Source organism: Chiloscyllium plagiosum, unplaced genomic scaffold (assembly GCF_037043375.1).
Source record: "Chiloscyllium plagiosum isolate Xiang-an unplaced genomic scaffold, Cpla_swu_hap1 HiC_scaffold_2, whole genome shotgun sequence".
In the NCBI taxonomy this organism is placed as follows: domain Eukaryota; kingdom Metazoa; phylum Chordata; class Chondrichthyes; order Orectolobiformes; family Hemiscylliidae; genus Chiloscyllium; species Chiloscyllium plagiosum.
In genome coordinates, this window is record NW_028270140.1 from 45,422,353 (window position 1) to 45,494,441 (window position 72,089).

Sequence of the window (72,089 nt, forward strand, 5' to 3'; positions counted from 1 at the left end):
TAGAACTCTTCTGAGTTGCCAATGATTCTCATTGACCAAACATGTAATTTTCACTTTCTCATTTGTTTTTTTTTTTGCCTATTTGTCACTGTCTGGAGAAACATGGATTTTAATATTAACTGAGCAGAAAATTTAAATATGGACTTCCAAACACATTGGTCACTCAGTTCACATGGACTCCGTGGCTGGATTATAACACTGGGCAGTGTTGTAGACATTATTGCAAAAGGACACAAAAAGAAAAGGTGAAGTTTACAGTTCTAATTTAGTTTATAATTTCTCCACTAATACAGTAATATAGAGTGTAGAAGAAAATGATAAACAGCAAAATGATCCAGTAACTCATCCATACCGGACTTACAGTTACTATCCCTTGTGCAACATAATACATGCATTCCACTAGTCACCCTACTATGCCTGGAAGAGCGTTAAAAAGAAAGATAAGAATTTGGATCAATTCAGGATGAAAAATCAGTGAAATGTGTTTCAATTGTCTTAGAAGAGTGAAACTAGTCAAGGCGATCATGCTGTTGGCATCAAGGAACAATGCCCAGCATGGTCTCTTGAACAAAGTCATCTCCTCTTCAGCTAGATATAGCTTGAAAGTAGTCAGCAAGTCATCTTTCACCACATGAGATCATACACCAATCTATAGATCCAAGAAAAAGTGGAAGCTCCCTCATAGCTAACTTAACAGTCACGAGTTAAAAGTTAGTAAGGACCAAACTGTATTCTCTATAAACTATTAAGTCAAGCCAGAGAGTCTTATAAGGCCAGAATTGGTGTGGTTGCTTGTCATTTTAATTCTTCACTCACTCCCACTTTGGTCTCCATCCTTTGCCCAGTGTTCCCAAAAAGTTTAATCCAAGCTCAAGAACTACTGTCTCAACTTTCATTCATTTTCTAACAATTTAAGCCCAAAATCATCTTTATTAATTTACATAACTATAATGTTTTGTTTAGGTGCTTGTAATCCTGTTGTAGCCATTTAAAGGATCTCATTCACTTTTTTTTTCTCTACTTTACTATTACAAGCACTTTTTGTCTTGTGCCATCTTTATCTCTCCTGCCAATCATTCTATTACAGGCTTTTCCTTTGGCTCTCCCTTTGACTTACACCTTTCCTTGCTATTGCCCTTTCTTAACCACCTTGCATCTCAAATATTAATTGACCTTAAATGTTTGTAGTATAATATCATTCCTGTGATGTAAATTGTGATGATGTAGCTGATTGCATGTGTATGGACTGTATATGTATTCTTGGAAATATAAATGAGAAATATTGATGTTTGGACTGCTACATTGTAGAGAATGAACCAATTAATTCACTACATGGAGGTTTAAGTAGAACTGTGTGATGTACCCTATTGGTTACACAAGGGCATACAACTTTTGGACAAGCTGGATTTGGCACTTGTGTGACTAGTTGGTAGCAAGAGCCTTTGGGTTTGAAAAGGAACTACCTAGCAACTGCTTTTGGGTTTGTTTTAAATTTTTTCAAAGAACTCCAAAGAGAGCAGGGGGATTCAGATCTCAAAAAGCATACAGCGCAATCGGATGTCCCTCTGCCCTCCTTTGAGATGGAAGAAAACCAACAGTCAAAGACTTTTAAAATAAGAACTTAGAATTAACAAAAAAAACCCAGGTCCAACTGACCGACTACTGAGTTGAGTATCACCAAAGTGGACAACAATGAGATATTATCACCAAAGACCAAAACAAAATTGAGAAGGTCACTACATTATTTTCACTTAAACTTCTTGCTTACACTTTACACCCATAATGTTTCCACAACATCATCTGTCATGTCTGTCTATTTGTAAATTAATGTGTGTCTATTTAGTCTGAGAGAGAATGTAGTTCAGGTTTGTATATTGGTCGTTAATAATCTATTTTGCCCTTGTTAAAGAATACATTTGTTATAATAAATAAATTCATGTTTTCTCGTCCAATGATGAAACTCAATGTGCTTTTCTTAAATCTTATATCATGACTAAAATCTGAAAAATCAACCATCTTATTGATTAAATTAATCATTTACACATTTGTGATGACTCGTGAAACAGTGGGCCTTGATTTCTGGCACACCCTCATTCTGCCATGGTAATGATGCATGACTCTGCCATTAGTAAAAGAGACCAGTCTGGAGTGAGCATGCAAAGGGCACTACACTAGTGGCACTACACTAAAGAGCTGAAATAAAAGCATGGGCGAAGGATCAGCATTGAGGAAATTAGGTGGCATTTGGCATGGGTGTTTGTAGGTGGGATGTTGAAAATGAGGTTTGGATGTTTGGCTGTCAGGGGACAATTCCTCCTCCAATTTACCATGTCCAGTCTGTGAGTCTTGTGTAGAATAGCGTACATCAAGGACCCCTCCTTCCCTCCCAAACGGGCAGTGGCTGACCAGTCGGGTGGGCCGACTCTTTCTTGTCTCCTGGAACTGAATTGCAGCCCAGGTGGGTTTAGGCCTAAAAATGAGTGTTAAGTGAACACTTAATGGCCTTAATTGACAGAGGGATGGGAAAGTTGACATTGTATCTTCCTACCCAGGACTTCTGGAACCTTTCCCCTTCCCCATTGAGAACTTCCAATTTGGGTCTCTACCGTTTGTATTTTACAATTAGACTAATGCAGCATAGCATGCTGGGTGCTTTCTGTAACTTTTGCTAGATAATGTGAGAATGTGGCTACAGTGACGGCCCTGAGACCCAACATAGTATGCTCGAAAATTTGGCAAACCCACCATAGTCCCCAATGACAAATGGTTAGATTAGCCTGAGTGCCAAAATTTCTCATGTGACATTGAGAAGGTGGGATCTTCGTAGTCATCTTAACTGGTATGGGAGTTGAACCCTCACATTGGAGACCAGCTACTTACCTAACTGAGCTGACAGTCCACCTTATCAACACCTATAAAAGGCAGGAGGAAGACAAATGACAGCTCACATGTGTGAAGTTGAGCCTAGCTAATGATATGGTGAGAAATAACTTCAGAATGGATTTTACTGGATGATCAACACACTATCTGAGCTAAAAGTCCGTCTTTACCTTACCAATGAAAAATCTAAGTCCCTTTTAGGTCTCCAACAGCACAGTGTTTGACGTAATTAGTTTTAAAAGTGATTGTCAAGTAACAAGTTGTACTGATACATTAGTAAGTGTTCCTTTGCTCTCAGTACAGATTGTCTCTCATAGGTGAACTGGGCACAGGTGAAACTTGCCCTGAGGTAAACAATTTCCCAGACTCAATGTATTTCCAATTGGAAAGTAGGTAAGATATCCATTTGCTCCTCCTATTGACTTCAGCAAAGAGCAGTTTCCACAGAGTCAGACTTTTATATTTGAGCGAAACTATGTAAGAGACTAGGGGCAGAATCTTGAGGCCCTGAATGACTGGGGCTATGGCAATAAATCTGGAAGAATTCCACCAAGGCCTTTCATAACGAGTCACATTTTTCAACAGAGGTCCAGGTATCAAGATGTTGATTCTTGCTAGGAAGTGGTGAGGGGCGTATTAATAAGAATTATTGCTAATTATTACTGTCATTAACACTGAATTCCACTTCATTAACCTGCAGATTTCTATCACACGCCAATTGACACTGGGAATTCATGACATGAAAGTCACTGAGGGTACCTAGTGACTCCAGCTCACGGCTTGCTCAACTGAACCATCCTCTTGGACACTTGTCACTAACACACTCCATGGTTAGTGACCACACACAGCTCATGCTCATGGATGTTAGCCTCCAAGACATGCCAGTGTCACTGCAGCTTCTGAATCTCTAATCCATTTCCAACCTTCCATTGGAATATTACTGCCAAGACACTTTACATGTTTAAAAAAATTCCCAGCTCATGGATTTGACTGGGTTGCTTGCTCATACTCTGATTGCTTGCTCACTTTGTGCCTGTCTGGATGCTCACAAGGATCTCTGCTGTGTCCAGTCCTGCCTTGCCTTGTTGTTCAGTGCTGCCAAGCAGCTTTTCAGCAGTTTCTGGTCTGGGGGTGGGGGCGGAGTGGAAATGATGATACACATCATCATGCTAGACTAGTGTTCTACCTGCAGCTGCCATGGCGAAACACTGCATTTGATTCAAGTAAAAGGCCATGTCTCAAAGTCAGAGCAGGGTGGTGCTCAATCAAAGCAGACAGCCTTCAGTCAGGGAATCCTCATACAGCAAATCAATGGCAGACTCCAGTATCAGTCCAAAGACATGAGCATGAGGTCCCTAGAAGAGAAGGTTCAGGACCAACCTTCCCACGTGGCAGTAGCTTCTGGAAACTGAAGTCATGCAGCAACATGATGAATGATAGGCTTCTCAGTGTAGAGGGAGAGTTGGTCAAGACCCTTTCCTTGTATCAGTTAAGCAGCCAAATGTCAGTCAGGCTGCTTCATCTTTACTCTTTGTGTGTACTGTGGGCTGCTTTCTCCAGGAATGAGAGAGGTTATTGAGTGACAAGAGAATGGCTGTTAGTGCTGTTGCAGCTCGAGGAGAAATGAGTAAGTGAGCAGGTAGCACAGTGTTGAGTGTGAGATGCAGCGGAATGACATTTGAGTAAGTGAAAGCGATTGAGAGAAGATGTTAAAACAAACTAATATAAAAAAAAGAGCAGAAGTAGGACATTCAGCCCTTCAATCCTGCTTTACTATGCTGATCACCCAACTCAGTTTTCTGTTCCTGTTTCAGCCCATGCCCTTTGACCCCTCTAGCCCAAGAACTCCTGTGACAAAATATTCAATGCTTTGGTCTCAGTTATTTTCTATGGTAGAGAAATCTACAAGCTCACTATTCTCTGGGTTAAGAAATATTTGTTAATCACAGTCCTAAGTGGCCTCTCCCATACTCTCAAACATTGCCCTCTGACTCTGTACTTCTCACTCAATTGGAATACTCTTCCTGCATTTATCATGTATGTAATAGTATGAAAGATAGAGTGTGAGCCTTGGTGGGAGCTGTGTGTAGTAACAGAGGTAGAGTGAATGTGAGATATCAGAAAGAAGATAGTGGCACTTACCTTGTCAGAAAGTGGAAGTCATTGAACCTCCTCTAACAGTGCTGAGCATTCTCCCAGCTGGCTGAGACTGCTTTAGCCCTGGTGACAACCTCCATCCAGGTTGGCAGGACTTGGTGGCGTGGCTTCCACTGCTAGTCCTGGGGGAAGAGGATGTTTCCCCTCCACCAGGTTCTGGTTGACAAAATGATTTGCCAATTTCCCCATTTTTGCTAAATCCCTGGCAGATTTCATGAACTGTGCAAGATGACTCTGGACTGGCATTGCTTATCAGGGTGCACAATGGCCTTTTAAAGATTGCGTGGGCACCAAGGAAGAGAGTCAATTCCAGAATAATCTGCAGTGCAAGCTCTTCTTGCTACAAAGAATTGGTGGGATTGAGCTATTATCGGAGGGACAGGGTGCCTTTGAGGTTGGCAATGAAGTGTGATTTGTAGCACAGAGTTATTAAAAAACCTGATAGGCTTTCTGGAGAAAAAAACCTCAATGAAACTCGATAAAAATGACGATGTTAAAATAGCAACCAAGTTAATGCTTTTTTTTATGTTTGGACTGTGGACTGAAAATGAGAAAATTGGAATTTGCTTTTAAAAAGATGAGAATGTACATTTATTTGTTTATTCTTTGGGAAAAAAGGCAAAGAAAGCTAACTGATTCATGCGAGACAATGCTACTTTTTGGGGATTTGATTCCAGCAGACCGAGCACCGTTTCTTGTGAAATCAATTAGTCTCAGCATTGACCTTCTGATTGGTTAGGCTGAAGCTTAGCAGAGATCCTGTGTGCTAGCCTTTCAGAGATCCTGAAAGGGAAATGAAATCTGGAATAACTAAGGCTGATAGCAACAATGTTACCATCATTGATTGTTGTAAAAACCCATCTCCTTCAGTTTGGAAAAAAAAGTGATTTAATTGAAATTTATGACATTCTTGGAGAGCTTAATAGTGCAGAAATGGAATGGATATTTCACCTTGTTGGACAATCTAAAGCAAGATGCCTCAGTATCAGGGTAAGGAGTTAACTATTTCCACTGTGAGTCATGATCTTGACTACAGGGCTAACAATGTCTTGTGTAGAGCTTTGGTAAGATGCCACCTGGAGAATTGTGTATAGTTTGGTCTCTTTATCTAAGGAAGAATATCCTTACTATAGAGGGAGTGCAATGGAAGCTCTCCAGATTAATTCTGAGAATACCAGGAATATTTCATGAGGAGGGATTGAGGAGACTGAGTCTGTATTCACCACATTTTTGATGAGTGAGGGGTGACCTCAGTGAAACTTACAAAATGCTTATAGGGGCATGATATGTTGGATGTGGATAGGATATTTCCCCTAGCTGGTGAATCTAAAACTAGGAGACATAATCTCAGGATAAGAAATTAGCCATTTAAGACTGAGATGAGGAGGAATGCTTTTTACTCAGAGGGTGGTGAATCTTTGGAATTCTCTATTATACAGTTCTGTGGAAGCTAATTCTTTGAGCAGATTCAAGATAGAAATTGAGAGATTATAGGAGACTAATCATATCATGGGTTATGGCAATAATATGGAAAGTTGGCATTGAGGTAGCTGATCAACAATGATCTCAAATAGTGGCAGAGAAGCTTTCAGGCTTAAAGACCCACTTCTGTTTCCGTGTTGCTATGTACCTATCTTCCACATGTAGAATGATAATGTCTCCCTTAATCTCCACCGCCTCTCCTAACTCCTCCACCATCTCTGAGGACAGTCAGCTTGTCTATAAACACTTACCGTATTGTAAAGATGAAAATCCTTGTTTATGTTTCCCAGCACAGGCTCTGTGTGCTAGCCAATAAATTTACTCACTCCAGCACCACTATTTGAGACTAAACCGGAAGGTTCTTAATTTCAGGTTCGAATTTAGCCCCTTGATGAACTTCTGACCCAATATCTTGTTCAAGTCCAGCTATTTGCAAGTACGCAACATTCCCTGTCTCTGCCATACCATTGAAAGCCTGTATAATATTTCACCTATTCCTTTGTCACATACAGACCTGACAATTCTAAAAGTTTTCCAGTGGCCTTCCGCTCTCCATTAATGCTCGTTCTTGCAAAACTCTACTGTCCATTTTGTATCTGACACCAAGTTCCTGGTAGCTCTGCATTCCTGGCCTCACTGATGCACAATAATGTCTGGTCCACCAATGCTTTCAGGGTTGAACTCATACCTTTGTGTCTAGGATACTTCATTACCCTGTCCCCCGATCTTTGTAGCCTCCTATAATTTTTTTAATCCCCGTTCCACTTCCCTCATTATGGCCTAGAGGCCTCCTTTCCTCTGATCCTGGCTGTCTAATGATTTTCCTCTTTCCTAAAATCTGCCAATGTAGGTCATGCCTTCAGCAGCCCTTGTCCACCATCTGGAATTCCCTCCCTCAAACCATTGCCATAGAGTCATAGAGATGTACAGCATGGAAACAGTCCCTTTGATCCAACTCGTCCATGCTGACCAGATATCCTAAATTAATCTGGCCTCAGTTGCCAGCATTTGTCCAATATTCCCCAAAGCCCTTCCTATTCATACACCCATCCAGATGCCTTTTTAATGTTTTGATTGTACCAGTTGCCACCACCTCCTCTGGCACCTCATTTCATCGATGCAACACACTCTGTGTGAAAAGGTTGACCCTTAGATTCCTTTTGAATCTTTTCCCCTCTCACCTTAAACCTATTCACTCTAGTTTTGGACGCCCCTATCTGGGGAAAAAGATCTAGGCTATTCACACCATCTACGCTGTTCATGATTGTATAAATCTCTGAAAAGGTGACCTTCAGCATCCACAGCTTCAGGGAAAATATCCCTCCAATACTCCTCCCCTTACACTCATCTTTTAACTCCTCTCTTGTAACATTACTTACTGTGAAGCACTCTTATCCGAGGCCACTGCTTCATTGTACTACATTTGAAAATGTTCTTTCCATTTTGAAAATTTTCTACCAATCTTATTTTGTTGGGAATTTAGTCTTCCCAGATGCTGTATATACTCGTTTACAGGACAAATTTTGAAGATTTTTTTAAAATTGGAGGTTGAATAATACACGGATTCAAGTTTTGAGGTGCTGAAGTTCATGATGTCATTCAAAACACCATAGGATTAGCAAAAGTCGATTTCATCGCACAACGGATCCCAAGTAAAGAAGAAAAACACAATGAATTACCATAAAAGTAATTGCCGGATAAAAGCAAGAGACTGTTACGAAAATTTAACATGCCAAAGATTAATTGAAATCCTGCAACTCACACTGTTCAACATCGTCATGACCTGGTATAATGGCACACTTAAAATGGAACAGTTATTAAATGCTGAATGTGCAAGCGTCTTGAACTTTCCCTCCAAATTCTTCTGTTTCCTTCCCATTTACTCTGGAATGTAATGAACCTCAGCAACATTAACAAACTTGTCAAAAAATTAAAGATATACCGGTCTGCAGCTAATATATCTCACTTTTATTCAGATAAAATGGCACAGTTAAAATGATTAACTTTTTAGCTATATTAACTTTTGGAAGTATAGTGAACAAAGTGTGATAAGTACTGACAGACTTAGGACCAGTCTGAATGAATGAGTGAATCAAAACGTGCTGTAGTAAACCAAGTGGGCTAAGGAGAGTTATGAATGAATGAATGGAGATGCAACATAGTAAACAAAGAGCGCTGAATTGAGTTAGCGGTATGAATGAATGAATGCAATTTAATGCAATATAGTAGGGTCAACCTATACACGAGATATGTGGAAAATACAAGATATTTTGGCCAAAAATAAGGGGTCTACTTATACATGAGTTTGACCTATACATGAGTATATATGGTAAATCCAAAGGAGCCAGTGATACAGGATCTTGATGAACATGTCTGCTAACTTTTAATTTCCAATGACAAAGTTCTTCATGTTCATGGGTTATAGACAACAGTCCTGACTCGAAGTGAATCATTTATATTCAAACTTATTTTGAAAAGAAATTGAAGAAATTCTAAAGTAATTAAAATTGCAAAAATGTTAATACATTTATATCAACATTGTGAGTACATGACTACCAGTCCTGGATAGGAATCAGACTAGAACATTTCTAGAGGGATGATGGAATAAATGTAATGATTTTTCTATCTCAGTACTAGATTGTCTGTCAGCATCCACTGTGGGAAGTTGGGGACAGAGTTCATTAAACTGTGCAGATGTTCCAATCGTTATAAACAGATACTGATCCCCAGTTTTCAAAATGAATAATGAATGGTTAAAGCTTTTGTTCAGACCTGTAATTCTGAACATTTACACCATCAACTTCAAATATCACTGATTCTGAATCATTTGCATTGTTGTGGGGAAATCCATATTTTTAAATTAACTTTGTATGTTTTGAAATAAAGCACTACAACATTTAGCATTCCAGGGACTCCAATACAAGTGTAGAGAGTAGAAAGGGTACAGGCTAGGCATGCTCAAACTGGTGCAGGTTTCTGACCATGGAACCTGCATACATGGCGCATATAGTTGCTCAGTGATCAGGATTCTGGACACAAAAATCTGTCCACATGAATGAGTAGCCCAGGCTGGACTGTCTGATGGTTAGCTGTGTGTGTCTCAGTTTAGCATGGTGGACAACGAAAGCTTGAAGCTGATGGCGGCTGGAGTGTTGGGACACAGAAAGCCCTCAAGGAGCAGTTGTCAACTCAGTAAAGTTGATGGGCAGTTGTCTGCTCCCTAAATGTGGAAATTGGGGCATAGAAGAGCACATAGGCAGTGGAAGGTATCCTGAGTTTGAATCCTGTTGCCTGACAACTCATAGCAAGCAGAAGAAACAAGAAGGCCTCCAGTTTTAGTTGGAGCTGCTACTCAAGAGAAATCAGAAGTTAAATTATTGAAGGCAAGAAACTGAATCCCTACCGAAGAAGATGAAGTTTAAAGAATTTTCTTTGTGTGTCACAAGGCTTACTGATTTCTGGGTAGGCTGCTGGTAAAATTCATTGCGATCTGCTTTGGTTGTCGCACAGGTTGTGTTTGACCAGTGTGACTGTCAATTCATGTTTGCCTCATGTTAATTCTGAATGAAAGAGTATAGGGTAGCTGGCATTTGGTGTTTGATTAGCTGACTATTGTCTAGTAATTTCATTTTCAATTTATTGTGAAATATGGAATGTTACAGCTTTACTCTTTCAGTCAACACATGCAATTTTGATTTTTTATCTACATTAGCAAAGAGAAGATATAGGTCTCTGATTGAATCATAACTAAAGAATATTCCATGAAAAACAGAGATACAAATGAAATAATTTCACCAAAAGCAGAGTCGACGAATCTGCCTTACAGTGCAGGTACTTTGGCAGCATCTGTCATTTACTGAAATTTGTCTTCTGCTTAATTTTCGGTGGAAAATATTTCTTGACAGAGTGGAATTAATCATGCTGCCTCCTTCAGTCTCAGAGGCACGCACATTAAAATCATCTGGCATCCGTTCATACTGGTTGGAATCATTGTTAGGTGTCCCTTGTGTATAGTGTGACTCAAGTTGCAGACTGCCATCATTGTCATTCATGCTCAAAAATCTCTTCACTTTCGAACCTTTCAAGTGGCCACGACCATCTGAGACTGGCAAATAATCTGAAACAGAAATATATCCCAATCAATAAACAATGAATGATTAATAAAATGATTTAATGCTTTTTCCTTGGTCCAAATTACATTTGGCTGCTCCCTATCTCAGAATGTAGATATTCTGATGTAACTCTTCATGTGCATTATTTTACAGAGAAATAGATATTAATTAACACAAATACCAACTAATTGATCTGTATCTTGTAAAATATTTAAAGGTTCATCTCTTTGCTGAAACTAATGGGAAAAACTAAACGAGTGAAGGTACATTCATTGCCGAAACCTCCAAATGTGTAATATGAGACTGAGACTTCAGTTAACGCGTGTAGAGCTGATTCACCAACCTGTGTCCATGGTGACTTTCTTTCAAACCAATTTGCTTAGAACTTTGATACTTTTCCAATATATTTTCAATTTAAATTTCCTGTTCTTGTAAAACCCATTGCTTCATACACCATTGGAATAAACTGGTGCTGAAACACAACTTGCCTTTTGGAATGAAGCATGTAATAATTAGGAATGTCATGTTTCCTTCTCCCCATCACCAACATGGTCCCACCCCACCACATCCCAAAATCTTCACATAGGCATACTATAGAAGGCTCAAGTCCAACTTTGATTGGAGTTTTTTTTTCTCAACAGCTGATCTAGATCTTAGGTACCTCAGAGTATGATCAATTCCAAATGTAAGCCAAGGGCAAGAAACATTCGAGTAAAGGAACTCCTATCCTGCTTTTCCACATTAGTGACCCTGCCTGAGGTGAATGGAGGTTCCACTCTAAATTAAGACCACTCGCATGCACATTTTAAGTTGAGAGATACATAAGATTACATAAGTCTAACAGCATAAAGGCAGGTCCTTCAACCCAAAAGGAAAATCATGGAATTCTAGAATCATTATAGTGCAGGAAAAGGCCTCTTGACCTATTATGTCTGTGTTGGCTCTCCCAACAGCAAATAACATCCTGGCTCTCCCCAAAATTTTGAGTGTTTCCTTCAAAATCTTGAGTCCATATTATTTAACAAAGTGGTGAACACCATTGGGCATGGCACCAATTCCTGTCTAACACCAAATCTCATCTTTTGCAATGTAGGAAGCTAATTTTAAGCCCTTGTTTCTATGTTTTCTGCTCATGTTCACTGATTCCATGGCAAAACTTTAATAGCCCTTACCACTGAGTTTCATCCAGAGCAGGATTGTGGACGGGCAGGGGGCACTTGTAAAATGCACCAAGCAGTGGTGAAGTCTTTTTGAAAACTCTTGAAACTCTTAAAATTCAAATATATCACATCTATCAATCTGTGATTTTTTTTAGCTGAATTACTTCATCTATATTCTATTAGATTTTTAAATCTTTTCTCACTGCTGTTTTGTCTCTTCACTGTCTTTTTCTTCCTATTTTATCTTCTCTAGCTTTATTTTTATCATAACCTTATGATTTGCTCTATTTCACTTCTCTTAGATGTGCATCCATCTTTATCTTAAACCATTTTTATTATGAGTATTATTTCCTAGAGCACCAAAAATGTAACTCCTCTTAAAAAAAGAGTGGGCCATTCAGGCTGTTAGGTGTACTCCACCATTCAATTAAATCATGGTTATTCTGTACTCCATTGATTTGCTTCAACCACATTTCCTTTAGTGCCTGTACCAAATACAATTCTACCAATGTCAGCTCTTAAAGTTTCAATTGCGAATTGTATATTGCTACCTCGCACCATTTGGAGAAGCGCTTCCTGACTCTAAGTTTAGAGTTAAGATTGTGTCCTCACTGTGAAAAACCAATTTCATCCAAGACTGAAGTATAACATGGGCAGCACGGTGGCTCAGTGGTTAGAACTCCAGCCTCACAGCACCAGAGACCCAGGTTCAATTCCAGCCTCTGGCGACTGTCTGTGTGGAGTTTGCACATTCTCCCCGTGTCTGCGTGGGTTTCCTCCGGGTGCTCCGGTTTCCTCCCACTGTCCAAAGATGTGCAGATTAGGTGAGTTGGCCATGCTAAATTGCCCGTTGTGTTAGGTGCATTAGTCCGAGGGAAATGGGCCTGGGTGGGTTACTCTTCGGAGGGTCGGTGTGGACTTGTTGGGCCGAAGACCCTATTTCCACACTGTAGGGAAACTAATCTAATCATAAGCAGAAATTGCTGGAGAAACTCAGCAGATCTTGTAGCACCTGTGGGGAGAAAGCAGAGTTAATGTTTCAAGTTCAGTGGCTTTTCATCCAGAACAGATGAAAAGTTACTTGATTCAAAACATTGAACCCCTATAGTATAGAAACAGGCCGTTTGGCCCATCAAGTCCACACCAACCTTCTGAAGAGTAACCCACCCAGACTCATTCCCCTGCTACTGTACATTAGCCCTCACCAATATACCTAACCCGCATATCTCTGAACACTATGGGCAATGTAGCATGGCCAATTCACCTGACCTGCACATCTTTGGACTGTGGGAGGAAAGTAGAGTACCTGGAGGAAAGCCACGCAGACACAGAGAGAATGTGTAAACTCCACACAGGCAGTCGCCCGAGGCTGGAATCGAACCCGGGTCCCTGGCACTATGAGGAAGCGATGCTCACAGCACCAGGGACCGTGTCACCCTGGCTTCTTTTCCCTCAATGCTGCAATACTTGCTGACCTTCTCCAGCATAATCAGTTTTTGTTTCAGATCTGTAGTATCCACAGTACTTTGTATTAGTTTGTTGAAATACATGTGCTGGTAAAGACCTTTCCATACACATTCTAGACGGGTTCTAAACAAAGCATACCCAAAGGCTCATCTCATCATCAACATGTTATGGATCACTCCTCTATTCATCTTCATTTCACCAAGTTTCAGATAAATACAATTTTATTCATTCTTCTCTCTTGCTAAAATCCTATTCATATTCATGCTTTACCTACTCATTTATAGATTCTCAATACTATGAAACCCCTTCACTCTTTCCATTTGCTTCCTCTTACAGCCTACAGGCTTCTTTAACACAAGTCTGTCATCCCAAAAGTACTGTTTTCAGTCCAAGAAATCTTGGTTCTTCACTCGGTTCCTTTCAAGAAAATTGATTTAGAGGTGCCTGTGGTGGACTGGCGCGGACAATCACAATACACCAGGTTATAGTCCAACAGGTTTATTTGAAAGTTCTGGCTTTCAGAGTGCTGCTCCTTCATCAGGTGGTTGTAGAGTACAAGATCGTAAGACACAGAATTTATAGCAAAGGTTTACAGTGTGATGTAACTGAAATTATATATTGATAAAGTCCAGAGTTTGTTTAAGTGTCTCATCTTTTAGAATGACCATTTTGGTTTCAGTTCTTTATATATAAATCCCAGAACTTTTTTAAAGTTACATTCTCAAGTGAACTTTAACAATAGGTGCCATGTTGGCCCTTATAATGCATTGAAGGTGTGAGGTGCCCTGTGCGAGGCTGCCTGTGCCCCAATGTTCAGACTGATTCTAATCTAAAAAAAGGGATTTACAGAATGTTATATGGATTCATGCAATTTTTGAGCAAAATAAAATTTAATTCTGCAAGTACAAATTCACCCCACAAATTTACGTGTGTGTGTGTATGCATGTGGGTGTGTGTGTGGGAGGGTATGAGTGTCTATGAGAGAGTGTGTGTATGTGTATGTGTGTGAGCGTGAGTGTAAAGGGGTATACATCCGTGAGAGGGTGTATGTGTGAGTGTGGGAGAGTATGCGTGAGCATATGAGAGAGAGCTTATGTATGAAAGAGTGTCTGCTTCAGTGTGTGTGTGTGTATGTATATGTGTGTGTGTGTGTGTGTGTGTGTGTATGTATATGTGTGTGTGTGTGTGTGTGTGTATATGTGTGTGTGTGTGTGTGTATCTGATAGTCAAGTTCGGTACCCATGGGGATGGCCCCAACTGGGATCTTGGGTTCAATTCACACTACTGCCCTACACATACACACGCCTACAGACTCATACACTCACGCAGACCCTGTCTTATGCACAAGCTCTCTCTCATATGCTCACACACACACACACTCGTACACACACACACACACACTCATACACACACACACACACACACACACACACAAACACACACACACACACACACACCCTGGGGAAAAGACTTTGTCTATTTATCCTATCCATGCCCCTCATGATGTTATAAACCTCTATAAGGTCATCCCTCAGCCTCCGACGCTCCAGGGAAAACAGCCCCAGACTATTCAACCTCTCTCTATAGCTCAAATCCTCCAACCCTGGCAACATCCTTGTAAATCTTTTCTGAACCCTTTCAAGTTTCACAACATCCTTCCAATAGGAAGGAGATCAGAATTGCATGCAATATTCCAAAAGTCACCTAACTAATGTCCTCCCAACTCCTGTACTCAATACTCTGACTAATAAAGGAAAGCATACCAAACACTTTCTTCACTATCCTAACTACCTGCGACTCTAGTTTCAAGAAGATATGAACCTGCACTCCAATGCTAGAAGGGTTGGGTTAGCTCTATCACAGTCAAATAGGATGTCACTGGTAGCTTTATTAAGAGCTAGTTTGGTATTGTGGCAGCAACGGAAACCTGGTTAGAAATATTCAAGCATAGATCTCCAACAAAAATGAGCGATTTGAGTGACAACAACATAGTCAAGGATTTTCACTCAGCAAAGTGGGGTTGGAGATGTGACAGTAATTTGTAATGATGGTGAAGTCAGGGCTGCTTTCTAAGAAAGAAGTAATAAAGGTGAGGAGAAAAGAACAATGCCTTAAGAGTGAGACACTATTAATAATATTACTTCAATTCCCTTTCCATTCTTTGCTTTTACCATGATAGTGTAGTGTGTTCATTATTTCATATTAATACATGATGTGTATGTCCACACATTGTGCAACAAAAGAATATAATTACTGACACATGAGCTCAACTCTCCAACCCTTTAGTGAATCCAAAAACACACTGGTTGTATTAGCAGAAGACCAGCTAGTGTATCCAGCCTGCCTCACACCACATTGTCTTGAGTCCTGAATTTTCATCATGTCTGTCTCCAGCATTGAAATGGCAGTAAATTGGAAACAGCTTCAAAAATATTCTCATGGAGTGCCTTAGCTCTGTTATCCAAGTTTATGTTCTGACTATTCCTTTAACGACGAATTAATTCCAATTCATTGACCTCAAAGAAATTGTATCGGTAACTGTGCTCATTCCGCAAGGTGTGCTAAATATAGGTCATTGAAGTTTTATTCTATCATTGTATTCTCTCCTTCCTTTTATAGACCTCTGAGACTGTGACGACTCCACCTCTCTATTCTTACAAATGCCAGTCCCATTCCATCCCGATCTCAATCTATTTCCCTGTGTTGGGAATTATTCTCAATGCACAGTGAGCTCATAGCAAGGCAGAGTTAGGGGATTTAGGCGTTAATTCCTAGTGGGACTGCAGCATTAGAGGAAGTGACAGTGTCGAAGGAGATCAGTGCAAGTCCCTCTTCTCCATTGTTGTCCTCAGTAATTTTATAGGGCACCCGGGAAGTGGCTGAAATGAGGCTGGATCCAAAGAAAATCAATTATGCCCTAATTTAAGACACACAGAGACTCATTTTCAACAGAAATCACTGAGTAATAATCAGAGACAGGAAGTTGCTGATTTATATGTTTGCTGACAGCAACTGTATCTCACTAATCAGCTGAGTTCAAATAACTGGAATGCTGGAAAGCATTGACACCTGGTGATTAATTTGAGTCAGTCCCCTTATTAGATTAATGGTAATGAAACTGTTATTATCGCTGTATTAATCAGGAAGCTCAGAGTATTTTAATTGGGATTGTACTTAAACCTGCTGAGAGTTCAATGAAATTTCTTAACCTTGGTCAAGAGCAGCAATTCAATACTCACCAAATGTTTGGGGAAGGAGAACTTTCCGATCTATATCCCTGCAAATATCGAGGACTGTCCTGACAAAATTGCTGCCACATAGATGGGTGTATGTTTCATTAAGTCCTGTATCTTCTGCAGATGTGGAGGAGGTCAGTAACATCCCGGTTGCTAGGATGACCACCAGAGACTTCATTGTCGTTCACAAGTGATCAGCTCCAGCCTCTCTGACTTTCTGGAGAATCCTGGAACCAATTACTCCAATCACTCTCTAACGGTTCTGCTGTACAAATGGACCTACCTTTAGTGACCGGTCTAACTTTATTTCCTGGTCTCAAACTCCTACTCCTACCTGACTTAATTTCTCAATGATTCAGAGTATTTTGTTATTTCTTCCACTTTGATGTTTATGTGTTCCTTCTCACTTTTACAGCAGTTTTGCTTCCATTCCTGTGACTCATTATTATTTTTCACTAACTCTTATATCTTTTTCTAGTGATCTTTGACTTTGCTACAACACCTCAAACCCTTAGTGTTCTAACTGAACATAACAATTACTTCATCCATGATTAATGCTTAATCTCAGAAATTGATGTTTGTAATTAATATATAACAGCTCTTCTTTTGATCACTTGTGGGTAAATCTCTGGTTACATATTGTATTGTTGTGAGCAGCTTCTTATACTTTACATTGGTACTGTAATTATGTTTGGAATATTTGAGCAGTAGCAGCCGCTAATATTGTACTAACTGGTGGCATTGGATTGAGCATGGACACAGGCCCATGTGAGCAATGGTGTGGTGGGGGCTGTGGTGTTGGTGGCAAAGGAAAGAGGGAGAAATGAGTGCTAAAGGGAAGCAGTGGCATAATGCTTTGTCTTTGGACTAGTAATAAAGGCACCCACTTCATTTTCTCCTCAGTAATGTGATGGAAGGTGTAATCAAAAGTGCTATAAAGTAGCACTTGCTAAGCCTTAACCTGCTGTGATGCTCATTTTGGGTATTGCCAGGGGGCACTTAGCTCCTGACTTCATTTCAGCTTTAGTTCAAACATGAACAAAAGAGCTGAATTCCAGAGATGAATCATACTTGGCACAAAGGAAGATGGTTGCAGTGTTTGAAGCTCAGTCATCTCACTGGAGTTCCTCAAGGTAGTGTCCTAGGCCCAACCATCTTCAGCTGCTTCATCAATGATCTTCTGTCCATCTTAAGGTCAGAAGTTGGGAAGATCGCACAATGTTCAGCACAATTTATGGCTGCTCAGTTACTGAGGCAATCCATGTTTAAATGCAGAAAGACCTGAACAATATCCCTACTTGAGCTAAAACGTGGCAAGCAACATTCTGACCACACAAATGCCAGTCAATGACTATTTCCAATAAAAGAGAATCTAGCTTTGCCCATGACATTCAATTCCATTACCACCACCGAATGTTTCACTACTAGGGTTACCATTGATCAGAAACTGAACTTGACCAGCTATATAAATACAAGACACAAGAGTAGGTCAGAGGTTAGGAATCCTGTAATGAATAACTCATCTCCTGACTCCTGAAAGCCTGTCCACCATCTACAAGACAAAAGTCAGAAGTGCGATGTAACATTCCCCACTTATCTGGATGAATGCAGCTCAAGCAACACTCAAGAAGCTTGACATTGTCCAGGACAAAATAGTCCACTTGATGAGTACCACATCCACAAACATCCCCTCATTCCACCCGTCGTTGCTCAGCAGCAGTCGGGTGTACTATCTACAAGATGCACTGCAGAAATTCTCCAAAGAACCCCTTAGACAATACCTTCCAAATCCACAGCTACTGACATTGAAAGGACAAGGGCAGCAGATATATACAGGAACATCACATCCTGCAAACTCCTTTCGAACGTATTCATGTTCCTAAATTGAAAATACATTCCTGTTCCTTCAGTGTTACTGAGTTAAAATCCTGGAACTCTCTCCCTAATGGTATTAGGGAGCACACTGTCCCTGTGTGTCTACCTACAGCATATGGACAGCAGTGTTTCAAGAAGGCAGTTCACTGCCACCTCTTCAAGTAGGGAATGCAGGGATGGACAATAAACTGGTCCATCCTGCAATGCCCACATTCCATGAAGTAAATTTAAAAATGAGCAAGCGAGTGACTCTAAGTGGGCACCTCCCCACCCCATGTCGGGTTCCTCCCTCAGGCATCAAATTCCTTTAAATGAGGACACAACCCCTGGAGGCGAACACAGTTGGATTTGTTTTTAGTATTTCTTGCATGACAAGTCTCCTGCCTGTCATTGGATTAAAGCAACAGCAGTGGATTGGGCCTTTAACGGGCATAAATCTTTCACTGAAGGGCCTGAATCGGTGGCAGTGCAAGAAAGTAACCCTGAGCCTTCCCAGCATGGACTAATCTGGGTGTAGATTGGAAGATGGTAAGGGCCACAAATACCATGCTGCCTGATTAAATGCCCCTACCACTAACCTTGCCATGACAGGTACAAGATTCTCCCCCTTAACCTGCTGAGTATATTGTGAGGTACATTCAAGATGATTTATATTCCAAAATGATGAAGGGTGAGTAAATAAGTTTGTATAGTTGTGACGCTTCTTATTTGTTATCACTTAGCTTTGCTTGCCAGGACAAATATGTACCATAGATATCTCGGCTGCTTGGTTGGTTTGCAATGCAGAATGACACCTCCAGCATGGGTTCAATTCTAACACCAGCTGAGGTTACCTCGCCCATTGTCTGAGGTATGGCGACCCACAGAATAAACCACCGCCAGTTGTATCTCTTGTTCTCTCTCTAATGACAGTGAATCCTATGGTCTAGTAAAACTATGGCGAGTTTGCTTTACCTGTGTGGCCCTTGTGGTGTTGCTGTTGTCAAGATTGGGTGTGTGCATGCATGTTCCCGCAAATGTTGGAAAATGTCGACTCAGTGCAATCCTAATAGAACTGTTTGATTGAAAATTACGATCTCAAATTTAGGCAATGAATGTATCAGCTATGCCAGTTAAAACTTGAAGATATGTGATAGGCCCTGCATTATTTAATAGCTCAGACACAGTCATTATTGCTAATTATAATTTACAATTACAACAGGTTAGAATGTACTCAAGTGATTTTGCAAGTGTTTTGGTGAATGTGCACTTGCCAGAGAATCTTGACAGAACAGTCAATGATCTGTGCATGCAATCACTGGAACAGAAATGGTTGGCAACCGTGGCAAAACGGCCAGGCAGGAGAGAACCAGCAGTCAGCTCGTAAATGAGCCATCATTTACTCTTGACCTGGTTGCCAAGATAGACATTGCATTAGTATCTGAGCTGGCAAGAGCCAAAGTAAAGTGATGGTCCCCTTTCATTGGCGCTATGCTGTCCCTCTTCATCCCCCTCTTGGGGATCCTGTGACTGAGTAAGTAGCAGTTCTTGGCTATCTGTGAGTAGGAATTGGGTTAGTGTGAGGGAATGGAAATAGGATTAGAAGTAAGGCATTCATGTTCTAACCATCAGCAACCTGCTCATCCAGTCAGAAAGTAGCAAGGGCATTAGGTAGCAAGAGATCATCATCCTCAATGGTCTCATTGACAGAAGGCACAACTGGCTCCACAGTAGCCTGTACTATGATTCAGAGGATCATCTACCTTCATGTAGGAATCAGGAAACGTGTGCAGCCTGATGCCCCTTGGTTTTATACTGCTCCTCTCCATTGTGCAGCATTTCACCCTGCAAGACAAAGGGCTGAATATCAGTGAACGCATGGCAAAGTGTTTCTATGGTATACTTGCCATAACTGAATAGTGATAGATAGTGGGGGCTTATGAGAAATGGGTTCTCAAGGACAAACCACAGTAGCTGGATGTTAGGCATGAATCCTGAGTGCCAACGATTGCTGCAGGCTGAGTGAAGGGGCTGTGCTGCTTCAGGAAATGCAGCAAATAGAGCAGCGGCTAAGAGCTGTCAGGGAAAGTGCATTCACTGACCTTGATCATTCTCAGGAGATCAATAAACCTGGCACTAATAACACATCCTCAGGTTCAGACTTTGGGAGCTAATTTACCCAGCCAGCTTGACACAGTGCTAGTATGTCCTATCACTGAGCTTGAAAGCTATGAATTCAAGCTGCATTCCCATTAGCACAGTTAATCTAAGCTGATATTTCAGATTTGTATTTTCAGAATCGATGTTCTTCAAATGAAACATTAAACTAAATACCAACTACTGCTCAGCGGACACAAAAGATTGTACAAAACCTTTCGCACAAGAGAATCTCTCCAGTGTTTTGATTTTACCTTATCCTGCAAAGAATACCACCAGTACTGATTCTGGCCATTTACAATATTGCTGTATTCGCTATTATGTGTGTCTACATAACCACAGTAAATACTTTTCAAAGGTAACTTGTTGGCTCTGAAGCATTTTGAGACTTAGTAAGAACATTCTGTATCTGGACTCTATTCAAGGAAAATGTTTTCTAGAGGGCTGACTAATGGATTACCTGTTACAAGTCGGTTCACTTAACATCTACAAAAGGATAAAGTTTGAAGACTTCAATAAAGGAAGAAACGGTCATGCGTAGCTGAATAGAAAATGGAGAAGTAATCAGATTGTATTTTAAATTAACAATCTCACAGAATGTTTTTTGAGGAGATATAGACTATTAATGAAAACATTTGGCTTGTAGTAACTAGAAAGTGGTGGAGGGGGGAGGAAGGTTAAACTCCAAGGAATATAATGACCAATGGGAAGCAAAGCTACAGGTTAACATCTGTGGGGGTGGTTTCAACTGCATTGAAAAATATGAGAAAAATGAAAAGAAAGGAGAACTCAGGAGAGGTTATTAAAGTCTCCAGCACAAAAAACAGAGCAGAATATTTGGAAACGGTTAGGAATCAATCTTCAAATACACTGGATAAACAAATAATGATGAGAAGACGGACGGTTGATATAGGACCAAAGGTGTTATATCTGAATGTGAGTTATATAAAGGCCTACAAACAGTAGTCATGATTTGGGGGACAAGATACACCAAGAGATAGAAAAGTTGTGTAAGAAAACCAAGGTTAAATGATCATGGGGGATTTCAATCTGTAGGTGAACTGGGAAAATCAGGTTAGTAGTAGGTCACTGGGAAAAGGAATTTGTGAAATGTTTATAAGATAGCTTTTTGGAGTAGCTTGTGGTGTAGCCCACCAGTTGTCTCTCTGTAATGAGTCCTCTGGGACAAAGATGACTTTGAGTAATTATCAGAATTCATCATCATCATTGGTGGTCCTTTGTAGATGAAGATGACTGACTTCTATACTCAGGGTGAGTCCATAGATGGCTGTATAGACTGATGTGGCTACTGCAGGCTCGGTTACATTTGAGATTGGTGGTTGTCGCAGGAAGGGGTGGGTGGGGCATTGGTGTGACAGCGGGCTGTTTTTGCCTGGCTTCAATCTTTTTCCTGACAGCAAGTCTCAAGGTGCTCAACGCCTTCCCGGATGCTCTTTTTCCACTTCGGACAGTCTTACGCTCGGTGTCTGTGAGGCCTTGGGGGTATCACCAGTGAGGCCTTGGGGGTATCACTGAAGCATTTCCTCTATCCACCTGTTGCTCACCTGCCATTTCGAGCCTGGGAGTGTCCTGTTTCTCCCAATACCCTCATCTCAGACCTCACACTAACTCAGCGTGAGGTGCTGCCCAGTGCTGAACTATTTGCATTCCAGCACAGGCAATCTAAGGCCAAACAGTACTGCCTGGTCTCCAGTTGTCCTGGACCCTGCTTGAAACTGGGCCAAGACCTTGTGCTGCTAAGCCCATGTATTAACTGGTGTTCAACAGTTGCCCCACATTAAAAGAACTCTTGTACAGGCACCTCTCAAACCCTCATTTTTAGAACTAAGAAAATTTAGGTTCCTAAATTTTTGAAAAATAAGTACTGAGAGATTTGGAAAGGACTCACAGAATCGTCTCCCTATCTATTGTAAGGAAACTGTCAGGAGTCAGTTAAGTAGAATGCCAAAACATTGAGATAGGGGCTGCATTTCCTCTGGACTTTGAGTCTCTGTTATAGATGGTGTTGGGGAATATTACTGAAACCTTTTTAGTTTAGCTCTTGATGACAATCTTCTATATTTATATAGCTTTTTCTTTTTTTTGTATAATAAACTTCGGCCGTAAGGAAAATCTGGAGCCTCATGTGACCCTGTTTCAATGACTACCATTGTAAATTACACAAAACGATTTGTCCCGATGGGGCATTTCAAGACTGGGGAGCATATTTTTAAGGTGAGAGGAGAGAGATTTAAAAAGATGCGAGGGGCAATTTTTTTACACAGAGGATGGTTCACATGTGGAATGAATTTTCTTAGGAAGTGGTGGATGCAGACACAGTTACAAGATTTAAAAGTACATGAATAGGAAAGATTTGGCAGGATATGGACCAGGAGCACAGTGGCTCAGTGGTTAGCACTGCTGCCTTACAGCGCCAGGGACCCAGGTTCAATTCCAGACTTAAGTGACTGTCTGTGTGGAGGTTGCACATTCTCCCCGTGTCTACGTGGGTTTCTTCTGGGTACTCTAGTTGCCTCCCACGGTCCAAAGATATGCAGGTTAGGTGAACTGGCCATGCTAAATTGCCCATAGTATTCAGGGATGTGTAGTCTGGGGTAAAATGTAGAATAATAGGGTAGGTGATCAGGTCTGGGTGGGTTACTCTTTGGAGGGTCAGTGGACTTGTTGGACTGAAGGGCCTACTTCCACACTGTAGGGATTCTATGATTCTAAGTAACAAACGGGCAGATGGGATTAGGATTATATTTGGCGTGGTCTGGTTGGAGTGATGTGTTGGTTTCTGTACTGTATGACTCTATAATACCACCAGCTGGGGTTATAACAGTCTTATTATTTGATCATGTAAGTTTTTTTTTAAAAAACCCAGATTTTTTTAAAAGTACGAATTATATTGGCGTTTGCAGAATAAAATGGAGCTGTGATACTGAAATCGGTATGTATAATTGTTTTGAGACATTTGTAGAATGTTTGATAAGTCTTTTAAAGGTTTTCATGAATTGTAATGGGTTCATTTATAATTTTCTTGAATAATAAATATATTCTAGTGACCTGGTAGCAATAGCAACTGGAAGAAAGTTAACACACATGTAGCTAGTTGCAAATGGGAACTGCAAACAATTGAGAGCTGCAGTAGAGGGAAAACAGAGAAAGCACATTTACAAGGAATTGTGCGTGTGTGATGCAAATAAATAAGACAGCTTACCCAAGACAATGGTAGAGTGGACATTATGAATTGTAAAATTGTAATGTCTCTACCTCAAAGCTGAACTAATCATTTACCAGGATTTATTAAAGGGGTCAAATAAAGGAATCTCTGGGGAAGCTACACAATTAAAAATGTCATGAACCCACCTCCCACCATGTGGCCCACCCAACCCTGCCATGAAAAACCGTTGCTCCTGAATTATTGCCATTGCTACCACTTTCAGTAAACATTGCTGACATCCACTGGCCAGTATCAAAATCCATTCCTACTTTTAGTAGATTGTTGTTATTAACAGGGAGAAAGTGAGGTCTGCAGATGCTGGAGATCAAAGTTGAAACTTTATTGCTGGAACAGCACAGCAGGTCAGGCAGCATCCAGGGAACAGGAGATTCGACGTTTCGGGCACAGGCCCTTCCTGAAGAAGGGCCTGTGCCCGAAACGTCGAATCTCCTGTTCCCTGGATGCTGCCTGACCTGCTGTGCTGTTCCAGCAATAAAGTTTCAACCTTGTTATTAACAGGCCTAACTAGATCAGACCCCTGTTTCCCTTACCCTGGATTTCTCATTTACGTGAGGGCAACTGTGACGGCAGTAATATTCCTGATTTTCTTTTTGTCACCACGCTGTGAGATTCCTAGTATTCTTGACAGCTCGCCAGCTCAATCTAACAGGAGGCTCAATACGAGACACCACAGACTGCAGGGATAGCTCTTGTATCACCACAACTGCGAAAAGAGCTGAATGATACTCATTCTATTCAATTCCTCATGTGAACTTTACTTCCTTCCTTCATAAAATAGATCAGAATGTAAAAACTAATATCCAATAGGACAGAAATATTTAAAAAATTAAGTTCCTGAAATTCTTTTGCCTTGCAAAACAAAAATTACTTTTCTCCCACTTTCTGCCGTGGTTTTGTCTTAAATCCCCATGAGTTCTTGAATTTACATTTCTCTAGCTGTTTGGCAACTGCTTGCTTTTTGGAAATAAATCTCTTTAACTTGATTGCCTGACAACATAGTGTTCCAAATGTTATTACAATGTTAATGTAAAGTATTGGAAACTACTCGCAACAATAGGGTTCTAGTAGTTGGCAAAATGCGACAGAACAATAGGTTCACTTGCTGGTGGTATGCATAAGAAGCTGTTAATATTAAATAAAACCACCAACTTGATTAGACTAAACATTAATCGAAGAAAGCATGTGGTTACGCTCAATTTGGACATTAAGGATCTGAAGTGATAGAAACATTTCAAAAGCCATTAGAAAAGGAGCAAAGTTAATGACAAACAGGAGAAAGTGAGGACTGCAGATGCTGGAGATCAGAGCTGAAAATGTGTTGCTGGAAAAGCACAGCAGGTCAGGCAGCATCCAAGGAGCAGGAGAATCGATGTTTCGGGCATGAGCCCTTCTTCAGGGGCTGAAGAAGGGCTCATGCCCGAAACGTAGATTCTCCTGCTCCTTGGATGCTGCCTGACCTGCTGCGCTTTTCCAGCAACACATTTTCAGCTAATGACAAACAGGGACAACTTGTCACAGAGGAAGCCAGCAAAAATGGAGAAGGAACAGACAAATGTGGAAGAGAATTTCACTTATGTGCTGAAATTGAAGGCAAAAACTTGCGGGGTTGATGGGAGTCTCAGATGTGTTACCTCTTTCAGGGGGTGCACATGCCTCATTGTGTGCCAATTGGACACTTTTGGTGGGCCACAAATGAGCCTTCCCTCAGGAAAGTCAACAGGAACAGAAGTCTGACCTGCTGAGAGCGAATCAGAGACCTCATGGTCTTCAGCACTCAGCAGCACCACTGGAGAGGTCTGTGGGTGCTAATGATGACATTGCCCCCTTCCATGTTTTAGGATTGTCATTGGATCACAGCCCAGGGGTGAGTAATGACAGTAGACAGTCCAGAGTGAATATTGAGAAGAAGTGAGGGGAGTGTGGTTAGCTGCAAGCATACGGGTAAGACTGTGGGTATGCCTTCCCAATACTGAGTCCCTTGAACAACCAACAAATTCCTTTTTAACAGGACACACACATCCTTCCCCACTATCCAGGAAACTGAAGCAAACATACTAGGGCTTGTTTGTAGTGGACCTCAAATGACAAGCCACCCCATATATCCCTGAGCTCATACCAGTGAAGATAGAATGAGTACACGAAGTGTGCTTTAACTAGCTTTCCAAGGTGTCAATTTAATCAAGGAGGGAAGGTAATCTACAGGCCATAAACTTATTCAAGGTAGAGACAGGAGATGTCCCCACTCACCACTCTCCAGCTTGACTAAATGACCTTCAACCCCACTTCCCTAATACCAAGATCACCAGGGGGAGGGCAGAAAATTCTACCAAAGTATTAAGTGTCTATGTCAGCGATAAATGCTTTTGACCTGTTCCATGTGATGACATGATAAGACAAGGAGGGGCTCTCGCCTCTTGGCCATGATTTGTGGACATTTATCCTTATACTGAATGCAATGCATCCTGAAATTCCTTCTTTTGAATAGAGTTGAGAAATACTCACTGATTTCCAATGACGTGAGAGTTCAATTCTTATTTCTATACATTTCTTGTTAAGTGTGCTAGGAATGCAATGATTGTTTTCACTTCCTTCCTTTTGTAAATATTCTGCAAAGTGGAGACTATCCCAAATAAATGTCAAAAGAATGGAAAAAGCAAGATGCTAAATATAAAGGGAGATTAAACTTGCTGATATCAAAGTAGATAGAATTTAGTCTTAAATCCAACTGAGCAGAAGATTCCAGGCCCAACCTTCAGTCAGTGCTGAGTTAGTTGATTTCAGCTCATTAATCACCCTCAGTATAATTGGAAATGGGAGATAAATAAACTAGTAATTTTGTGTCCCTGTTCATTGTCTAATGATTCCAGTTGGTAGTGGAGCTCTGCATCCCACAAATGATGATATAATCGGATTTTCTCTGCATCCTACCCAGTTACTGTCAGTTTTTGAGGCTGTCAATGTGATGGCACTGAGATCCATTGAGTTACAATTAACAATGAGCAGGTAATCAGTACAGAGCCAATAATATAGAGACACACTGATATCCTCAAGGGAGATGGGCACCACAGAGGATACAGTGCCATATTTCCCATTCCAATCCTCCCTACCTTTCCTCACTTTTGTTGTTATTGCATTGCCCCTGTGAGGTAGTACCTTTCTCATTTGATTCAAAGCAGGAGTAATTTGCTGATGGGGAAAACCAATCAGTAGTGTATAAAAACATCTATGGATATGTAAAAAATATATTTTTTAAAACATTCAATGAGGGGTAGAGATTGCTTCAGAAGTGCTCTCATTGCATTGTCCTAATTTTCCTAGAAATCCAATGGATAACTTGATGCAGATTTTCCACCAAAGTTGCAGTGCTGGAATGGAGCAGCTCTGAACTAATTCCCAGCTTTCCAAGCTTTTCTGTGGCAAATATTTACTACACCAAATATGGATCTGAACAGTGACAGCTTAAATAACATGAATTATTGATGATATTCTATTCTTGTTCACTTATTTTTGAAGTTCAAATGATATACTGTTGTTTCCAATCTACACTTTCTATGATAGTGAGATTTGCTCATTTGGAGATGCATGGAGAGGCTCTTGTGGTGCAGTGATATTGTCCTAAATGCAGAGGCATGAGTTCAAATCCCACCTGCTCCAGAGATTTGTCATGACGTCTCTGGAGTGGTGTAAAAAATATCTAGAAGAGCCTGGATGAGTAGTCACCAATTGGTTAAAGGCTAATCTCAAGAGACAGCATACAAATTGGTGCATCCCTTCTCAACATTGACAAAAGATCCAGACTAAAATGTTATTGCTTAGCTTGGCAATTTTTAATTTGCATTGGACCAAGTTACAAATTTAAAGTGCCACTTTAGATATTTTCATGGGCGTGGTGGAGCCGGTCATCAGGGCATATTAGGTTTTGACAATGTTGACTGATATGTAATGATTTGACATGCTGGACTTCTAAATTTAATCCAACTGAACTTCACCAGGGAACTGAAATCTTTGGACCCAACATTAAGAATGGAGTGTTGTGTAGGCTTGAATCAACTGTCTTCACTCACCTCAAGGAAGGCCACAGGCATAAAAGAACATGGTTTGGGCTGTTGACTCCTGAAGATGGGAGTTTCTGTTCCTGGGTTCTCATTTGGTGTATTCTTAGGAGTACTTTTAAGTGAACAGGAGTCAAGATATAGAAGGTGAGAATGTTGGGGTGGTGGGTGAGGTGGGGTTATGTCAGGTGTGGTGACAGGTGGAGGAGGTATTACATTACTCAGTCTGAAAAGATGCAACATGTATGCTAGGTTTTCTGAAAGAGCAGGCTTTTTTTATATTTGCCAGGGGTGTGTTGGGATGTAAAGTATTGGGATAAAATTTGATGACTACATAGATTAGTCCATAAGATAACAGTAATCCCACGTGCATTAAAGTTCCCATAACAAGTTAGCTGCTCTGAAGCCTTCCCCTTATGTTCAGTGTACCAATAATCATATAGCAACAATTACTGAGGGGTCTGACCTGAGCTTATGTCAATCCACAAAGACCCCACTATGAAACAGCAATAGTTACATAGAACATTACAGCGTTGTGCAGGCCCTTCGGCCCTTGATGTTGTGCCGACCTGTGGAAACAATCTGAAGCCCATCTACCTTCCACTATTATGTTCTCAACCATATACCTATCCAATGACCATTTAAATGCCCTTAAAGTTGGCAAGACTACTACTGTTGCAGTAGGAGAAAGTGAGGACTGCAGATGCTGGAGACCAGAGTTGAAAAATGTGGTGTTGGAAAAACACAGCAGGCCAGGCAGCATTCGAGGAGCAGGGGAATCGACGTTTCGGGCATAAGCCCTTCTTCAGGAATGAGGCTGGTGTGCCAGGTGGGCTGAGATAAAAGGTAGGGGGGAGGGAATTTGGGGGAGGGGCGCTGGGAATACAATAGGTGGAAGGAGGTGAGGGTGAGGGTGATAGGCCGGAGAGGGGGTGGGGGTGGAGAGGTCAGGAAGAAGACTGCAGGTCAAGAGGGCGGTGCTGAATCCGGGGGTTGGGACTGAGATAAGGTGGGGGGAGGGGAAATGAGGAAGCTGGAGAAATCCATATTCATCCCATGTGGTTGGAGTGTTCCTAGGCGGAACCTACTGTTGAAGGTAGGCTGTTCCACATCCTACTACTCTCTGAGTAAAGAAACTACCAAAGACATCTGTCCTATATCTATCACCCCTCAACTTAAAGTTATGTCCCCTCATGCTAGCCATCGCCATCTAAGGAAAAAGGCTCTCATTGTCCAACCTCTCTAATCCTCTGATTATCTTATATGTCTCAATTACGTCACCTCTCAACCATCTTCTCTCTAAAAACAGCCTCAAGTCCCTCAGTCTTTCTTCGTAAGACCTTCCCTCCATACAAGGCAACATCCTCATAAATCTCCTCTGAACCCTTTCCAAAGCTTTCACATCCTTCCGTTAATGCGGTGACCAGAAATGTACGCAATACTCCAAATGTGGTCGCACCAAACTTTTGTACAGCTGCAGCATGATCTCATTGTTCCGAAACTCAATCCCTCGACCAATAAAAGCTAACACACTGTATGCCTTCTTAACAACTTGAACAATCTGGGTGGCAACTTTCAAGGATCTATGTACCTGGAGACTGAGATCTCTCGGCTCATCTACACTACCATGAATCTTACCATTCGCCCAGTTCTCTGCATTCCTGTTGCTCCTTCTAAAGTGAATCACCTCACACTTTTCCACATTAAACTCAACTTGCCAGCTCTCAACACGGCTCTGCAGCTTATCTAAGTCTCCCTGTAACCTACAGGATCCTTTGTCACAATCCACAACTCCACTGACCTTAGTGTTATCTGCAAATTTACTAACCCATCCTTCTATGCCCTCATGCATGTCATTTATAAAAATGACAAACAACAGTGGACCCAAAACAGATCCTTGTGGTACCTCACTAGTAAGTGAACTCCAGAATGAATATTTTCCATCAGCCACCACTTTCTGTCTTCTTTCAGCTAACCAATGTCTGACCCAAATGCTAAATCACCCTCAATCCCATGTCTTCGTATTTTGTGCAATAGCTACCATGTGCAACCTTATCAAACCCTTTACTGAAATCCATGTACACCACATCAGCTCCTTTCCCCTCATCCAGGTGTTTGGTCACCATTCCAAAGAACTCAGTAAGGTTTGTGAGGCACAACCTAGCCTTCACAAAACCATGCTGACTATCCCTAATCAACTTATTCCTTTCTCGATGATTACAAATCCTATCTTTTATATAACCCTTTCCAATACTTTACCCACAACCGAAGTAAGGCTCCCAGGTCTATAATTTCCAGGGCTATCTCTACTCCCCTTCTTGAAAAAGGGAACAACATTTGCTATCCTCCAGTCTTCTGGCACTATTCCTGTAGACAATGACGATATAAAGATCAAAGCCAAAGGCTCGGCAATCTCCTCCCTTGCTTCCCAGAGAATCCTAGGAGAAATCCCATCTGGCCTAGGGGACTTATCTAATTTTACACTTTTCAGAATTGCTAACACATCCTTCTTATGCACCTCAAACTCATTTGTCTAGTAGCCTGTATCACAGTATTCTCCTTGACTACATTGTCTTTTTCTAGTGTGAATACTGACAAAAAGTATTCATTTAGCACTTTCCCTATCTCTTCTGACTGCATGCACAACTTCTCACTAGTATCCTTGATTGGTCCTAATCTTACTCTAGTCATTCTTTTATTCCTGACATATCTGTAGAAAGCCTTAGGGCTTTCCTTGATCCTATCCACCAGTGACTTCTCATGTCCCCTCCTGGCTCTTTTTAGCTCTCACTTTAGGTCTTTCCTAGCTAACTTGTAGCTCTCAAGCACCCTAAGTGAGCCATCACATCTCATCCTAATATAAGTCTTCTTCATCCTCTTGACAAGAAATTCAACTTCCTTAGTAAAGCATGGCTCCTGCGCATGACAACTTCCTCCCCGCTTGATGGGTACATACTTATCAAGGACCCGCAGTAACTGGTCTTAGAATAGGCTCCACATTTCAATTGTGCCCATCCCCTGCTGTTTCGTTCCCCATCCTATGCATCCTAAATCTTGCCTAATCCCATCGTAATTGCCTTTTCCCCAGCTTTAACTATTGCTCTGCGGTATGTACCTCTCCCTTTCCATCACTAAAATAAAGATAACCAAATTGTGGTCACTATCAGGAAAATGCTCAGCTACCTCCAAATCTAACACCTGGCCAGGTTCATTACCCAGTACCAAATCCAATATGGCCTCGCCTTTTGTTGGCCTGTCTACATACTGTGTCAGGAAACCCTCCTGAACATATTGGACCCATCTAAAGTACTTGAACTATAGCATTCCCAATCAATATTTGGAAAGTTAAAGACCCCACAACAACTACTCTGTCACTCTCGCTCCTATCAAGGATCATCTTTGTTATCCTATCCTCTACATCTCTGGAACTATTTGGAGGCCGAAAGAAAACTCCCAACAGGACGACTTCTCCTTTCCTGTATCTAATCTCGGCACATACTACCTCATAGAGGAGTCCTCAAACATCCTTTCTGTAACTGAAATACTGTCCTGGACTAACAATGCCGCACCACCCCCTTTTCTACCATTTTCTCTGTTCTTACTGAAACATCTAAATCCCAGAACCTGGAATAACCATTTCTGTCCCTCTCTGAAATGGCCACAACATTGAAATCTCAGGTACCAACCCATCCTGCAAGTTTACCCATGCTATTCCTGGCGTTGAAGTAGGCACACATAAAACCAACGTCTTACTTGCCGGTGCCATCTTGCCAGCTTGAAATCTTAGTTCTGAATTCACTACTCTCAACCTCCGGTATGCTTGAACTACAGTTTTGGTTCCCATCCCCCTGCTAAATTAGTTTAAACCCACCCAAAGAGCATTAGCAAATTTCCCCTCCAGGATATGAGTACGCCTCTGGTTCAGGTGAAGACCATTCTGTTTATAGAGGTCCCAGAAAGAGCCACAATTATCCAGGAATCCAAAACCCTTCGTCCTGCACCATCCCTGTAGCAATGTGTTCAACTCCTCTCTCTCCCTCTTCCTCACCTTGCTAGCAAGTGGCACAGGCAACAAACGAGAGATAACAAATCTTTTTATTCTAGCTCTAAGCTTCCAGCCTAGCTCCCTGAATTTCTGCCTTAAATCCTCATCTGTTTTCCTACCTACATCATTGGTGCCTGTGTGGACCACGACTTGGCGCTGCTCCCCCCTCTCCCCCAAGGATCCCGAAAACACGATCAGAGACATCACGAACCCTGGCACTTGGGAGGCAACATACCATCTGTGAGTAGCAAATTGAAATTGAAAATATCTTAGGAAAATATGAAATCACGATGAAAGAATAGTTAGTAATCACAAATAGGAGTATAAGTTGGTGAATCAGTTCCACACTTTTATAGCCTTGTCTCCACTTGATAGTCTCCTACATGCCAGGTAATGACCATCTTCAGAACAGGTATATAGGGAACAGCAGCAGGAGCAGGGCATTCAGACCATCAAGTCTTCCATTCAACTTAATCATGACTGATGTTCTACCTCAAAGCCAGTTTCCCACAATACCCCCAAAACCTTTGATAACAACAAGAGAAAATCTAACCATCTCCATGGGGATGCGCTTTAAGTCTCCTTAGGTGTTCTGAAATACTGAAGTAGTCCTTGTCCCAAACTGACAAAACCTGCTCAGCATTCAGGGTAGAACTAACAAATGCCAATTAACAGACATGCTGCACAAGTTTCAGACAATGACAATTTCCAACAATCTAACCATTGCCGTATTCAATGGTTTTGCCATCACTTATTATCAACATTATGGGAGAATATCATTGAACAGAAACTGAACACACTAACCATATAAATACAATGGCTACAAAAGCAGGTCAGATGCGAAGAATCTCGCAGCAAGTAACTCACATCCTGACTTCCCAAAGCCAGTCCACCAAACATAAACCAGATTCAGCAGTATGATGGAATACTTCCACTTGCCTGGATGAGTGCTGTTTGAATAGCACTCAAGAAGCTTGACATTATCCAGGACAAAATAGCCTGCTTGACTGGTACCACACTCACAAACATTCACTCTTGCCATCACCAATGCTCAATAGCAGTAGTGTGTACTATCTGTAAGATGCACTGCAGAAAGCACCTTTGGATAGCACCTTTCAAGGTAGCAATTACTGCCATCCAGGACAACAAGAACAGCGGATATATGGGAGCATCCCCATTTGTGAGTTTTCCTCCTGACCCACTCATCATCCTGATTCGGAAGTATATCTATATACCTGCACCAGACTGACTGCAACAAATCAAGATAACGGCTCACTGCCACTTTCTTCAGGGCATTTAGGGTGGGCAAAAATTCTTATATGAAAAAATGTAAAGAGAATATAGAGTAGAAAATCTAAAAGATGGCAAGTTTATTATAGAACATAGAACATAGAAAAGTACAGCACAGAACAGGCCCTTCGGCCTACGATGGTGTGCCGAGGATGTATCCCAATGTAAAATAATATAACCTTATCTACGCACACCTCAATTTACTGCTGTCCACGTGTATGTCCAGCAGTCGCTTAAATGTCCCTAATGATTCTGCCTCACCACCACTGCTGGCAGTGCATTCCACACATTCACAGCTCTCTGCTGTGAATTCTCTGATTTCTCCTCTATACCTTCCTCCTAATATCTTAAAACTATTACCCCTCGTCCCAGTCAATCCTGCCCTGGGGAAAGGTCTCTGGCTATTGACTCTATCCATGCTTCTTATTATCTTTTATACCTCGATCAGGTCACCTCTCTTCCACCTTCTCTCCAGAGAGAAAAGTCTAAGCTTAATTAACCTCTCTTCATAAGACAAACCCTCCAGTCCAGGCAGCATCCTGGTAAACCTTCTTTGCACCCTCTCCAAAGCCTCTGTATCTTTCCTATAGTAGGACAACCAGAACTGGACACAATATTCCAAGTGTGGTCTCACCAGGGACTTGTAGAGCTGTAGCAAAACCTTGCAGCTCGATAAAAATCATTTGGCTTACAAGTAAATCTGAATGAAAATGTCCATTTCCAACAAAAGACCAAACTTCATCCAAGATCAATGCTCCATCCTAAATTGTGATATGAATTTAAAATACTTAGTCATTGACTGGTATTTGAACAAAGCTTTTTTGTCATTTTAGACATGTATAACCAGCTGCTGGTTTCTATTTTATTGTTTTAACAGGCTAGGGTCATTATTTGGAATATTTGTCAACATCAATCTCCTTTTTCTACAAATGATATGCATGAGATCGGAATTGTATCTGATCAGTTACATATGTTGGGATGAAGTGGGGTTTGTGGGTCTGGGTGGCAAGTTCTTCTCAGACTTTATGGGCCAAATGGCTTCTGCAAAGTAGAGAATCTATGATTCAAGAAATGCAAAAAAAGGGTCAAAGGATGCCAAGCTTTGAGGCAGAGAACAGCAGTATGTAATTATGATAGAGGGAGTGAAGATTATATCAGTCTGAGGAATCCTTCATTTGTCACAAATTGAGTTTTATTTTATTTCTGGATCATTTTCAGTGTCTAGTTGATGATATCCACTTCAAGGTGATGAACAATGAAAAAGGTTTCAAAGGTAATTCAGGATTAGGAGCTCACAGGCCTCAACTTTCATCAAAAGAGAACCTCCCCAGCATTACAAGATGGCTCTGCAGGCCTGACTCCAGAAGTCCCATTCTAGAACATGACATCTACCATTTTCACAATGAGAGAATTGGGGCTGGTTCTAATTTGGACGTATGTGTTGCCCATGGTAAAATGTAGTTGTCTCAACCTGATTGGACATTCACTCGTGGGATGTCTAACAGTCAACTTGTGCATGTTAAACTTGTTAGGGTAAATATAATAGCTGCTGGAATATTTCAGAGAAGTAGGGTATGTTTTTCAAAGGTACTCTTTTAGATATGATGTAGAATCATCTTTGGGGAGGTGCCATTTTGATGATATCAATAACCTTTGGGAGCTGGTGTCCTTTAGAAGCAGTAAATTGTTGTTTGAGAAAGGTAATTATTTGGCATCACTAAGAAAAAATGTTAGTATGCATAAAATTGGAAATGTCATTATCATTTGAACTGTCAACAATGCTGTCAAAAAGGTTTGACAAAGAACTATCAAAAGGAATGATAATGACATTTAAAGAATCTTCCCATTAAACATTTGAAAAATACTATCTGCACTGCTTAAAATGATTAGTGCTTGTTATTACACTCAAATGTCGCATGACTGATTTCTGAAACTTCCATTATCACAGTGGGATACCTGTCATTTCACAGATTGATTGATAATTTCAAGTGCTCAGTGATTCTTTGGCTATGAATTCCAATGTTTGTTATAAGGAATAGAGGAAAGTAAATGATAACAATGGTGTTATTGTTATGAACCTTAATTTATCTATTCTTTCATCTCAGAATGGATCTTGGTCTATTGATGGTAGGTGAAAGGGCATGATTAGGTGTGAAGACAAAGTATATTTGCAAGTCATGGATTGGCATTTGTTGGCATAAGAACTATAAAGGGCTATGGGTAGATGGCAGGTGTTGGTTTGCCTGGGGTGTATTAAGGGCCCCAGTAAGAGGGTGCAACATGGCACAGATTTACAGGGATGAGGAATGTGTGAGTGGGTGAGAATGTGAGAGGTGAGGGCTGTTTTTATCTTTTATTGTTTCTCCTTGATTCTTATCAAAGTATTAGTGAACTGAGGCAACCTTCCACCCAGGTCAGCCACGGCATCTGTCACTTTACATCCTTACCATGACATCCATTTTCACCCATCACCCTGGAAACAAAATATATCCTTCAAGGGTACTTTCTTCCTGGTTCGATTTGTGGAACCAGGAATTGTCTCAACTGCAAGCGAAAATCCAAACTGCAAAGTTACAGACAAAAAGTGGAAACGTGGAACTAAATATGACCTCTCATTCGAAGAGCCAGAACAGGAATAATAAAAAAAAAATGGCTGCCTTCTGAACAAATCATCTCCCTCTTGGAACTGCAGTCTTTTCTTAAATCCTGAAGAGGCAAATACTCTCTCCATGACTGTGACTTTAAAGTTTAATTTGTTGCAAGAGATAAATTTCTTGCGTCAGGCTACTTGCCTTAGTGGTCAACAGTATTGGATACAACAAATTGAAAACACTAACATAAAGTATTCAAAATGAGCTACGATACACTCACATTTCAGGGGTTCCCAATAAAGCAGTATAACAGCAGATTCACCCATTACAGGTCTCTACATAATTGCCATTAGATATCAATTATGTATGGCAGCTGGTTAAACTAGACATTAATCCCAGAAAGATTTATGGTTTTATTTCCTTCGGGCATTATGGATTGGAAATGTTGGAAAATTTTCAAAAAGGATTAGATAAAAGGACAAAAGTTAATGAAAAACAGGAGCCATAGCAAGGGATCAAAACAACTATAAACAGAGAAGGAACATAAAAGTCAGGGTTAGAGGAGGAAAAGCAAAACATCCCAAATCAGTAGAGAAAGCAAGTCAGGTCAGAGTGTGAGACAAGAAAATCTATTTAGATCAGTTAATTACAATAGGTATAATTTGTACAGGAGAATCATTAGACAGTGAGTGGAGCAATTGGCTCTCGGATCCTGAACAGAGGCTGAAGCTAGTCACTTGTGAGCTGCAATGGAGTGTCTGGTGTCCATCCTGGCAATTGTGCTGCTGCTCACCTCCTTGACAGGCTCAAAGAAGGCTAATGGAATAAACCTTGATGAGAAATTCACAAATCTCTGTGGTTACAAATATGTTCGCAAAATATATGAGATCTGTGGTGGCTGGCCCTGGAAAGCTATTCTACCTCAGAGGTTTGGTAAGTATTAAAATCCCTTCTCTTATGTGGTGACTGCAGGTCACCTTTACAGGGAGTGACTGACTGGAAAGCACGAAAATTCTGCGACAGCTCAATTCAATGACTGGACCTTATTTGAAATGCTGCTTCATTTGTGGCCTGACATAGAACTAGAATCAACAACCAGCTCCTGGATAAACTACTGGAGCCCCTCAACTGCTGAGATTCCCAAGCCCTGGGAAACCTGGCCACTCAGTGTCCAATGGTTGCCAAGATATCATGTCTGATTTAGACATTAAAATTATTGATTCGCCATTCCAGAACTGTGACTCAGCAAGTTTGGTTAATCTCACCAGCAGGTGCCTCCATAAAATCCAATCCATTTTCTTTCCCCTGTGACTCCCAGATGTAACAAGTTCATTATCTTACTGAACCTGTTCCCTTGCCTGATGGTGGGTGTAGCATCAAGTCAGGCTTCCAGAATAGAGAGACCATGCCATTAACATAATTAAATCATGGCTTTTCTACTGTTATTAGAAGTGTGGTTTACATTTCACGGTCACCACATTTATTTCCCATGGCTCAGGAAACATAGATGGAAATGAGAGAGGGAATCTCGAGAAGCGAATAGGTTCTTTTTAATGTAGTGCCCACCTTCAGCTTTGTGTGAGTGAATGGGCTTACATTGGCTTAAAATTGGGCCCCAAATTAGATCTCTAGTCATTCGAGGCCTCAGACTTTTGGTCTTCTCTCCTGCAACATCTCAATGATCCTTGCAGTGATGGTAAATCTTACCCTAATCTAGGTACTAATTCCAGTCTTGCCTCCATGCGTTTGCTATAAGGATTATCCCTAGCAATCCCTATAATTGCAGCTTCATCTTTCTGCCTATTGCATTGCCAATAGGCTGGGGGTAAGAGGATGTTGATAAGGTGATGGCAGGAAAAGAGAGTTCATGTCTGTCTGAAAACAAAGAAAATTAAAGGCCCTACCATTAGATATGTTGGTATCTCTACGATAGCAGCCTTGTGAGGTTTAGCCTGGACTACTATTTTCTCTCAAAGAAAACCTTACAATCCTCTAACACCAAGCCTATTACTGTCTATAAAAAAGACCTATACTGACTTACTCAATAGTTGAATTTGCATATGTTGGTTAGTTTCTTAATGTGTTAGTGACATATTATTTTAAAACCTACCAGAGCCTGTATGGCCAAGCAAAGGATAGCAAAAATGAAAGGTCTTCCTGAACTAGAACAATGGATGGAAGTTTGTCCTTTGGATCCTGAAGGTGTGGCTGTTTTATGGGTGTGGCCTTATTTTGCTGATTTGAATAGTAAAACTAAATAAAAAATCTTGAAAAACTTAAATGGTTTGAGATATTTATAATTCCTTGATCTTCTGCCATGATCCAGCTCATTTCAATCAAGTGTTGTTGATGTTATTTGTGGAAGCAAGTGAACCCTCAGCATCCTTACTTCTGGTAGGATACAAATTTGCAATCTGTTTTTTCTCAAAGTGGAACACTGAGTCTATGAAAATCTGTCTCCCGGTTCGATCCTGGAGAATGAGCATTCACATATCTTTGGAATATTCACAGGGAAGGAAAAGTGTTTTATTTTTAGCTTTATGTAATATCAAATGCATTATGGATCTACATACTAAATAGCTGTGTTTTTTTTTAACTACATAGACAGGTTCCGCAATGAGCCTTTTAGCTGTTAAATGTCTGTGCATTGTTCACAGTGGTCCAAATGTTAATGTGTGGGCACCATCAAAGCAGCACATGGAAAGTGCCACAATACTCATCTCTAGTTGGTGCTGGTACAAGCCCTAGTACACTGCCTGCGTGTGAAAGTGGCTCACTCTTGAGAAAGACAGAAGACAAGATAAGCTCGGTGAATGCAAATTCACAGATGTACTTCCTACAAATACACATATATGTGCAAGCAATGTGGTGTAATTAAACTTGAATGAGAGAGAAAATATTTGCAATTTTCAGAACCGTCTTTGATAAAGTAACCTCACTGACACTGATTTGTGATGAGCAATGTCTGATTAAAGTCTATTATGCAGTCACACTGGAGGGCACACTGCAGATGACTCAAAACTTGAAAGTATTGTCATCTGTAAGGGAAACTTCAAAAAGAATCAAACAGATTCTAGAGTCATAAAGTCATAGAGATGTACAGCACAGAAACCAACCCTTCGGTCCATCTAGTCCCCCTGCCTTCACCCGGCCCATATTCCTCCAAACCCTTCCTATTCATATACCCACCCAGATGTCGTTTAGATGCTGCATTTGTACTAGCCTCCACTACTTCCTCTGCAAGCTCATTCCATACACATATCATCCTCAACATGAAAAGTTGCCCCTTAAGTCTATTTTATATCTTTCCCCTCTCATCCTAAACCTATGCCCTCGAGTTCTGGACTCCCCCATGCCAGAGAAGAGACTTTGCCTATTTAGCCTATCCATGCCCCTCATGATTTTATAAACCTTTATAAGGTCACCCCTCAGCCTCCGACACTCCAGGATAAACAGCCCCAGCCTATTCAATCTCTCCCTATAGCTCAAATCCTCCAACCCTGGCAACATCCTTGTGAATCTTTTCTGAACCCTTTCAAGTTTCACAACATCTTTCCGATAGGAAGGAAACCAGAATAGCACGCAATATTCCAAAAGTGGCCCAACCAATGTCCTATACAGGCGCAACATGACCTCCCAACTCCTCTACTCAATACTCTAACCAATAAAGGAAAGCATACCAAATGCCTTCTTCACTATCCTACCTATCTGTGACTCCACTTTTAAGGAGCTATGAACCTGCACTCCAAGGTCTCTATGTTCAGCAACATTCCTGAGGACATTACCATTAAGTGTATAAGTCCTGCTAAGATTTGCTTTCCCAAAATGCAGCACCTCGCATTTATCTAAATCAAACGCCATCTGCCACTTCTCAGCCCATTGGCCCATCTGATCAAGATCCTGTTGTAATCTGAGGTAACCTTCTTCGCTGTCCACTACAGCTCCAATTTTGGCGTCATCTGCAAACTAGCTATACCTCTTAAGCTCACATCCAAATCATTTATATAAACAATGAAAAGTAGTGGATCCAGCAGATATCCTTGTGGCACTCCACTGGTCACAGGCCTCCAGTCTGAAAAACAATTCTCCACCTCATGCCTGAAAAGCAATCCTCCAGGTTGCTGGAATGGGCAAACAAGTTGACGATGAAATTTATCATAGAGAAGTGTGAAGTGTTTCATTTTGATACAAAGATGCATGGAGAGTCTCTAAAAGTAAAGGGCATATTCTATAAGGCACAGCAGTAAAAGGATCAGGTGGAGCCAGTTCTTACAGGTGAGTCTGTGATGTGGATGGGTGAGTAATCTCCTTGATTGTCGTGTGCTCTAAAGAAAACAACTGATTATAAATGAAATCTTTCCATGTGACTATTTTCCACCCATATGAGGAACAGCAGATCATCTTGAGCATTATGTATTTTTTATGTTTTATTTCCCTCAAAGCTATCCTGAGATGACACTTGTTTCTTAGCGTGCAGAAACGTCATTTGCACAATTTTATCCCAAACTTTAAAATGTCTACTTCATGTTTCTAGCGGTTTTCAAGTCTTTCTGTGGTATCTGTTTACTTTGTCTTCTGTGTCCTCAGCCATGCTCAAACAAACAAATGCAGTGGACATCAATATTAAATAGGCTTCCTTAATCAAACACAAAATGAAACACTGCAGTGAGGCAGAAATTGGTAGGACAGGATCTGGTCCTTCAAACATCATCAATTTTAACCCCTATCATTGGTCATAAACACATTCACTCGGTCAACTCAAATCACCCCCTTCAATTCTGTTTGCTCTGACTACAGACGGCAACTGATCTGTAGAGTGTTTCCAGTATTTTCTGTTTGCTTTTCAATTTTGAAGTCATTTGTCTAACCTGTCAAGGAGTATAATGAAAGAATGGGAATTTGCCACTTTCTAAGCTACTGAGCAACAATGTGTAGTGGGGAGAGAAGGAAGAAAACATAACATGGAACTCAGTGAATTTTCTCTCTGTTGTAGATCCCTTCCAGGCCTCAGGGGATAATAGCAACTCCAAGGAGACAATCAAGACGAATGTCTGTAAGAGGGATGTCAATAGAGGCCATCGACGTCGTGAGGGATCCTATGACCATCATGATGTCTATGATGAAGCCAATCCATATGAGCTGATGCCAGATGATTCTTCTGATCATGTCCCTGACCCTAACAGCGACAGCAAGATGCTGACTGCCTTTCCCAAAACTGACATCCGAACCAAGTTGATGGAAGGTCCACTTTCTAAAAAGTGTTGCAAAACAGGGTGCACAACAAGGGCAATGCATCAGTTATGCTGAGCATGAAATGGTGTTGAATGTACCTCTGCAGTTATAAATTAGTCCATGCCAATGAATTCAAAATCATTTAGACTTAAATATGAAATGTTGTGCATAACGACCTTAAGCATTTTTGGAATCAGGACATCGAGGTCAGCAGATCCTGCAGAATTTTCTATCCATGATAGTTAGAAATATCTGCATGGTTTGATGATCTGTGTCCTCAAATTCCTATAATGCTTGAAGGACATCCCAGTTCTGTACAGGGAATGCGAATTAATTAAACATAAAATATAGTCCCCGTAAGACAATGCTAATACAATCTGCTTTCAGGGCTTATGGTACTGTTGTCACATTAGAGTTATAAAAATACTGAAATAGTTGCAACACTAATTGTTTCAGTATCTTTTAATATGCTTATTAAAATATTTCCATAAGCAGTCTAGTTTTGTACAGTGTCTGAAAATCACTGTTTAACATCACCTGCAAAGACTTTGGGATTAAAAATAAGGTATACACAATAATCACAATGTACATTTATGTAATATATCCAACATAAAGAAAACATCTCAATGTGCTTCACAGGAAGCTGAAAATGGGCAATCAGCCAATGAACAGTGTTGAAGGGGAATGATTAAAAGCATGGTCAAAAGAACATGCTCTAAGACACTGTTAAAGGGACAGAATTCCAGAGATTGGGGTTGGACTGGATGAAAGTTGTGTCTTTATCAGGAAGGAGGAAACTATAGGAGATTTCTGTGATAGAGAAGGATCAGGACTTGTAGGGATTGTACACTGGACGAACATTTGGAATGGAAAGCATTGCTAGATCTAGATCCAACACAGATCAGCGAGGAGAGGTCTGATGATCAAATGTGACTAGTTGGGGAATAGAATTTAAGCAGCAGGAACTTTCCTGATTTAATATCCATGGATGATGAAGGTTCTGGATCAATCAAGATGTCAAATAAGCATGGATAGGAGTTCAAGCAGACATGCTGGTGTGAAGCAAATGCGGGCAAAGGGTAGAAAGGGGTAGAACTTTAGGCTATGGGATTTAATTTTTAGTTCAGTTGGATGCTAAAGCCTGCAAACAGTGTGTTTCAGTCTGAGACAGTGAACAAGGTGTGGTGAGCTGATGATAATAAAGACATAAATTTTCTTTGCTTTACTGTTAGAGTTGATATGGAGAGCCAGGTAGAATGATTTTAAGGAAACAATTGATAGCAGAGAAAAGAAGATGACAGTGATTTTTACTGCCCAGTAGCAATGAGTGGTTTTGATAAAAAAAAGAGTGAATCAGTTGCAGTGCTTGATGTGGTCCACACAGACCTGATAGTGGATGGCTCCACCAAACATTGGCCAGGTACCCACAAGTTTGTATCTTTGGTTTGTGGCTGTAAAGGTATCAACACACCAAACAGCATGGCCCTGATGTAAAACAGTAAAGCACATCATTTCTCACTTTTCCAATAACATGTATTTTTGTACACTACAGGGCCAAATCTTGCTCTGAATAGGTCAAAAGAAAGAAGGTTAATTAAAACAAAATCCTTTAAGAGGTGTAAGCAAGGCTGGCTGGATCAGCATTTACTACCCACCTCTATTGCGCTTGAGAAGGCGATTGTGATATGCCTTCTTGAAACACTGAAGTCTCTGTTGTGTAGGTACATCACTATTCTGTTAGGATGGGAGCTCCAGGATTTAAACCAGTGACAGTGAAGGAACACTGATAGATTTCCAAGTCAGGATGGTGAGTGGCTTGGAATGGAACTTTCAGTCGAGGGTGTTCTCATCTATCTGTTGCCCTTGACACTTTAGATGGTTGTAAGTCATACGTTTTGCTGCCGAATCAGCTTTGGTGAGTTTCTGCAGTACACACTGTTAGATGGATCTTTATTAAATTTGGTTTTGATACTTAAACATAAATAAACATAGATATCAATAATAACTACAAAATCAGCTCATCATCTTTGATGGCCTCATATCAAGTAATATCACATGCCTGCTTAATGAAATGATACACAATTCCATTTCTACGTTCTTTGTTACTGAATTCACAGTTCACTACCAAACTCAGGTACCAAGTTTTTGCACACCAGCTTGGCCACAGCAAAACAAAAACACGTAGCAATTCTAGTTTTCCATGCATGCTCGTACAAGTTTACATTATATTAAAAGATACACAATGCAGACTTTTGATAAGAGCCAAGATAATACATTCATGTTTGTCAAGCAGAGCAGTTGGGTGATTGATGTGGTAAAGCAGGAACAGAAGGCATCTGGTATGGTGGTTCAGGGGAAATAGAAGGGCTTCCACAGGCCTTTCTATCTCTTTAGCCATCACATAGACTTTCAGTGTGTCCTTGATGCCATCATCTCCTCAACTGCCTCATCATCCCAACACCGATTCCCTTTACCCACCAACTCACTCCCAGCATTACTCCAACCCCTTCCCATTTTGCTGCATATCCCTTTTGTAACGAATCCTCAGCATTTGAAAATTCTACAAAGAGAAGCTGCTGAGTAGATCATGCTGGAGAGTAATAAAAATGATCTCACTCAGCAAGGTGAGCAAAAGGCACTGCTGCGACCTGTGAACATTCAGCAAGTATAAACTAAATTCAGCTCATAGAGTCATAACTTTGGGGAAACGTTATCAGGCTCTCAAGACAGGTTAAAAGCCTTTGAAAAAAATCTCAATTGATGTTGACAGAATGCACAGTAAATAATGTTACTGGATCAGTAACTCCAAATCCCAGCCTAATGCTCTGGAATCCCACCATGACAGACGGTAAAATTTGATTTCAATAAAATATCTGGATTTCAAAACTATTTGATGGTGACCAGGTGACCATTGGCAATTGCTGCAAGACCGATTAGGTTCATTTGTGGCCTACAGGGAAGGCCTCCACTCCGGGCCGGCTTCACTACTCCGGCCCCCACCCTGGGCCGGCTTCCCTACTCTGGGCCCCACCCTGGGCTGGCTTCTCTACTCCGGACCCCACTCCAGGCCAGCTTCCCTACTCCGGCCCCCACTCAGGGCTGGCTTCTCTACTCCGGCCCACTCTTCGGGCTGGCTTCCCTACTCCGGCCCCCACTCCGGGCTGGCCTCACTACTCCAGCCCCCACCCTGGGCCGGCTTCCCTACTCCGGCCCTCACCCTGGGCCGGCTCCTCTACTCCGGACGCCACTCCGGGCCAGCTTTCCTACTCCAGCCCCCACTCTGGGCCAGCTTCCCTACTCCGGCCCCCACTTCGGGCCGGCTTCCCTACTCCGGTCCCCACCCTGGGCCGGCATCACAACTCCAGCCCCCACCCTGGGCCGGCTTCCCTACTCTGGCCCCCACTCCGAGCCGGCTTCCCTACTCTGGCCCCCACTCCAGGCCAGCTTCCCTACTCCGGCCCCCACTCCAGGCCAGCTTCCCTACTCCGGCCTCCACCCTGGGCCTGCTTCCCTACTCCGGCCCCCACCCTGGGCCGGCTTCCCTACTCCGGCCCCCACTCCGGGCTGGCTTCCCTACTCTGGGCCCCAAATTGGGCAGGCCTCCCTACTCCGGCCCCCACTTCGGGCTGGCCTCACTACTCCAGCCCCCACCCTGGGCCAGCGTCCCTACTCCGGACCCCGCCCTGGGCTGGCTTCCCTACTCCGGACCCCGCCCTGGGCTGGCTTCCCTACTCCGGACCCCGCCCTGGGCTGGCTTCCCTACTCCGGACCCCGCCCTGGGCTGGCTTCCCTACTCCGGGCCCCACCCTGGGCCGGCTTCCCTACTTCGGGCCCCACCCTGGGCCGGATTCCCTACTCTGGTCCTAACTCCGGGCCGGCTTCCCTACTTCGGGCCCCACCCTGGGCCGGATTCCCTACTCTGGTCCTAACTCCGGGCCAGCTTCCCTACTCCGGCTCCCACTCCGTTCCGGCTTCCCTACTCCGGCCCCCACTCCATGCTGGCTTCCATACTCCGGCCCCCACCCTGGGCCGGCTTCCCGACTCCAGCTCCCACCCTGGGCCGGCTTCCCTACTCTGGGCCCCAAATTGGGCAGGCCTCCCTACTCCGGCCCCCACTCCGGGCCAACTTCTCTACTCTGGCCCCCACCCTCGGCCAGCTTCCCTACACCGGCCCCCACCCTGGGCCAGCTTCCCTATTCCTGCGCCCACCCTGGGCTGGCTTCCCTACTCTGGGCCCCATCCTGGGCCGGCTTCCCTACTCTGGCCCCCACTTTGGGCTGGCTTCCCTACTCCGGCCCCCACTTTGGGCCGGCTTGCCTACTCCGGCCCCCACCCTAGGCTGGCTTCACTACTCTGGGCCCCAAATTGGGCAGGCTTCCCTAGTCCGGCCCCCACTCTCGGCCGGCTTCCCTTCTCCGGGCCCCACCCTGGGCCGGCTTACTACTCCAGCCCCCACCCTGGGCCGGCTTCCCTACTCCGGCCCCCACTTCGGGCCGGCATCTCTACTCCGGCCCCCACTCAGGGCTGGCTTCACTACTCCAGCCCCCACTCAGGGCTGGCTTCACTACTCCGGCCCCCACTCTGGGCCAACTTCCCTACTCCGGCCTCCACCCTGGGCTGGCTTCCCTACTCCGGCCCCCACCCTGGGTTGGCTTCCCTACTCCGGCTCCCACCCTGGGCCAGCTTCCCTACTCCGGCTCCCACCCTGGGCCGGCTTCCCTACTCCGGCCCCCACTCCGGGCTGGCTTCCCTACTCTGGGCCCCAAAGTGGGCAGGCCTCACTACTCCGGCACCCAGTCTCGGCCGGCTTCCCTACTCCGGCCCCCACTCCGGGCTGGCCTCACTACTCCAGCCCCCACCCTGGGCCGGCGTCCCTACACCGGACCCCGCCCTGGGCCGGCTTCCCTACTCCGGACCCCGCCCTGGGCTGGCTTCCCCACTCCGGGCCCCACCCAGGGCCGGCTTCCCTACTCCGGCCCCCACTCAGGGCTGGCTTCACTACTCCGGCCCCCACTCCATGCCGGCTTCCCTACTCCAGAACCCACCCCGGGCTGGCTTCCCTACTCCGGCCCCCACCCTGGCCTGCTTCCCTACTCCAGAACCCACCCCGGGTCGGCTTCCCTACTCCGGCCTCCACTCCATGCTGGCTTCCCTACTCCGGCCCCCACTCCGGGCCGGCTTCCCTACTGCGGCCCCCACCCTGGGCCTGCTTCCCTACTCCGGCCCCAACCCTGAGCCGGCTTCCCTACTCCGGCCCCCACCCTGGGCAGGCGTCCCTACTCTGGCCCCCACCCTGGGCCGGCTTCCCTACTCCGGCCCACTCTTCGGGCTGGCTTCCCTACTCCGGCCCCCACTTCGGGCCATCTTCTCTACTCCGGCCCCCATCTTGGGCCGGCTTCCCTACTCCGGCCTCCACTCCGGGCCGGCGTCTCTGCTCCAGACCCCGCCCTGGGCCGGCTTCCCTACTCCGGACCCCGCCCTGGGCCGGCTTCACTACTCCGGGCCCCACCCTGGGCCGGCTTCCCTACTCTGGTCCTAACTCCGGGCCGGCTTCCCTACTCCGGCCCCCACTCCGGGCTGGCCTCCCTACTCTGGTCCCCATCCTGGGCCGGCTTCCCTTCTCCGGCCCCCACTCTGTGGCGGCTTCCCTACTCTGGCCCCCACTTCGTGCTGGCTTCCCTACTCTGGCCCCCACTCCGGGCCAGCTTCCCTACCCCGGCCCCCATTCCGGGCTGGCTTCACTACTCCAGCCCCCACCCTGGGCCGGCTTCCCTACTCCGGGGCCCATCCTGGGCCGGCTTCCCTACTCCGGCCCCTACTTCAGGCCGGCTTCCCTACTCCGGCCCCCACCCTGGGCAGGCATCCCTACTCTGGCGCCCACCCTGGGCCGGCTTCCCTACTCCAGCCCACTCTTCGGGCCGTCTTCCCTACTCTGGCCCCCACCCTGGGCCGGCTTCCCTACTCCAGCCCACTCTTCGGGCCGTCTTCCCTACTCCGGCCCCCACCCTGGGCCGGCTTCTCTACTCTGGCGCCCACCCTGGGCTGGCTTCCCTACTCCGGCCCCCACTTCGGGCCGTCTTCCCTACTCCGGCCCCCACCCTGGGCCGGCTTCTCTACTCCGGCCCCCATCTTGGGCCGGCTTCCCTACTCCGGCCTCCACTCTGGGCCGGCTTCCCTACTCCGGACCCCGCCTGGGCCGGCTTCACTACTCCGGGACACACCCTGGGCTGGCTTCCCTACTCTGGTCCTAACTCCAGGCCAGCTTCCCTACTCCGGCCCCCATTCCGGGCTGGCTTCACTACTCGGGCCCCCACCCTGGGCCGGCTTCCCTACTCGGGCCCCCACCCTGGGCCGGCTTCCCTACTCTGGGGCCCATCCTGGGCCGGCTTCCCTACTCCGGCCCCCACTTTGGGCCGGCTTCCCTACTCCGGCCCCCACTTTGGGCCGGCTTCCCTACTCCGGCCCACACCCTGGGCTGTCTACCCTACTCTGGGGCCCATCCTGGGCCGGCTTCCCTACTCCGGCCCCCACTTCGGGCTGGCTTCCCTCCTCCCGCCCCCACTTCGGGCCGTCTACCCTACTCCGGGCCCCATCCTGGGCTGGCTTCCCTATTCCGGCCCGCACTTCGGGCCGGCTCCCCTACTCCGGCCCCCACTCCGGGCTGGCCTCACTACTCCAGCCCCCACCCTGGGCCAGCGTCCCTACTCCAGCCCCCACCCTGGGCCGGCTTCCCTACTCCGGGCCCCACCCTGGGCCGGCTTCTCTACTCTGGCTCTAACTCCGGGCCGGCTTCCCTACTCCGGGCCCCACCCTGGGCCGGCTTCCCTACTCTGGCCCCCACTCCGGGCTGGCTTCCCTACTCCAGCCCCCACCCTGGGCCGGCGACCCTACTCCAGGCCCCACCCTGGGCGGCTTCCTTACTCCGGGCCCCACCCTGGGCCGGCTTCCCTACTCTGGCTCTAACTCCGGGCCGGCTTCCCTACTCCAGCCCCAACTCTGTGCCAGCTTCCCAACTCCCGCCCCCAATCCGGGCCGGCTTCCCTACTCCAGCCCCCACTCTGCGCCGGCTTCCCTACTCCGGCCCCCACCCTGAGCCTGCTTCCCTATTCCGGCCCCCACCCTGGGCCGGCTTCCCTACTCCGGACCCCGCCCTGGGTCTGCTTCCCTACTCCGGCCCCCACCCTGGGTTGGCTTCCCTACTCCGGCCCCCACTCCGGGCTGGCCTCACTACTCCAGCCTCCACCCTGGTCCGGCTTCCCTACTCCGGCCCACTCTTCGGGCTGGCTTCCCTACTCCGGCCCCCACTTCGGGCCATCTTCCCTACTCCGGCCCCCACCCTAGGCTGGCATCACTACTCTGGGCCCCAAAGTGGGCAGGCATCCCTACTCTGGGCCCCACCCTGGGCTGGCTTCCCTACTCTGGGCCCCATCCTGGGCCGGCTTCCCTACTCTGGCCCCCACTTTGGGCTGGCTTCCCTACTCCAGCCCCCACTTCGGGCCGGCTTCCCTACTCCGGCCCCCACCCTAGGCTGGCTTCACTACTCTGGGCCCCAAATTGGGCAGGCTTCCCTACTCCGGCCCCCACTCTGTGCCGGCTTCCCAACTCCGGCCCCCACTCCGGGCTGGCATCACTACTCCAGCCCCCACCCTGGGCCTGCGAGCCTACTCAGGCCCCCACCCTGGGCCGGCTTCCCAACTCCGGTCCCCACTTCGGGCCGGCTTCCCTACTCCGGGCCCCACCCAGGGCCGGCTTCAATACTCCAGCCCCCACTCTGGGCCAGCTTCTCTACTCCGGCCCCCACTTCTGGCCGGCTTCTCTACTCCGGGCCCCACTTCGGGCTGGCTTCCCTACTCCGGGCCCCACCCAGGGCCGGCTTCAATACTCCAGCCCCCACTCTGGGCTGGCTTCCCTACTCCGGGCCCCACCCAGGTCCGGCTTCCCTACTTCGGCCCCCACCCTGGGTCGGCTTCCCTACTCCGGCCCACACTCCGTGCCGGCTTCCCTACTCCAGAACCTATCCCGGGTCGGCTACCCTACTCCGGCCCCCACCCTGGGCCTGCTTCCCTACTCCGGCTCCCACTACATGCTGGCTTCCCTACCCCGGCCCCCACTCCGGGCCTGCTTCCCTACTCCGGCCCCCACCCTGGGCCGGCTTCCCTACTCCAGCCCACTCTTCGGGCTGGCTTCCCTACTCCGGCCCCCACTTCGGGCCGTCTTCCCTACTCCGGCCCCCACCCTGGGCCGGCTTCTCTACTCCGGCCCCCATCTTGGGCCGGCTTCCCTACTCCGGCCTCCACTCTGGGCCGGCTTCCCTACTCCGGACCCCGCCTGGGCCGACTTCACTACTCCGGGACACACCCTGGGCTGGCTTCCCTACTCTGGTCCTAACTCCGGGCCAGCTTCCCTACTTCGGGCCCCACCCTGGGCCGGCTTCCCTACTCTGGTCCTAACTCCGTGCCGGCTTCCCTACTCCGGCCCCCAATCCGGGACGGCTTCCCTACTCCGGCCCCCACCCTGGGCCTGCTTCCCTACTCCGGCCCCCACTTTGGGCCATCTTCCCTACTCCGGCCCCCACTTCGGGCCATCTTCCCTACTCCGGCCCCCACTCCGGGCTGGCCTCACTACTCCAGCCCCCACCCTGGGCCGGCTTCCCTACTCCGGGCCCCACCCTGGGCCGGCTTCTCTACTCTGGCTCTAACTCCGGGCCGGCTTCCCTACTCTGGCTCTAACTCCAGGCCGGCTTCCCTACTCCAGCCCCCACTCTGCGCCGGCTTCCCTACTCCGGCCCCCACCCTGAGCCTGCTTCCCTATTCCGGCCCCCACCCTGTGCTGGCTTCCCTACTCCGGACCCCGCCCTGGACCGGCCTCCCTACACCTGCCCCCACTTTGCGCCGGCTTCCCTACTCCGGCCCACTCCCTGGGCTGTCTACCCTACTCTGGGGCCCATCCTGGGCCGGCTTCCCTACTCCGGCCCCCACTTCGGGCTGGCTTCCCTCCTCCCGCCCCCACTTCGGGCCGTCTACCCTACTCCGGCCCCCACTCCGGGCTGGCCTCACTACTCCAGCCCCCACCCTGGGCCAGCGTCCCTACTCCAGCCCCCACCCTGGGCCGGCTTCCCTACTCCGGGCCCCACCCAGGGCCGGCTTCAATACTCCAGCCCCCACTCTGGGCTGGCTTCCCTACTCCGGGCCCCACCCTGGGCCGGCTTCCCTACTCCGGCCCCCACCCTGGGCCGGCATCCCTACTCCAGGCCCCACCCTGGGCCGGCTTCCTTACTCCGGGCCCCACACTGGGCCGGCTTCCCTACTCTGGCTCTAACTCCGGGCCGGCTTCCCTACTCCGGCCCCCACTCCGGGCTGGCTTCCCTACTCCGGCCCCCACCCTGGGCCGGCATCCCTACTCCAGGCCCCACCCTGGGCCGGCTTCCTTACTCCGGGCCCCACACTGGGCCGGCTTCCCTACTCTGGCTCTAACTCCGGGCCAGCTTCCCTACTCCAGCCCCAACTCTGTGCCAGCTTCCCAACTCCCGCCCCCAATCCGGGCCGGCTTCCCTACTCCAGCCCCCACTCTGCGCCGGCTTCCCTACTCCGGCCCCCACCCTGAACCTGCTTCCCTATTCTGGCCCCCACCCTGTGCTGGCTTCCCTACACCGGCCCCCACCCTGGGCCAGCTTCCCTACTCCGGACCCCGCCCTGGGCCGGCCTCACTACTCCGGGACCCACACTGGGCCGGCTTCCCTACTCCGGGCCCCACCCTGGGCCGGCTTCCCTACTCTGGTCCTAACTCCGGGCCGGCTCCCCTACTCCGGCCCCCATTCCGGGCTGGCCTCACTACTCCAGCCCCCACCCTGGGCCGGCCTCCCTACTCCAGCCCCCACCCTGGGCCAGCTTCCCTACTCCGGACCCCACTCCGGGCTGGCCTCACTACTCCAGCCCCCACCCTGGGCCGGCGAGCCTTCTCCGGACCCCACCCTGGGCCGGCTTCCCTACACCGGACCCCGCCCTGGGCTGGCTTCCCTATCCGGACCCCACCCTGGGTCGGCTTCCCTACTCTGGGTCCCATCCTGGGCCGGCTTCCCTACTCCGGCCCCCACTTCGGGCCGGCTTCTCTACTCCGGACCCATCCTGGGCTGGCTTCTCTACTCCGGCCCCCACTCCGGGCTGGCCTCACTACTCCAGCCCCCACCCTGGGCCGGCGTCCCTACTTCAGGCCCCAACCCGGGCCAGCTTCCCTACTCCGGGCCCCATCCTGGGCCGGCTTCCCTACTCCGGCCCCCACTCCGTGCCGGCTTCCCAACTCCAGCCTCCAATCCTGGCCGGCATCCCTACTCCAGCCCCCAACCTGGGCTGGCTTCCCTACTCTGGGCCCCATCTTGGGCCGGCTTCCCTACTCCGGTCCCCACTTTGGGCTGGGTTCCCTACTCCGGCCCCCACCCTAGGCTGGCTTCACTACTCCGGGCCCCAAATTGGGCAGGCTTCCCTACTCCGGCCCCCACCCTAGGCTGGCTTCACTACTCCGGGCCCCAAATTGGGCCGGCTTCCCTACTCCAGCCCCCAATCCTGGCCGGCTTCCCTACTCCAGCCCCCACCCTGGGCCGGCTTCCCTACTCCGGGCCCCACCCTGGGCCAGCTTCCCTACTCCTGGACCCACCCTGGGCCGGCTTCCCTACTCCGACCCCCGCCCTGGGCCGGCTTCCCTACTCCGGGCCCCACCCTGGGCCGGCTTCTCTACTCCGGGCCCCACTCCGGGCCGGCTTCTCTACTCTGGCTCTAACTCCGGGCCGGCTTCCCAACTCCAGCCCCCACTCCGGGCCGGCTTCCCAACTCCAGCCCCCAATCGGGGCCGGCTTCCCTACTCCAGCCCCCACTCCGGGCCGGCTTCCCTACTCCGGCCCCCACCCTGGGCTGGCTTCCCTACTCTGGCCCCCACTTTGGGCTGGCTTCCCTACTCCGGCCCCCACCCTAGGCTGGCTTCACTACTCCAGGCCCCAAATTGGGCTGGCTTCCCTACTCCGGCCCCCACCCTAGGCTGGCTTCACTACTCCGGGCCCCAAATTGGGCCGGCTTCCCTACTCCGGGCCCCCTCCCTGGGCCTGCTTCCCTACTCCAGCCCCCACCCTGGACCGGCTTCCCTACTCCGGCCCCCACTCTGGGCCGGCTTCCCTACTCCAACCCCCACTCCGGGACTGCTTCCCCGCACTGGCCCCCACTCCGGGAATGGTTCCCCACACCACCCCCACTCCGAGACTGCTTTCCCGCACCGGCCTTAACTCTGGGACTGCTTCCCCATGCCGGGCCCCGCTCCAAGATTCATCTCTGGAGCTTGCCAGCAGCAGTCTCCAGTCTCAGGGAAAGTCCAAGTCAAAAATTGAAAAAAAGAACGCAGAAAGTTGAAAAATGAAACGTAACAGCCAAAGTAGAGAATATCCGATGGGAGCATCATATTCTGCTGCCATCTTGCAAGAATTTGCATATTTTAAACATTTGTACCTGCTTTGAACTCTCATCTCCCAGTATATAAAATAATTACCTTGGTGTTAGAGTTAGGTATTGTCCTGACCTGAAAAATTGAATTAATCTTGCTTTCAATTAATTTCTTTCCCTGAGAATCACAAGGACCATCTTTCACTCTTTGATTTTCTTTGCTATCTCCCTCAATCTATGGAATCAATTGGAAAATCCATGGGTGTCACAATTACACTTTACTCATTTACACTTGCTTTCTCGAAAACTTTCATCTCCTCTCCCAATTTTTCCTTTTCTGCTGTGTTTTTATTGGCAATACCACTTTCCGCAAGTGGTCCTCCATTTTCTGAACCAAGGATTTCCCTCCACTTTGGGAAACATGCCCTTTGACTTTTCCATTTTTGTCTTCCCTCTTTTTCCTCCCTCTCAGGACCATGATTGATTCTCTTACTTTACTGTCCTAACCTCCAATCACAGACTTTGACATTGCATCCATTTTTAATGCCTATTGATACCAATTGTAATGCAATATTGACCTGTAGGGTCCTAACCTCTTTTTCAGCATTTCATAAGGTCTGTTCTTTATTGTTACTTACTCTTAGATTGTGAGATGTGAGCATAGCTGACTGATCTGCATTTATTGCATGGTCCTAATTGCCTTTGAAAAGGTAGTGCTGCTTTTTTGAACCACTGAAGTCAGTTTGCTGTAGGTTGACCCATAATGCCCTTAGGGAGGGAATTCCAATATTTTGACCAGCAACAGTGAAGGATCAGTAATTCATTTCCACTCAGGATGGTGAGTGGCTTGGAGGGGAACTTGCAGGTTTTAGTATTCCCTTTCACCTGCTGCCCTTGTCCATCCCCTTGGAAGGTATTGTCTAAGGACCCTTAGTGAATTTCTATAATGCAGCTTGTGGATAGTATACACTATTGCTCCTGAGTGTCAGTAGGGGTGGCTGTGGCTGCTTGTGGATGGGGTGCTAATCAAGTGGGCTGCTTTGTCCTGGATGGTGTCAAGCTTATTGAGTGTTGTTGGAGTGGCACCTATCTAGGTAAAGGGGAGTGTTCAATCATACTCCTGACTTGTGCCTTGTACATGGTGAACAGGCGTTGGTCAGTCAGGAGGTGAGTTATTACCCACAGCATTTATATCTCTAATCTGCTCTTGCAGCCACTGGTGAATCCAGTTGAGTTTTTAGTTAATAGTAATCCCCAGGATGTTGATAGCAGGGAATTTACTGATTGTAACACCAATTGAATGTCAAGGGTGGTAGTTAGATTGCTGCTTATTGGAGATGGTTTTTGCCTAGCATTTGTGTAGTGCAGATCTTACTTGCCACTTGTCAGTTCAAGCCTGGATATTGTCCAGATCTTTTTCCATTGCTTCAGTATCTGAAGAGATATGAATGGTGCTGAACATCCTCACTTCTGACCTTAGGATGGAGAAAAGATCATTGATAAAGCAGCTGAAGATAATTGGGAGGAGGACACAGCTCCGATGAATTCCTGCAGAGATGTCCTAGGACTGAGATGATTGACCTCTAACAACTACAACCATCTTCCTACTTTACCCTCTCAAATACACTGGTCCAGTCCTTCTCCAGCCTAGTACCTGTTCTTCTCCAGCACTTTGGCCAGTGTGTAGAGGAGATGCAACACCTTGGCTTTCACCTCACATACCACTGTCCTCGGTCTCAAACACGCTGTTGAACGAATATAGCCATTTACCTAAAATTCTTTCTGATTAAAAATAAGAAATATAAAATAATTAGAGGTTGAATAAATTTCATGCATTAGCAAGAGAAGGAACAAATGTTCATGGAAAGTGCTGATTGGGCAGAATAAAGAGAGCAGGAAAAGATATAATTAAGTAGAATGCATGGCATGAGCATAACATGCATAAGACCATTTGAATTGGAGACTGAGAGAAAGGTAACACTTTGTATCTGAGAGACATGGTTCTATCAGGACTGTAACGAAGGATGTAATGTGAATAAAGTATTGGAATTACTTTATCATGTCAATGGCAGAGTAAGGAGACAAATTTCTCAATGCATCTAATACAGCGGAGAACTTAGGAAAACCAAATCAGACATAAGAACAAATTAGACCATGGTAGCCACTCTGAATCCCAAATTAATCATCCACAATTGGCTCAAGGCTTGATTTGGTGATCATTTAATGCTTTGAGAGCATGGCAGGCACAAATGCAGAGGAGGAGAGGAAGAGGCCAGCCTGCCTACAGATTGAACAATGTATCTCTGAGTTAAAAGTTGGAGGTCGTGCAAGGAAGGTGGACGTTCTTGTTCTTCAAAGGTGACCAGTGAAGAAAACATGGTAGACTAATTAGTAAAGTTGGGTCACCTGGGATTCAGATGGTTTGCCAAATGGATACAGAATTGGTTAACGGCAGGAGACAGAGTAATAGTGGAGGGTTACCTTTCAGACTGGAGGCCTGTGACCAGCTGTGTTCCACATGGATCAGTTCTGGGTCCTCTTTTGTTTGTCATTTGTATGAATAGTTTGAATGAGAATATAGAAGGCATGGTTAGTAAGTTTGTGGACAACACTATAATTGGTGGCATAGTAGATAGTCTCATTAGAAGAAGATTTTCTCAGATTACAACGGGATCTTAATCAAATGGTATCAATCAGCTGAAAATTGGTAGATGGAGTTCAGTCAGGATAAATGTGAGGTACTGTCTTTTGGTACAACAAACAAGAGTAGGACTTATACAATTAATGTTGGGGTCTTGGGTCATGTTGTAGAACAGAGGGACCTAGGGGTTCAGGTCGATAATCCTTTGAATTTTGCATCACATACAGACAGGGTGGTTAAAAGGCATTTGGTACATTTATGTTCATTGCTCAGTCCTTTGAGTATAGGAGTTAGGAAGTCATACTGAGGTTGTACAGGACATTGATGAGGCCTCTTCAGAGATACAGTGTCTAGTTCTGATTGGCCAGTTATAGGAAGGATATTATCAAGCAGGAGAGGGTTCAGAAAAGATTTACTGGGATGTTGTCAGGTATGAAAGGTTTGAGTTATAAGGAAAGGCTGGATAGGCTGGGACATCTTTCATTGGAGCGTAGGAGGCTGAGAGGCAACCTGATAGAAGTTTATAAAATAATGAGGGAAATAGATAGAGTTGATGGTAGTTGTCTTTCCCTGGGATGCAGGAGTTCAAGACTCAGCGGCCCATGTTTAAGATGAGAGGAGAGAGGACTAAAAAAGGTGAGAGGGAATCTTTTTGGTATGCACGTGGTATGGACTTACTGAGGAAGTGGTGGATGCGGGTACAATTATAACATTTAAAAGACATTTGGATAGATACATGAATAGAAAATGTTTGGAGGGATATGGACCAGAAGTAGGCAGGTGGGACTAGTTTAGTTTGGGACAATGTTCAGCATGGACTGGTTGGACCGAAGTGTCTGTTTCCATACTGTGTGGCTTTATGACTCTATGGCCAGATCAAACAGGGCGGACTGAGATTCCAGAGCAAGTGAGCTGCTGTGTTTAGTGAGGAGGAGCTGAGTACAGTGCTGTCCAACCTGCTTCATTCTGATAAGATGAGTGCAGCTTGGCACACAAATGACAGGCTTCCAGATCTGCAAACATACCAGTTGAACAGTCAGAGTGTGCGTGGTTCTTGTGAATATATATGGCCTTGGTGCTTTTCCTTCATGTACAAAATACAGTCCAAAGTAAAGGATGTCCTAAGATAGATGGGAGTCAAATGGAAATGAATGTTTGGACTTTGTTGGATGAAATTTCCATCTTAAAGATATCCAAATGCTAATAAGGCTGGGTCCAACTTTGAAAACCAAAGGTTATTCCATGGAAGAATATATCATGGACATTAAAAATTGTCTAAAATGGTGCAACAGTTCAAGTTGGAAATCATTGGACCACTACTCATGTTTAAGTTTTTAGATTTCACTAACTTGTTTGACATACACTGGTAACAGTTTTGAATGGCTGTCTGGTTCTCAGAAAAAAATTGTTAAATTATGTAATCATAAAACACATCTGGAGAAATACTTATTCCCATTAGATACCAGGGAAGAAACTAGTCATTGCACTGTGACACACAAAAAAGGATTTGGTTGTTAGCAGTTTTGATACCATTCATATACTGGATGCAAATGTCATGGTGCTATATTAGGATTAAAGACATACAGAATGGCGATAACAATATGCAACGAATCAGGTTGAATTAGCAATACAAAATTCAAATAGTAACAGTTAGTAATGCTCATTTTTATCTTCTTTAATTGTCTGTTTCTTGATAAAGCATATGCCTCGATGAAAAGGTTAAGAAAAACAGTTGCACTTGCTTTAGGTTTGGCAATGACACCACCTTCAGGTCACTTGTTTCAATGCTTCTTCCAGGATTTGGTATGCTTTGGTAAGATCTGCTTTACTGAAAAAGTCATGTTCAACTTTAGAATAGATTCCGGTTGTTTTTTTGGTACTTTAACCAGTCAAACATCTTGGTGATGTATTGATGATCACTGATAGGGCAACTCAGTAGAATTTGAGAAAATTATCATGGACAAAATGAAAATAGAATTTAAGTCAGCCTGAGTTGTTATTATTGATTCAGGTAGTAAGAAAAAGGGGGCTTGGTGTAACTTGAAAACTAGACTGTTACTTCCAGTCTGGTTAGTCATACCAGGTCATCATAGAAAACGGATAATAATCTAAAGAGGGAGGAGGGATTTGTTATTCAAAGTGGTGATTATCTTAGGGAGATCCTATTCAAAAGGAGTACTGAAGCTCCCATTGAACAATCGTTCATTGTGGAAGAATGTAGGTTTGATTAAAAGTGAGGAAAAGCTTTGAGTTGACTTTGCTTCATTTTAGCAAATGTTAACGTGATTGGAAATCTTGAAAGCAAATGCTTGGTTACGAATCATAACTGTTGGATTGCTTGAGCACAAAATAATTATGGAGGAGCATTTTATCATAATGTAACGCTTTGTACAGAGTACTGAAGCATTTATGAAGTATTGCTTGTGTATACATTGTCTATTTTTGTTATTTCTGTTTAAAGAGAGAAGGGAATTTGCAAATTGCAGACTCATTGTAATAATTAATTTTATTGATTGTGTGTTAATTTTGACTCACCTGTGATCATGCATTCTAGCAGTAGTGTCTGTGCCTTTGGGCCAGAAGGTCTGATTTCAAGTGTCAGTGTCCCAGAAATGTGTTGAAAAATATTGATTAAAATTCTACGGTATGATATGTAAATTTTTTCAAATAAAGACTGATAAAATAATAGACTTGATTTCAGTGTTTCAGTCATTCATTCACTGGTTATCTGAATTTTGGAGGCACTGAGGATAGATACAATATGCTACTACATGCCAGAAAAACATAATTTTTTGAATGAAACTTTGGGCAACATGTATTGAGTGTGGTTGAGCATTCACTGCAGTCTATTAAATGTTAAGTTCCTATGAGAAAATTGCCAATCACAGGGCCCGGTTGAATTGCAAAGTAGCTGTCCTGAAGCCTCAGTGAGGATGATAGATATTGCCAACAGTCTATCCAGAAATGCTCATTTTTCAAGAAACAACATTCCTGGTGCGACAGCAAGTTAACATTGTCTGCAAAATGGGTCAAACCTGATGACTTGGATGGTCTATAATTGTCCATCATTTTCTGAGCCTTGCCTGGTGTGTGGCTTATACTGTTTACCTAGCAGTCGATGAAGCCAGTGACAATTCTGAGACTACATTCCCCAACACAAGAACTCATCTTTTTGTTTTTTTTGTTCCTTGCTATGAATTGAACATAAATCAGACAACACAAAGTTCAGTCATTTTCTTTCCATGTTTATTTCCAGATTTTAAACCGCTCATACTTAAGTCATTGAAATAAAGCATAAGAACATATGAAAATGATGGACATGAAAAGACACTTGCTCCTCCAGCCTGTTCCACATATTTACAATGCTATAATAAGCACAAAATATAAACTTCAGCTCAACCAATATTTTAATGCATAGGAATGTCAAAATAAAAGTTAAATCACCAAAGGTTAATATTAGAAAATGTGTTTCAGGAAAAGTTTCCTCCAATCTCCTGAGGTGATTGAAATTTGGTCAGGTGATCACTCTGGTCCTAGGTCAATGCACGATGAGGAGATTACTTTTCCACTCTGACTTTACAGGCACCATCTGACCAGAAAACTGTTGATCCTAGGTTCCAGTAATAACTACTCCAGCTTAGCATCAACAGTCAGCTTCTCATGTCTGTGTCATTCTGCTTTAAACAAAAACTGTTCCAGCTTGTTTTTTTTGTAACAACCTTTAATTCACTGGGATCTGATTCATGAATCTTCGTGGTTATGTCACTGGTTTTGATTTTTTTAAATTATCATTCATTGACAGGATGAGGGTGTAACTGGCTAGGTCAGCATTTATTGCCCATTTCCTAATTTCCCAAAGGGCAGTTAAGAGATAACCGTATTGCTGTGGGTCTGGAGTCACATATGTGCCAGACCAGGTAAAGATGGCTGTTTCCTCCCCTAAAGAACATTAGTGAACCAGTTGAGTTTTCTCAACAATCGACAATGGTTTCATGGGCGTCATTATAGTCTTAAATTCCAGAGCTTTTTTTACAAAAACCATCCAATGGCCTGGGGCTAATAATCAATCTGGTGATTTAAGTTCATGTTTTTTGATGCATTTACAAGATTTGAATTCAGTAAATTAAACAAACTTTGAAAAGGGTCGGTCAAATTTGCCCTAGAGTGAATGGATTGTTAGAAACAAAATCAAAATTTGTTAGAAAAGTTCAGCAGGTCTAGCAGTAACTGTTGAACGATAGCAGAATTCGTGTTTCATGTTGAGCGATCCTTCTTCAGATTGTTATAAAATTTCTTTTGGCTTGCAAACAAATTAGAGGGAAGGCACCTTGCTACCTAACTCAATCTTGTTGATGTGTAACTAGAGCACTGGCTTTTAACCCAGATATCAGATTTGGAGAGGACAAAGGCATTCACCAACAAGCAGGCAGCTGGGCATTGTGTCTTGAGTGATTCACTTCCTGTATCCTCAATGTCTGTCCATCATCTACGTGGCAACAGTCAGAAGGGAGAGAGAATACTTTTCACCTCTGTTGATGACTGCCGTTTCCATAACAGCTCATCAGCATCCTGATACCGACTTTGAACATCCATTCATCGGTGCAAAGTGGCATCCATTTGGACCATTTAGAAGATTCACTGAAACAACGAAAGGCTTCTTTGACACAATGCATTCAAAGTCATAGAACTTCCACCACTTTGCAAGCCCAAGAACACCAGTATCTCCTGGCTCTCCTCACGGTATACACCAACTGGACTGGGAATGATATCATCATCATGCTATCAATGCTGCTGTTAAAATCTTGGTACTCTATCTGACACTACCTTCTCAAGAGATACTAGGAATGGGAAATAAATGCTGTGGCACCCACCTTACATGAGTGAATGAAGGAATAATTGAAGAACAATTGAGATCTAATGCCATTCCCACAATTCTCTGGGATCTGATCTCAATCCAGTTACTGAATCAGGTGTCATTGGAAAGCATCAGCTCCAGAACACTGACTACCTGAAAGAAGCAGAATCTAGGCCTGATCAGAGTTGACGGACACAATTTGTCACAGGAAAACCTCCTACAGCATGAATTCACATTAAAAGGGATTTTTCTATTAAAATGCATTGACTTTTGTGGGCACATCTGCAAACTTTCCCCAAAACGTACAGTATTGTTCGTTGCTAACATTTAGGATACTCGAGAATACAGCTTGTAGACACCAACCAGAGTGAGGAAAAGAAATCCAGCAAATGTTCTGCAGAAGGACTGAAGGGGGCTAAAAAATATGGCATTATTTTCACAATGAACAGGATTTCACAATGGACCTATTTATAAGGGAACTGAAGTTCATTCAGGTATTCTGCACAACACATTGGGAAGTAACCAAGCAGCACCAAGGACACAGATGGAGCAAGGCACCTGACAGTATGTGACTAAAGACAGCCAGCTTGAACAGGAACATGGTCCTGGAGACTAGACTTAAAAACATAAGAAATAAAGGTGAGAGGAGATAAGCCAACCTCGTTTAGGAAGATACTATGGTATTCATGGACTAACCTGGTCAAGGTAGGTGCCAACACTTAACTAGGTAAAAACAATGACTGCAGATGCTGGAAACCAGATTCTGGATTAGTGGTGCTGGAAGAGCACAGCAGTTCAGGCAGCATCCAAGGAGCAGCGAAATCGACGTTTTGGGCAAAAGCCCTTCATCAGGAATAAAGGCAGAGAGCCTGAAGCGTGGAGAGATAAGCTAGAGGAGGGTGGGGGTGGGGAGAAATTAGCATAGAGTACAATGGGTGAGTGGGGGAGGGGATGAAGGTGATAGGTCAGGGAGGAGAGGGTGGAGTGGATAAGTAGAAAAGGAGATAAGCAGGTAGGACAAGTCTGGACAAGTCATGGGGACAGTGCTGAGCTGGAAGTTTGGAACTAGGGTGAGGTGGGGCAAGGGGAAATGAAGAAACTGTTGAAGTCCACATTGATGCCCTGGGGTTAAAGTGTTCCGAGGCGGAAGATGAGGCGTTCTTCCTCCAGGCGTCTGGTGGTGAGGGAGCGGCAGTGAAGGAGGCCCAGGACCTCCATGTCCTTGGCAGAGTGAGAGGGGGAGTTGAAATGTTGGGCGGTATGGTTGATTGGTGTGGGTGTCCCAGAGATGTTCCCTAAAGCGCACTGCTAGGAGGCGCCCTGTCTCCCCAATGTAGAGGAGACCGCATCGGGAGTAACGGATACAATAAATGATATTAGTGGATGAGCAGGTAAACTTTGATGGATGTGGAAGGCTCCTTTAGGGCCTTGGATAGAGGTGAGGGAGGAGGTGTGGGCGCAGCTTTTGCAGTTCCTGCGGTGGCAGGGGAAGGTGCCAGGATGGGAGGGTGGGTTGTAGGGGGGTGTGGACCTGACCAGGTAGTCACGGAGGGAACGGTCTTTGCAGAAGGTGGAAAGGGGTGGAGAGGGAAATATATCCCTGGTGGTGGGGTCTTCTTGGAGGTGGCGGAAATGTCGGCGGATGATTTGGTTTATGCGAAGGTTGGTAGGGTGGAAGGTGAGAACCAGGGGCCTTCTGTCCTTGTTACGGTTGGAGGGGTGGGGTCTGAGGATGGAGGTGCGGGATGTGGATGAGATGCGTTGGAGGGCATCTTTAACCACGTGGGAAGGGAAATTGCGGTCTCTAAAGAAGGAGGCCATCTGGTGTGTTCTGTGGTGGAACTGGTCCTCCTGGGTGCAGATACGGCGGAGGCGGAGGAATTGGGAATACGGGATGGCATTTTTGCAAGAGGTACGGTGGGAAGAGGTGTAATCCAGGTAGCTGTGGGAGTCAGTGGGTTTGTAAAAAATGTCAGTGTCAAGTCGGTCGTCATTAATGGAGATGGAGAGGTCCAGGAAGGGGAGGGAGGTGTCAGAGATGGTCCAGGTAAATTTAAGGTCAGGGTGGAATGTGTTGGTGAAGTTGATGAATTGCCAACACTTAACTACTTAATGAGGTCTGAAATTAACAGACCAATCATAACAATGCAAGTATTATCCATGAAGACCATGTCTGAGCATGGTAACTGCTGCAGATGTGAGGTTAAAACAATGCTGCATTGAATATATGGGATAATTACAGTTTGTCTCACCATAGTCTAGTATCAGACTACAGGTTTTTTTTGAAAAATCCTGTATATATTCCATCTGGAGAATTCTGGCCTTTAATCAGATACTGGCAAGATACAGGTGTAAACAATTCAGTTTGACCTTTTAGATTGTATCAAGATTAGAGTGGTGCTAGAAAAGCACAGCAGGTCAGGCAGCATCCGAGGAGCAGGAAAATCGATGTTTCAGGCAAAAGTCCTTCATTAGGAATGCGGCTGGGAGCCTCGGGGTTGGAAAGAAAAATAGGAGGGGGGTTGGGCGGGGTAGAAGGTAACTGAGAATAGGTGAATGGAGGTGGGTTGAAGGTGATAGATAATAGACAATAGACAATCGACAATAGGTGCAAGATTAGGCCATTCTGCCCTTCGAGCCAGTACCACCATTCATTATGATCATGGCTGATCATCCTCAATCAGTATCCTGTTCCTGCCTTATCCCCATAACCCTTGATTCCACTATCCTTAAGAGCTCTATCCAACTCTTTCTTGAAAGTAGCCAGAGACTTGGCCTCCACAACCTTCTGGGGCAGAGCATTCCATACACCCACCACTCTCTGGGTGAAGAAGTTTCTCCTCAACTCTGTTCTAAGTGGCCTCCCCCTTATTTTTAAACTGTGTCCTCTGATTCGGGACTCACCCATCAGCGGAAACATGCTTCCTGCCTCCAGAGTGTCCAATCTTTTAATAATCTTATATGTCTCAATCTGATCCCCTCTCAGCTTTCTAAACTCAAGCATATACAAGCCTAGTCACTCCAATCTTTCAGCGTAAGATAGTCCCGCCATTCCGGGAACTGACGCCATGGTCAGAGGGGAGGGTAGAGCACATAGGTAGGAAGAAGATTGACAGGTGGTACAGGTCATGAGGACGGTGCTGAGATGGAAGGATGAAACTGGAGTAAAGTGGGTGGAGGGGAATGAGGAAACTGGTGAAGTCATCATTGATGGGGTTGAAGGGTCCCGAGGCCGAAGATGATGCGTTCTTCCTCCAGGTGTCGGGTGGTGTGGGAATGGCAGTGGAGGAGACCCAGGACCTGCAAGTCTTCGGCAGAGTGGGAGGTGAGTTGAAATGTTCTGCCACAGGGCGCAGGGTTTGATTATTGCAGGTGTCCTGGAGATGTTCTCTGAAGTGCTCTGCAAGAAGGTGTCTGATCTACTCAGTGTAGAGGAGACCGCATCAGGAGCAATGGATACAATTTAGATTGTATGCCTTGAGTTGCATTCTATTGAGCTATTTGACCCTGAGCAGCACCAGCACTTCTTATCAAGAAACAGTTGGACAATATCTGAGACAATAAAGCACCCCCTATGTTAAAGGATGGTTGTTACACTTCAAATAGCTTGTCAACCTCCAGCAGGCCAGTGTTCAGACTGGTGGCATTCAAGACCAGGACTTTCTGAAATGCACAGTTTGCAGGGCCAGTAAATAACAAAGCACTGCAGTGGACAATACCATCAGGGTTACCTCAGCATGGTTCACCTGGGGGTCAGGGTGGATTACAGAGCAGATGATTATCCTGACTGTTGTGTTCCCCACTTTGACCTTATTTGGCACCAGGAATCTCATTCCTGATTCAAGCAACAATGGGGAGAATTGTGTGGAATTTTATCTTCATTAACCTATGGACAATGGGGAAGTTGATACCAGATTGGGAATCTAATTCAAAAGCAGGTTTTACTGTGACTCTAACTTAGGTACAGCATTAACATCCCGCTTCCACCTTCCCCAATGACTCAGTGAAGGTATCTGGGATGACACAATGAATTTATTCAAGATTTCTCAGGCGGTGTAGGCTTTCATGATTGGACATGGTTGACACCTACACAACAACGCAACCTGGCAGGGGTTAGAAGGTCCTCCTTTCCACAATCCATTTCGTGCATTCTCTTTTTTTCCTCTTTGCAGAGAAAGTGAACATGGAGAGGTTGAGAACCAGGGGCTGATGCTTCAATCACAGGCACGTTTACCACAACTGGCAATATGTCTCCAGCTGGTCTACTGTGAAGGATGTCTTATTCCCAGAGGCTACAGATGTCAGCACTGACCTGCCATGACAGAGTGATCCTCCTGATACAGTGGGAATCACAAATGTTGAGAGAGCTGACCCTCTGAATGGAGAGCCTGTTTTGGAGTCTTACCTCCTGCCAGCTGGATCTCAGTGTCCATCAGCTCTGCCCAGTGGAGTGTCATGTTGAGGAGAAGGCAACTGGTGCTGGTGCTGGTTTTGCTCCTGCTGCTGGTGGTGTTTTGCTGTTGCTCTTGTTGCCCATCAGATGTTCACAGTGGAACTGCAGAAGTTGTTCCCATGCTGTCGTGAAGGCTGACAACAGGGAAGGGCGAATCAAAAGTAAGACAGGGAACTGACTTCCAGCAAGATAGGAATCTGCTGTCAGGTACTGAGAGGACAGCTTTTATGCAGATAAATTGCTCAGAGCAGCAGCCTCTCAAGCTGGGCAGAGAGGGGAACAGAATGGGCATTTTTCATCAGGAAATCATTCCCACAATTTCTCTGGAGATGATCTATTATTAAATCAGTGCCCTAATTTCATTTTTTTAATAAAAAATTTAATTCTTAATTCTGTTTTACTAAATCCAACATGCCTTTTGGAAACGTGAATACATTACACTGATTTGAACACCCCTTTATCGAGGCAAGTATGTGCACCTTCTAAAAGCTCGCATATATTTGTAAATCATGATTTCCCTGTCCTTAGCTGATACTATCTTAGTAAATCACACCATGATCTCGCAAAGCTCAATTTGAAGTGCTTTGTCACACTTGATTCCAGAACTTTCCTGGCTTCTAATGCCAGGCTAACTGGCCTGTCATTCTCTGCAATTGCTTTCCCTCCTCTCCTAAGTAGTGATATAAATTTACCAAACTTCAGTCTACTCACACCATCCTAGATTCCCAGCATTTTGATAATTATAACTGAAATAAGTCTTCAAAGGCTGGCATCCCTTTATCAAATCTGATATTCTGCACAATACCTTGGGAACGAATCAAGCAACACCAAGGACATGGATGAAGTAAGGCACCTGTACAGGGAATGGAAATTTAAGCCACCTGCCAGTATATAACCAAAGAGAGCCAGTCTGAGAAAGAACACGGTCCTGGAGACAAGAACTTAAAAGCATAAGAAATAGAAACGGGAGCAGAGGAATAAGCTGACCTTCATTTAGGAAGATACTATGGAATACTAACCTGATCAAAGAGGGTGCCAGCAGTTAACTACCTAGGGATGAGATCTGAAATCAACAGACCAGTCATGATAATGAACCTTTCTTTACAAATGGTTTGAAACCAAATACATTCCAACTGACACAATACAGCAGCACTTCACAGTTGGCTCCACAGCGCTGAGGATGTCAAGTAGAATGTCTGCAAACCAAATTTCCAGCTTGACGAACATACCAATAACAACTCAAAAACTCTACAACCTTCCCCTCAGCTTCCGATGCTCCAGGGAAAATACCCCAGCCTAATCAGCCTCTCGTGGTAACTCAAATCCTCCAGTCCTGACAACATTCTTGTAAATCTTTTCTACACCCTCTCAAGTTTAACAATGCTTCCTAAATAAGGCAGACCAGAATTGAATGCAGTATTCTAAAAGTGGACTCACCATTGTTATTTACAGCCATAAGATAACACTCCAACTCCCTTACAATGTTCTGATCAATGAAGGCAAGTGTGTCAAATGCTTTCTTCACCACTCTCGACCTACGACTCCACTTTCAAGGAACTGTGCATCTGCACCCCTAGGTCTCTTTGTTCTGCAACACTTCCCAAGACCCTACCATTAACTGTATAAGTCCGGCCCTGGTTTGTCTTATCAAAACACAACACCTCAGCCCATAAGTCCATCTGATCATGGTTCCGTGGTACACTGAGGTAATGTTCTTCGCTGTCCACTACACTAGCTATTTTACAAACCTACTAATCATGTCTCCTATATTCACATCCAAATCATTTATATGAATTATAAAAAGCAATGACCCAGCACTGATCCTTGTAGCACACTGCTGGTCACAGACCCCCCAATCTGAAAAGCAACCCTTTAGCATCACTACTGCCCACCTTCAAGCCACTTTTGTATCCAATCGGCTATCTCCCTCAGATCCCATGTGATCTAACCTTCCTAACCAGTTTACCATGAGCAATCTTGTTGAATGCTTTGCTGAAGTCCATTTAGACAATGTTTACTGCTCTTCCTTCATCAATCTTCTTTGTCAACTCTTCGAAAAGCTTAATCAAGTTAGTGAAACCGATTTCCCAAACACAAAGCTATATTGAATATCCCTAATCAGTCCTTGCCTTTCCTAATGTATTTAAATTCTGTCCCGCAGAATCCCCTCCAACAACTTACTCAGCACTGGCATAAGGCTCAACACTCTATGTTTTCCTGTCCTGCCCTTACAGTCTTTCTGAAATAATGACTCCACATGAGCCAACTTACACCAGCGTTCTGTCAACTCAGCTGTGTCTGTCAATGCTGCAAATATCTCAGCAAGTTTATCACCCAATGATTTATTAAATTCATTCTTCAGAATTCCTTTATACTCAGTTCCAGAACATTATTGATGACTACAGTCAGGTTTACTGGCGTGTGGTTCACAACAATTGATCTCCCTCCTGTCCTGAATATCAGGGTGATATCTGATCACATTTCTTTTGATCTTAGAGACTTTTGATATTTTATACTATACATTTGCAGGATATGGGTCTTCCTGGTCAGGCCAGAATTTATTGCCAAGAGGGCAGTTAAGAGTCAATCATATTGCTGTGGGTATTTGGTCACATCAAGGCCAGAGCAGGTAAGGATAGCAGAGTCCTTCCTTAAAGGGCATTCATGAACCAGATGGGTTTAGCCAACAATCTGCAATGATTTCCTGGTCATGATTTAACTTCAATTCTAGATTTGCATTGAATGTGTTCGATTGCAGGTAATTAAAAAGTTAATCTGATTTCAAACCCAATGTTGATCTTGCTTTGTGCACAACCTCTGCAGCTGTAACCTTGTATGCCTCGTTCTGTTTAAACATATATGATCTGTATGTCCTTATATGTCATGATCTGCCTGTATTTCACACAAAACAAAACTTTTCACTGTACTTAGATACATGTGACAACAGTAAAATTAAGTCAAATCAAAACATTAATCTAGTGAAAATACCATAGATGTGTAGACAGGACAGGGCTCAATAATGGGTTGGGACTGGTTTGATTCAGGAGTGGATTTGGCTGTGACTCTTTAATTCAGCCAGAGCTTTAAAATCCTGCTTTCATTTTTCCCAACCACTCAGGAAGAATGTCCTGGATAATGGGCTGAATTTGTCAAACATTTTGGGTCATTGCTAACATCTGCAGAACTGGACAGTAGTGCACCCCGGCTGGGTTAAAATGTCCTCCTCTCCACACAATCTATTTCTTACAGCCAGTAATTTTGTTTGTTATCTGCTTGAAGTGAGTGGAGAACTGCAGAGTGAGGCCAAGAACCAGAGGCTGAAATTTCAATCAGACAATTTAACCTCCATTGGCAACGTGTGTTCAGCTGATCGACTGGGAAAGGAGGTCCTGCTCCCAGAGGCTTCAGATGTCAGCACCGACCTGCTATGACAGACTCAGCCTCCTGACATGGTGGGAATCGCACATGTTGAGAGATCTGACCCTCTGTGTTTAGACCCTGTTTTGGGTCTTGCCTCCTGTCAGCTGGATCTCAGTGTCCATCAGCTCTGCCCAGCGGAGTGCCACATGGCGAAGGAAGAGGCAGCTGGTGCTGCTGCTGGATTTGCTCCCCCTGCTGCTGCTGGTGCTTTCACTCCTTTTATTCCCCATCAGGGGTTCACAGTGGAGCTGCAGAAGCAGCTGGTGAAAGTTGACAGTGGAGAAGGGCAATTCAGGGCAAGTGAAGAGCAAGGTATCAGAGAATTGACTTCCAAGAAATCAGCTATTAATAGTCAGACAGCAAAATGACACATTCTGTGCAAAACAGACATGAGCAGCAGCCTCTCAGCTGGACAGAGGATCAGAATGAACATACCACCAGGGATCATTGACACAATTTGATTGGGGATGTTCTATTCAATAAGGGCAGGATTAAAATTTCACATATATATTTATTTTACAAGGGATACAGAACAGTAAAGCACAAGAACAGGCACTTTGGTTCACCATTTCTGTACTGACCAGAATGCCATTCTAAATTAATCTCATTTGCCCGCACATACATATCCATATCCTTTATTTTCTGCCTGTTCATGTGTCTGTCCGAATACCTCATAAACATTGCTTCTACCACCTCCCCTGGCAGCATGTTCCAGGCAGAATTGGGTACTGCAGATGCTGCAGATTAGAGTCAAGATTAGAGTGGTGCTGGAAAAGCACAGCAGGTCAGGTAGCATCCGAGGAGCAGGAAAAATCGACATTTCAGGCAAAAGCCCTTCATGAGATGTTCCAGGCTCCTACCATCCTCTGTGTAAAAACCTTCTCTCACACACCTCCTTTAAGCTTATCCCTCTCAATTTAAACTTACGCCTCTAGTATTTGACATTTCCACCCTGGGAAAAAAAAAGACTTATTATATACCATTTCTATGCCTCTCATAATTTTATATCCTTCTATCAGCTCGCTCCCTAACTTCTGTTGCCCTGGCAAAAAAATCCAAGTTTGTCCAACCTCTCCTTATTGCCGACACACTCCAATTCAGGCAAAATCCTGGTAAACCTCTTTTGCATTCTCTACAAAGCCTCCACATTCTTCTTATAGCGTGGTGACCAGAACTGTACACAATGCTCCAAACATAGCCAAACTAAAGCTTTTATATTCAATGTCCGGAGTACCTCAGCGGCCTGTAGTTAAAAACAGGAGAGATCGACAGGGGAATCAACAGGAGAGAAAGGAAATAAAAGTAGACCCCAGAGAGGCAAATGTTATTTAACAAATTGCCCACATTAAAAAGGAACGATAATAATGGTCCCTATTGGGAGAAAATGGACACATTGGTAGAGGGTCATTGTCTTACCAGTGATGATGTACATGTCCTTACTAAGGCCAAAATGTCTAAAAGTGTTTGGCAGAATTTACAACCAAAATTAAATGGCACACCTAGACAATCCAAAATTAATGGCCCAATGACAGACATAGCCATTTAAGGATACATTAGGTCGGAGCACCCCAAATTGGACTAAGGTGACCTTAATAATAGAGAGAACCAAAAGACTGAGGACTATGTAGAAAGGAAGTTTGAAGCACACAATTACAATGGTAGTATGGCCCTTCCGCAATAGAGATGGCGAGTTATATTTGAAAGTACTAAAGGATGGAATTGTATCCCAGCTAGCTAAGATTTTGAAAATTGGGGTCCCAGTGTGAAATAACTATAACCAGGTCCCAAATTGGACTAGGAGGGCTGAGGCAGTCAGAAAGAGAGGGCAATATGGCCAACATGAATGCAGCTCAAGAAGGAAAGCTGGATATTGAGTGTTGTAAGTGCAGCAGGAAAGGACACATTGTCAGACAATGTAGACAGAAAGGGGAGTGGGGCGGGACAAGATAAAGATAAGGAAAAGTATAAGTGCTTGAACATGATGGGTCAGGCCATTAGAAAAGAGACTGCTGCATAAAAGAGGGCAGGAGCGAAAGCAAGGGACCACAGGCTCCTACCATCCTCTGTGTAAAAACCTTCTCTCACACACCTCCTTTAAGCTTCTTTTACAAGGGATACAGAACAGTAAAGCACAAGAGCAGGCGCTTTGGTTCACCATTTCTGTACTGACCAGAATGCCATTCTAAATTAATCTCCCAAGCGTCCCAAAATCAAACCATTCAGGATAGGGACACTGGTGACCATGCTTGCAACATCAGGACCCTATGTGCCTACTGGGAGCAATGGCACTGCCACTTGTCATCCCGGTCTTAGTGGATGACCTGAAGTAGCTGCTACCCCAAAGATGGGTAGCGGCGCTCGGTGTGGGGTGAAGGATCCCAGATTATTTTTTGACATGCTATTATGGGGCCCAAATTATGCAATATTAATAGATACAGCAGCAACTGCATCAATTACTGATATGGATTTGCCCTTTGAACATCCAAATTAGAGGAGTTTCGGGAGGATCTAAGGAAGCTACGTTAAGTGAACCAGCCCCAATACAGATCGGGAATGTTGTACAATCTGTTCAGGTCTGGGCTTGTGAGAATGAGGAAGAAACCCTTATGGGAATTGATCTTTTAGAACAGTTAGGTGTAGCTGTTAACGTAGGTACTCTCCTGTCTTTTTAGGGAGAGGAAGAAACAGAGATGCTACATCTCCAGTAGCTATATTGCAGGTCGATTGGGCCAGCTAAAGGATTTGGGGGAGGGATAGCAAGGACCCAACCTACCAACAGGATTGTGGATTAATACAGGTAGATCCTGTAAAGGTTAAGAGGCGTTCTCATCTACCACATTAACATTATCCCATTATGCCCGAGGCAGATAAACGATAGTCATGATATTTAGGGATTTAGAGGAACAAGGAATTGTCAGGCCAATTGCATCCCACACTAATGTTCCTGTCTGGCCCGTCAAGAAACCTGACAGGTCGTACCGGTGTGCAGTTGATTATACCTCTTTGAACAAGTATGCCACCAGGGAGTACCCAATAGTGACCAACCCATCAACAATATTTAATGGCCTAAAACCTCAGCATGACATATTCTCTCTCCTCGATACTGCTCATAGAGTTTGGTCAGGACCAGTGGATTTTAAGTCTCAGAACAAGCTTGACTTTATTGTCAGGGGGACTCTATTACACCTAGGATTTCATTACAGTCAACGTGAGATTTAATAACAGTCCACCCATATTCCACCATATGGTCAAGACAATAAGTCAAATCAATAGGACAAAACCAGAAAGTACCATCCTACAGTATGTAGATGACATCTTGATTGTTTCGGAGGGCAAAAAGAAACATTTCCGGAAACTAAGCCAAGTGTGACATCAGGTCAGTCAGTCTGGATTAAAGATCAGCCCGTATAAGGTGCAATGGGAAGACACAAAGTTAAATACTTAGGACATCAAATCAGGAATGGAAAAAAGACAGAGCAGAATGCAGCTATTGGAGTTGCCCCATACTGCGAACAGAATCTGGCATATCATGGGATTACTTAACTATTGCAAGTTTATAGAAAATTATTAGGAATTGGCAGAACCATTACAGGCCCTGGGAAAGGGGGGAAAGTAGACCCAGAAGAGGATAGACTGATGCCCAGAGACAGAAGAAACTTTTAATGGATTAAAGCAAGGCTTAACCTCTACACTGGCACTAGGGTTGTCCAACGGATCAAGATCCTTCTATGTTCTTTGTGAGAACAATAACAGGTATTTTTTAACTTTAGTGTGTCAGAAACATGGCCACAGACTGTGACCAGTCGCCCACCAGCCCACATGAAGAAGATCCACAACTGCTGGACTCTACCGGGGTGCACAAGCACTGGATTGTGCAATGTGGGTAACTGAGGTGCCCGAGCCTATTAGCCTTCCTTATGGGTTAGATTATACTCCATACCCTACACAGTTTGGCAGCATTATTAAAGCAGGCGAATGGAGGCTAGTATCTGATAGCCCCCTGAGTCAAGTGGGAATTGGTACTGCTCCCTGCAGACAAACATACTGATAACCAAGGACAGTTCAGTGAAACTAGCAAGACTAATGGTAAAAGAACGGGATATACATGAATGTTTGAAGGTTTTCGGTAATGGAGAGATCAGGATTGCTGAGGAACCACTAGAAGGAGATAGAGTAATGGAGTTTTTTGTAGATAGGTAAAGGAAATATTACACACTGCTCGGGCAGTGGTGGCAATAGAGGGAGACCCAAAAGCAGGACAACACACACCTGGAAAGTATGCAGTCCAAGTGGTTGAATTAAAGGCCTTAACTGAGGCACTGAAATTAGCTAAAG

At 44.7% G+C, this 72,089-nt stretch overlaps 1 protein-coding gene across 1 annotated transcript; it reads left to right on the forward strand.

Moving 5' to 3' along the window:
- The first annotated feature begins 36,479 nt into the window (after positions 1-36,479).
- On the forward strand, positions 36,480-41,461 carry LOC122557814 (uncharacterized). Its single transcript, XM_043705893.2, has 2 exons — positions 36,480-36,663; positions 40,724-41,461. Exons 1-2 carry the CDS (start codon positions 36,480-36,482, stop codon positions 41,035-41,037), a joined length of 498 nt encoding a protein of 165 aa, XP_043561828.2. The 3' UTR covers positions 41,038-41,461.
- Positions 41,462-72,089: the final 30,628 nt, after the last annotated feature.

What these genes read in the sequence shown, in the direction of transcription:
- LOC122557814 (XM_043705893.2), top strand. Translation starts at nt 36,480, where the DNA reads ATGGAGTGTCTGGTGTCCATCCTGGCAATTGTGCTGCTGCTCACCTCC. An exon ending in TATTCTACCTCAGAGGTTTG is followed by an intron (nt 36,664 to 40,723) that starts GTAAGTATTAAA and finishes TCTCTGTTGTAG; the next exon opens with ATCCCTTCCAGGCCTCAGGG.